The 71640-nt window shown below is 42.7% G+C and overlaps 4 protein-coding genes across 4 annotated transcripts; 1 reads left to right on the top strand and 3 right to left on the bottom strand.

The window, feature by feature from the left end:
* Positions 1 to 13606: 13606 nt before the first annotated feature.
* WFDC9 (WAP four-disulfide core domain 9) lies at positions 13607 to 16450 on the bottom strand. Its single transcript, XM_087853939.1, has 4 exons — positions 16406 to 16450; positions 15498 to 15705; positions 14165 to 14312; positions 13607 to 13637 (listed from the first exon to the last, which is right to left on the bottom strand). Exons 1-4 carry the CDS (start codon positions 16448 to 16450, stop codon positions 13607 to 13609), a joined length of 432 nt encoding a protein of 143 aa, XP_087710065.1.
* A 2994-nt stretch (positions 16451 to 19444) lies between these two features.
* WFDC11 (WAP four-disulfide core domain 11) lies at positions 19445 to 37028 on the bottom strand. Its single transcript, XM_087853938.1, has 4 exons — positions 36926 to 37028; positions 35360 to 35502; positions 20970 to 21064; positions 19445 to 19538 (listed from the first exon to the last, which is right to left on the bottom strand). The coding sequence occupies exons 1-4, from the start codon at positions 37008 to 37010 to the stop codon at positions 19445 to 19447; spliced, it is 417 nt and encodes a 138-aa protein (XP_087710064.1). The 5' UTR covers positions 37011 to 37028.
* A 12326-nt stretch (positions 37029 to 49354) lies between these two features.
* On the bottom strand, positions 49355 to 50699 carry WFDC10B (WAP four-disulfide core domain 10B). Its single transcript, XM_045804728.2, has 2 exons — positions 50596 to 50699; positions 49355 to 49663 (listed from the first exon to the last, which is right to left on the bottom strand). The coding sequence occupies exons 1-2, from the start codon at positions 50684 to 50686 to the stop codon at positions 49530 to 49532; spliced, it is 225 nt and encodes a 74-aa protein (XP_045660684.2). The 5' UTR covers positions 50687 to 50699; the 3' UTR covers positions 49355 to 49529.
* A 5980-nt stretch (positions 50700 to 56679) lies between these two features.
* Positions 56680 to 59366, top strand: WFDC13 (WAP four-disulfide core domain 13). Its single transcript, XM_045804803.1, has 2 exons — positions 56680 to 56767; positions 59212 to 59366. The coding sequence occupies exons 1-2, from the start codon at positions 56680 to 56682 to the stop codon at positions 59364 to 59366; spliced, it is 243 nt and encodes an 80-aa protein (XP_045660759.1).
* The last annotated feature ends 12274 nt before the right edge of the window (positions 59367 to 71640 follow it).

Genomic DNA, 71640 nt, shown 5'->3' with positions numbered 1-71640 from the left:
GACACATGAAAAAATGTTCAACATCACTAGTCATCAGGGAAATAAAATCAAAACTACAATGAGATGCCACCTTACACCAGCTAGAATGGCAAAATGAACAAGAGAGGAAACAACAATTTTTGGCAAGGATATGGAGAAAGGGGAACCGTCTTACACTGTTGGTGGGAATGCAAGCTAGTACAGCCCCTCTGGAAAATAATGTGGAGGTTCCTCCAGATGTTAAAAATAGACCTACCCTACAACCCAGCAATTGCACTACTGAGTATTTACCCCAAAGATACAGATATAGTGAAAGAAGGGGCACATGTACCCCAGTGTTCACAACAGCAATGTCCACAATAACCAAACTGTGGAAGGAGACGAGAGGCCCTTCAACACATGAATGGATAAAGAAGATGTGATTCATATATACAATGGAATCTTACTCAGTCATCAGAAAAGATGAATACCTACCGTTTGCATCAACATGGAGGGTATTATGCCAAGTGAAATAAGTCAAAAAGAGAAAGACAATTATCATATAGTTTCAGTCATATGTGGAACATAAGGAATAGTGCAGAGGATCACAGGGGAAGGAAGGGAAAACTGAATGGGCAGAAATCAGAGAGGAAAACAAACCATGAAAGACTCTGGACTCCAGGAAACAGAGATACAGAGGGGAAGGGGGTATGTTCCCTCTATCCCTACATTGTGGAGGGTTTTTACCAATAAAGGATGTTGCATTTTGTCAAATGCCTTTTTTTTTTTTGCATCTATTGAGAGGATCATACGATTCTTGTCCTTTCTTTTACTAATGTGGCATATCACATTGATTGATTTGTGGGTGTTTGAACCACCTCTGCAGTCCAGGAATAAATCCCACGTGGTTATGGTGAATAATCCTTTTAATGTACTATTGGATCCTATTAACTAGTATCTTGGTGAGAATTTTTGCATCCATGTTCATCAGGGATATTGGCCTGCAATTCTCCTTTTTTGTGGGGTGTTTGTCTGGTTTTGGAATCAAGGTAATGCTGGCCTCGTAGAATTAATTTGGAAGTTTTTCTTCCATTTCTATTTTTGGGAACAGTTTGACAAGAATAGGTATTAACTTGGGGCACCTGGATGGCTCAGTCGTTAAGAGTCTGCCTTCAGCCCAGGGCGTGATCCCAGGCTCCTGGGTTCGAGCCCCGCATTGGGCTCCCTGCTCCGGTGGTAGCCTGCTTCTTCCTCTCCCACTCCCCCTGCTTGTGTTGCCTCTCTCGCTGGCTGTCTCTCTCTCTGTCAAAATAAATAAATAAAATCTTAAAAAAAAAAAAAAGAAAGAATAGGTATTAACTCTTCTTTAAATGTCTGGTAGAATTCCCCTGGGAAACTATCCAGTTCTGGACTTTGTTTTTTGGGAGATTTTTGATTACTGATTCAATTTCCTTGCTTGTTACAGATCTGTTCAAATTTTCTATTTCTTCCTGTTTCAGCTTTGGTAGTTCATACATTTCTAGGAATTTGTCCATTTCTTCTACATCGCCCAGTTTGTTGGCATATAATTTTTCATAATATTCATTTGTAATTATTCATATTTCTTTGGTGTTGGTTATGATCTTTCCTCTTTAATTTGTGGTTTTATTTATTTGGGTCCTTTCTCTTTTCTTTTTGATAAGTCTGGCTAGCGATTTATCAATTTTATTAATTTTTTCAAAGAACCAGCTCTTCACATGAAAAAATGTTCAACATCATTAGCCATCAGGGAAATTCAAATCAAAACCACATTGAGATACCACCTTATGCCAGTTAGAATGGCAAAAATTGACAAGGCAGGAAACAACAAATGTTGGAGAGGATGTGGAGAAAGGGGATCCCTCTTACATTGTTGTTGGGAATGCAAGTTAGTACAGCCACTTTGGAAAACAGTGTGGAGGTCCCTTAAAAAGTTAAAAATTGAGCTACCCTATGATCCATCAATTGCACTACTGGGTATTTAACCCAAGGATACAGACGTAGTGAAGAGAAGGGCCATATGCACCCCAATGCTCATAGCAGCATTGTCCACAATAGTTAAATTGTGGAAGTAGCTGAGATACCCTTCAACAGATAAATTACTCAGCCATCAAAAAGAACGATTTCACAACATTTGCCACAACATGGATGGGACTGGAGGAGATAGTCCACCTTTCTTTTGACATCCATTAACATGATAGATGGTTTTCCATACCCTCACTTTCAGTCTGGAGGTATCTTTAGGTCTGGAATGAGTCTCTTGTAAGCCGCATATACAACGGTCTTGCTTTGTTTTTTAAAATTTATTCTGATACAGTATGTCTTTTAATTGGAGAATTTAGTCCATTTACGTTCAGAATAATTATTGATAGATAAGAGTTTAGTGTCAATGTATTGCCTGAAAAGTTGCTGTTTTTGAAGATTTTTCTCTGTTCCTTTCTAGTCTGTTGCTTTTGGTCTTTCTTCCCACTTAAGGGATCCCCTTTAATATTTCTTGCAGGGCTGGTTTAGTGGTCATGAGCTCCTTTAGTTTTTGTTTGTCTGGGAAGCTGTTTATCTATCCTTCTATTCTGAATGACAGCCTTGCTGGATAAGGTATTCTTGGCTGCATATTTTTCCCCTTCAGCACATTGAATATATCATGCCACTCTCTTCTGGCCTGTCACATTTCTGTGGACTTATCTGCTGTGAACCTGTCTCTCTCTTTCCTTGTAGGTTAGGGATTTCTTTTCCCTTCCTGTCTTCAGGATTCTTTCCTTATCCCTATATTTTGCAAATTTTACTACAATATTGGTATTGGTCCACTTGTTGAATTTGACAGGAGTCTGTGTTTCCTGGATTTGGATGACTGCTTCATTCCCCTGATTAGGGAAGTTTTCAGCTATAATTTGCTCAAAAAAAACTTCTGCTCCTTTTTCCCTCTCTTCTTCTGGGACTCCTATGACAGGAATATTATTATGCTTTATGGAGTCACTGAGTTCCTAAGTCTACATTTGTGATCCAATACTTTTCATTCCGACTTCTCTTCAGCTTCATTATTTGCCATAATTTTAACTTCTGTATCACTTATTTGTTCCTCTGCTTTGTCCATCCTTGTTGTCATTGCATCCAGTTTTTCATCTCAGCATTTTTTATTTTGACTTGACTAGTTTTTAGTTCTTTTATCTCTGCAGAAAGGAATTCTCTAGCGTACTCTATGCTTTTCTCAAGCCCAGCTAGCATCCTTATGATTGTTGTTTTAAATTCTGGTTCAGGCATATTGTTTACATCTCTTTTATTAGAACCCTGGCCATGACCTCTTTCTGTTCTTTCTTTTGAGGTGAATTCCTCCATCTTGTCATTTTGTCTAGGTCACTGTGTTTTGCATGTTAGGAGAGCTTGTTTTATTTCCTGCTCCTGAGAGTGATGGCTGTATTAAGAAGAGGTCTTGAGGAGCCTGGGTGGCTCAACAGTTAGGCATCTGTCTTTGGCTCAGGTCATGATCCCAAGGTCCTGGGATTGAGCCCCACATTAGGCTCCCTGCTCAGCAGGGAGCTTGTTTCTCCCCCTGCCACTCCCCCTGCTTGTGCTTTCTTTCTCTCTCTCTCTCGAATAAATAAATAAAATCTTTGAAGTAGAAGGAGGAGGAGGAGGACGATGATGACGATGACGACGACGACGGTTCCTATACTGTCCAGGGCCTGGCACTTCAGAAAGTGTTTCAGAGTGTGCACTCTGCTGTTATGTTTTGGCTGCTCTTTCCCTCAGGTTAGTCCTCTGCAGAGTTTCTCCTTGCCTGCAGTGGGGTGTTTGGGTCTTGTCCATGCAGTGGCAACTTTTAACTAAGTGTGCTTTGGTCTGCTTGTTAAGAGGTTAGATCTTATTTTCCCTAGAGCTGAAGCTTTGCAGCACTCTATGATCAATACAGTTGGTGCATGTGAGTGGTTTGTGCTGGTCTTCTGGGGAGGGGCCAGCTTTGCTTGTTCTCAAGCTAACTAGCCCTAGTAAAAATGCACCTGCTGGGTGCAGGGTGGCGGGGCTTGGCATAAGTGGCTTGAGCCTCCACCGGGGGTGCTGTGCTGCTCACTGAAGTCTGTCAGTGTTGATGGGCAGGGGAAATGGCATCCCCCACCTCACTCATCCCCAGAGTGGGGAGTTACATCCTCCACTGTTCAAGCAGTACTCAGAGTGGCAGATAGCCACTCTGGGTATGAAGCTTACTTAAGACTCTCTCTCTCTTTCTCTGCCCCTCTCCCCAAGCAATCAATCTCTCTTTCTCTCTCCCTCTCTCTCTCTCTCTTTCTCGGGAAAAAAAATAAACTTGGAAAAGGCACATATCAGGTAAAGCTAGGGAAATAATTTGAGGGCAGTAGGTGAGGAAAGGATTTGAAGGGTCCAGAATGGATAAACAGCACTAGTTTTCTAAAGCTACAGAGAAAGTGGCCTCATCCAATAGGACTTCTTGCCTCCTGTCTGACCCTCCGTCCCATGAAGGCCTCCTAAGGAGGGGTGGCTGAAGCTTCTCTGAACCCACATTTGACTCTTTGATTGGTGATGAAGTGTTCTCCTCCAAAGAGAGAAAGAGAAGCAACAGGAGTGCTACATTCCTCCAGGAAAAGGTGGAACTGTGGAGACAAAAGTGCTTGTGTGGGATGAGAAGAGGCATCAGGATTAGGCTCAAGCCTGACAGAGACACAGAACATGTGCTGAGAACTGTGAAGATGGCCCACTACTTCTCCCAGTTCATAGATGAGGAAACTGAGATGTACAGTGGGGAAGGAGTTTGTGTGAGGTCATGTGGAGAGTAGGGCAGGACTTTCAGGCTCTGGACCCTCCCAGTGGCCCCACACTCTGCTATGATACTGAATGGTGTCCCACCAGGACATTCTCCCAGTGTCTTGTTCCTTCATGAGAGGTCACATATGAATGATCACAGGGATTTATCTGGAACAGTTGTAGGGCTAGCTTGCCCCCTGTCATTCCCAGAGCAACCCCAGACACCAGGGAACACCTTTTCCTTGCTCTACTGATGACAAGAAACCAATGGTATAAGATTTTCAGGAGGGCCTGGGCATGTTCCACACGGTCTTGGAGCCCCAGGAGCAAAAAGGTCCAAGATGAACTTGGATTAACAAAGGGATTCCTTGTATTCCTTCTGGTGTTATCCAAGCCTAGCTTCTGATACTCCCAGAGCACCCCATAAACAGATGACCCTCCCCTACTCATTCAACCCCCATTTCCACATGTCTCTTCCTGGTCCTTTTGTACTTTTTAGTTTTGTGATGTGAAGAACTTATGATGCCTTGCCATGTTACCTCTCTCAGACTACACACATTTTGAAAACAGCGAGAGAGGGATGGAGGCAGAAAGGAGGGGAGACGGAAAGAGAGAGAACATCGTTATGGCCAGGAATGCATCTATCTTATTGGTGGAACTTCAGACGCTGGGAAAGGGGTAGAGACTTTCCCAGGTCTCCTGAAACCATACTAGGTGACTGCCTCCGAGGAAAGACTTGTGGCAATTTATCCATTTTTGTCTCCAGAATTCTAATCCTGTATGCTCCCCATATTTTACAATAGTCCTGGACTCTTCAGTTATGGTAATTATGGCCCCAAACCCAGTGACACTGAGTTTTGGTACTGGCTTGGTAACTTATCACTGTAGCTGTATCTTACAGCCTCAGTTTCCTCATCTGGAAAATGGAAACCATAAAACCTACCTGGCTGCTTTGCTGTCACTGTGAGGATCAGATGAGATGAGGTGAACAGTATTCATGAAGTGGCATGGAATGATCAAAACAGTGCTTGGAGTTGGACCTGAGTTCACATTGTGGATCCCCCACTTACCAGCTATGTGGTCTTGGCTCAGCCACTGAAACTGACTGAGCCTCAGTCTTTTTTTTTCTTCCTTCCTTCCTTTCTTTCTTTCCTTCTTTCTACCATTCTTTCTTTCATTCTTTCTTTTGTTCTTTCTTTCATTCCTTCATTCCTTCTGCTAAGATTTTAGTTTTAAGTATCTCTACACCAAATGTGGGGCTTATACTCACAAGGCAGAGACTGAGCCAGACAGGTGTGCTATGCCTCAGTTTTGTGGTTTTCTTTTTTTAATTTTCCATTTGCTCTTGTAAAGACTATATATTCCCCAGTAATTCTGAATTCATTTTGATACAAGTTAGTCACCTCTAATTTGTGTTGTTCAAACCTTCTAGATCCTTACTGGGTTTTTTGTACTTTGTTTTGTTTTGTCTTCCTAGTCTATCAGTTACTGAGAAGTATGTTAAAAGTGTCTGCTTGTCAATTATGGTTCTGGCAATGGCAGGCCAGTTTACTTCGGACCAATCCTTCCAAGAAAGCAAAATGAGATCACTTGGGGATCTCCCAGCCCCACATTTAGATACTGGTCACCTTCCAACTCTGTTTCCAGAGTGGATTAACTCTGGGCTTTGAAGTGAGACACCCAAGTGCAAAGGCGTACTGTGTTCCTAATTCACCGACTGATTAAGAGTGTCCTATCTGCCTGGTGGCTCCAGAGTTCTTCTCAATTGCTTCTTTTTCCTAATTGCTTATCAGGAAACAGTTCATTGGTTTTGTCCTAAGGCAATCACCCCCTGCTAGTCCAGGAGAACACTATGGACCTGTCTTCCTTCGCCCATCTCAGTTATCACTCTTTCTGCACAGCGTCCCTCCCCAACCCTAATCCCCCCTAGACTCCCTATTTTACGCACACCTCTGGCCCCTGACATATATGTAGCTCAGGAAACATATGTATATGTATTTTGAGTACAAGAGCATTTAGAGAATGAGGTCTACATACCTATTTGTCATCAACCTGCTGAGTGGACTTGAGTAGGATCAGCCACCTGTCTGTGCCTGTTTGTTTTCCTTTGATAATTTTAGCAAATAATACTTCTGCTCTACAGTTTTTATGGGCATAACAACAGAGACCAAAAGGAAAATTTGATAATTTACAATATGGTAGTCATATAGCTTAATACCAAATTCATAATTCAACCTTGTCCACAACTTCATCTGCTGGTGTTGGGGGCAGGAGGAGGATAGGGTAACAACATTTTCTTTCCTCCAAGTTCCCTTTCTTCTCCCCCAGTCTATATTTAATCCTGTTATGGAGGAAAACTAGCTTTCATTCCAAGTTACCCTAATTCTTCCCTATCCCTTAAGGTGGGACCAAGCAACTCTTCTCCCAGGACACCTAACACCACAATGCGCATAATGACACCTCTGTATTTATACCTTAAGGTACTGACTGTATATTCCATTCATCCCTTCTTGCCATGCCCCATCCTGGTTTCTGCTTTTTTGAATCATAAGACTTAACCCTTCCTTGGGCTATATGCCAACAGATAGTCACACCTCCAGTCATAAGGAGTGGTCCTTGCCACAAGTCTGAGCACAATGTAGGCTCTCTATAACCTTCCAAGGGTTGCTTATTCTTCCCAGGATTATTTACATTTGAAAATATTCCTTTTTTTATTTTTTTTATTTTTTAATGCTAAGTGAAATAAGTCAAGCAGAGAAAGACAATTATCATATGGTATCACTCATCTATGGAACATAAGAAGTAGGAAGATCGGTAGGAGAAGAAAGGGATAAAGAAAGGGGGGGTAATCAGAAGGGGGAATGAAGCATAAGAGACTATGGACTCTGAGAAACAAACTGAGGGCTTTAGAGGGGAGGGAGGTGGGGGAATGGGATAGGCTGGTGATGGGTAGTAAGGAGCGCACGTATTGCATGGTGCACTGGGTGTTATACGCAGCTAATGAATCATGGAACTTTACATAAAAAACCAGGGATGTACTGTATGGTGACTAACATAATATAATAAAAAAATATTATTTAAAAAAATGAAAGTATTCCTATAGATTCCAAGTGGTTTAGTAAATGATGCTAACAAATAAGGCATTGTCTGAGCATTGGGTGTTAAATGCAATTGATGAATCACTAAACTGTACCTCTCAAACTAATAATACACTGTATGTCAATTAATTGATTTTAAATAAAAGAAAAGAAAGAAACAGCTTACTCAAGGCCTCATTGCAATTTCATGGTAATAGGAAACTTCTTCCTTGAAAAACAAAACCAAAACAAAACAAAAAAGGCATTGTTTGAGAGGAGAGCTTGGAGAGACAATGCATTTCCTTTCAGTTCTAGACCATGGATGCTGTCACCTGTAAGGAAGATTGTACTTCCTGGATTAGTTAAAAGGGTAGCTGCTTGTGGGAACCTACTAGAATCACAGGCCTCAAATAAGGAAAGAAAGGCTGCACTGAGAAGATCAGGGAACCCAGAGGGACAGTGTTTTCTTTAGCCATAAGATCATCCCACACATAAACAGTTTCCCCAGGGATGGTAGTCAATGAACAAAGAGAGTCCAGGAGTCATGACTAAGGAGTTCAGTCTTCTGAATGGTAAAAAGGCAGGGAAATCCACTGGGAGCCAGGGGTTTGGGGCTTAGGGAAAAAGTGGAGGGAGTGATTCGTACTGGGACTATAGAAGAAGAAACAGAGGTTCTGGGTTACTGCCATAGTTTATTTGTCAAGGAATTGAGGCTGATAATATAATGGTTCAGAGAAGAGGATTGGCAAGGAGGAGGGACATTGCCCTGGGACCCCACTTTCTCCCTCCCTTTGCCTCCCAGCTGGAACAAGACGATGGTCCCCCTGGACATCAGGTAGAATTAGTCTGTTGCCCTCCAGGTGTCCTCGACATCTCACCAGTGATTAAGGGAACAACAGTAGACACCACCGTGCTGCTATGTTTATTATTCTTGGTGATGGTCTCTGGAAGAGAGAATGGGTAGGTATTCAGTGGCTGCACAGTCTGCTGAAACACATCTCTTTAGGGGTAACAGATCCACCCAAACCCTGGGGGCAGGGATATTTCTGTGGTTTAGGAGATGCCTATACAAGGCTTCTCTCAGGATGTTTTAAGTCCAGTGATCAAAGAGACATAAATGTCAGATGTCCTGAGGTTTGGATAAATCAGGAAGGCCCACAAGTGGACAATGGGGGTTTGGGCTGGGAGGAAGAGGTTGGGGTTCCAGGTTGGAATGGGTACCAGGACTGCGGAGGCATAGTATTCTTCTGTCTGTTCCCTCACAGTTAGGGGTTCCATAGTCTTTTGGAACCCAATGGCAAGAGAGGGGTGATTCTTAGATCCTACCAGGTTCTGGGATTTTCATGCAGATTTTTCCACAGACGGACAGGCAGCATTCATAGCCATTACTACAATCCGAGTAAAACTCGCACTTTTTCTGGCAATCGTAGTAGTTGGGCATATTCACACAGTGTAGCAGATCTGGTTTTGGTACAACTGAGAAGGAACACATGAGCAGTGACTCCAAGAAGAAGAGTTTTTCTCGCTATTATCAGCCCCTCTAAGGCCCCAGCACCCACTCCATTCATTTCTCTTCTTCTGCCTACCTAGGGATCTAGTGGCTTTTTCCATTCCTACAGTCAAAAAACAGCTCCCACTCCCTAACAAACCCAGAAACCATGAGGTCACCTCCATGGAATTAAACATCACAGGACCTGAGTCCTGAAACTCAGTTCTCAGAACAAAGAGGCCCAAGAGATCCTCTGGTCTCCTGCTCTCATTTTACAGGGTGAGAAGAACAGAGTCCCAGAGAAGAAGAGGAAGTGTCTTGTACTTTTCCCTGTCTGGCTGAGACAGCCCTCCAAACCTAGCTGTTCCCCAGAAACCTTTGCCACCTGTATGGACCCACTACTCTCCCCTCAATTCTGCTGATTTCAATTCTTTTACCCTAGTGATTCCAAACTTCTCTTGGTCAAGCATCCATTTTATTTCTCCTCCCCATGCCCAATATTCTAAAAAACTCAATTCCCTAAACAAAGGGCACATTTCAAGAAATAACGAGTACCCCTTTCCCAATTTGGTGCTCTTCCTTGGAGCCCCTAACTGGAGGACAGGAGCTCCTGGTGGCTCAAGCTAGGCACGGTCCACGTGGGCTTTGAACCCTGTGGAGCTTTCTGCTTCTTCGAGTCCTCCTCAACAAAAACACCATGTAGCCACCACAGTCCCCATGACACACATAAAAACATCCTTTTTCATAACATCAGGAGACCATCAAACTTGCGAACTGCACATTCAGCTTTCCTCAGGTATCCTGGCTTAAAGAAGGAACCAATGCTTTCATATATGCCAGTCCCTCATTCCTTGTTTTCTACCCCCTCTTCAGTTTGAAGCTAAATCAGAATACCTACTGTAAACTGGAGGCTGTGTTACAATCTTAACTCTTTCATTCATCTTTCCTGTCACTGGCATAATCACCAGGCAGTAGAGTGTCAGGAGCTGGAGAACCAACAGCTTCATGATGTTAACTCTGGATGTCTGAGTGTGAGCCTGGCAGGAGACCCAGGATTTTACTAGGTCCTGCAGGGGGTAGAGAAGGGCTTTGGGGTGTGGAGCTGGGAGAGCACGTGACTGGTCTCTCACCACCCATCTGGTTCTACCTCATCTCCTCCACGCACCACTCTTTGGCTGAGCACTGGCATCTCCCGAGGTACTTTCTTTCTCTTATGCTTTCTACTCCCCTCGTTGCAGAAATGAATTCTTCATCATTTATCATTTCTTATTTTAGAAATTTGAAAAACACAGGATTACAAAGAAAACTAGTAAGATATGATCAGTTATCCCTTACCTAGATAATGATGTCATTCTTCTTTCATGAAATATAGCTTTAGAGTTGACCTCCCCCCAAAAATCATACATTATTTATTATATAAGTGTTTTAGTATATTTTATTTTATATTTTTAAGATTTTATTTATTTATTTGACAGAGACAGCCAGCGAGAGAAGGAACACAAGCAGGGGGAGAAGGAGAGGAAGAAGCACGCTCCCAGCGGAGGAGCCTGATGTGGGGCTCAATCCCAGAACGCTGGGATCACGCCCTGAGCCAAAGAAAGACGGTTAACGACTGCGCCACCCAGGTGCCCCTAGTATATTTTAAAAGCCATTTAAGAATATCAGAAAATGGGGGAGCCTGGGTGGCTAAGTCTGTTAAGCATCTGTCTTTGGCTCTGGTCCTGATCTCAGGGTCCTAATCTCAGGGTCCTGTTATCAAGCCCCTCATCCAGCTCCCTGTCCAGCAGGGAGTTTGCTTCTCCCTCTCACTCTGCCCTCCCCCCTGCTCTCTCTCTCTCTCTCTCTCAAATAAATAAAATCTTTAAAAAAAAAGAATATCAGAAAGTGTAAGTAATTTAAAATATAAAAATCACCAAGACATTTAAAACTTGATTACAGAATTTGAAGTGGAACAACTTTTTCTAAGCGTGAATTTCCCCAACATTTTCTGTTTCATAAGAAATACCGGCACATTTCATTTTTAAAACACACTTAATTTACAATTTTTGTAACCCCACTATTGTATAACATTCCATTCCATTAACGTACTTTCCAAGAGCAACATCAATAAACTAGGTGATTAAGACTCCCCTGCTTGAAACCCCCCATCCCCCATAACACAATAATTTGGCATCCACCCACAGAACAAAGTACCTTGGTGGAAGCTGCAGATCCATCACCATATTCCAAGGGACCCAGAAGGACTCTCACCCATGGATTGAGTCATAGGCGTAGAGACCCCAGCATTGGTATGGGAACCTGAAGCAACCTGAGAACTAGCTCTACCCCCCTCAGCCACAGTCCAAGAGCCATTGGAGAACAGTCATTTAGACAATCACCCACAGATGACAGAGCTTTGTCACGTAACAGAGAAGTTCCATCACACTGTTGGAGAAAAAAAATTCAAGCGTGGATGCATTGAAGAGGTCAAATGTAACAGTTTGACTTTACCTGCATCACACCTATCCAGATTTTTAAAAAATATTCTCTAAGGAGTTGTGCATGCAAAAATGTTTAAGCTGTCTGCGAGCCTAAAGGCAAGAGGATGTATATTCCCTGCCTCACACATCAGTTTGTTCCATCCTTACATTGTTTACACATATTATACATTATCCAGATCATCTTCTGCATATTACTAAGTGAAAATATTTTCTATAGACATAAAACCTTATGAAGGAGGTTGGCATGAGTCAACAACCCCTCTGTCTTCCTGGTGACAACCCATAACTGGCCTTTCCCTTCCTTTCCACATCTTTTGTCTTTAGCTGAAGATGGTATTTAAGGAGATGGCTAGGACCATTTCAGGGACTTACTCTGTTTTCTTGGGCTGTCCCACGTATACCAGAGGTATACATTTAGTAAACTTCTGTTTCTTTAACTTCTCCCAATCTGTCTTTTATTGCAGGGGGTCTCAGCCAAGAACCCAGAAGGATAGAGGGAAATTGCTTTTCTTTTGTCATAATATCCAGGATCCTTAAGTGGACAATGCTTTCCTTCCCTGGTCATTCCACTGGGGGTCCCTAACCTCTTGTTCTTCTCTACTTCTTTGGTCAGGAAGGAATACCACTTTCACTCAATTGACTCCAAGAGCTCCTTATCCCTGAGGGAGATAAGTGCTCCTTATCCCTGACTCATCCCATCTAAATGAAAATACCTAATTCTCAGGAAGAGGCACAGATACGAATACATCGTAGGGACTTTATAATCTCCTCATCCAAAGGAAGTTATACTTTTTAAATGATCTTCAAGATACTGATGGTAGAAATGCAGATATAATCTAGGGGAACAGGATGGGCTGGAAAGCCTGCCTGGCAGGAGTAGACATCTCAGGGTATGAATAATATTACCCAGGTAACACTACCAGGCAGACAAAACAGGTGGGAGTGAGAGGATATGGAGACTGCAGAAGGAGGAATCGTTCTGGGGGCTCAGAGTGCCCACCCCGAGGGCAGGAATGCCTTCTCTAATGACAGGGAGGTGCTTGTTCCATTGGAGAGTGAGGCGGAGGCCAGGGTCTTGGGTCTTGCTGAGGAGTTTGGCTTTGCAGAAGTATACGGTTCAGAGACTGCCATGAGTTCACCAAATCCTGCTTTCTGTTGACCTTGGGCATACAGCTAGACTGTATTTCCCTGTTTCCTTTGCAAAGAAGGGGACCCTATGGCTACATTATGGCAAATAGAATGTGGATGGAAACAGAGCTCCACTTCTAGGCCTGGCTATTAAAACCCTTCTGTAGGAGCCTCCATGCTGCCCTTCGTCTCCCATCTGCTGGCTGGATGCAGTGGAGGCCCTGGGAGATGATGGAGTTATAGACAGAAGGATGCAGGGTCCTTGAACCACGCATGGCATGGGGGTTGTTCACCAACCATCAGCATTGAAATGTATTGTGAATGAGAATAAACTTTTACTCTGTTTACTGAGATTTTTATAAAGCTCTGCATTTTTGCTACAGATGTGAATCTACTGACTATTATATAGGTCTAACAGGGAAGGCAGTGTTGGGTGCCTATACCCATGGTGGGATGGAAAGGAACAACTGTTGATAAAGACAGAAAGGAAACACAGGAATAGGGTATAAAACAATGCAGAGCGCTCAGGTTGGTTATCAGTTTATTTGGCAGAGATGAGCCTTCTCAGGATAGGGAGATCAAGGAGAGAATGGAAGGGTCTTCAGCCAGGCAAGTGGATAACCCAACATGGAGCCGGGTAGAACTCTTCTTAGACTACATAGTCATCCTCTAGCCCGTACTAGTGGTGAGCCAGCTAGAACTTAGTGGTTTAGCATGGATTTAAAGGGTTCTCTGGAAAAGACAAGTCAAGTGGTTAAAATCAGGGAACCCTGGAGACCTCCATTCCCAACCTTAGTAGCACCTTGGTCCTTGTCAATGGGAACAGAAATTCTTCCTATAAGATCACTAGTTACCCATTTTAAGCAATTTCTCCCAAGAGATTTGGCAATTGGGCAGATAGGTGGAGACCGGGTCTCTTTGGGTCTGCCTGAGACAAGGGGCCAATGGAGATGCCAGACCAAGGAGGCAATAGTCAGGGCCTTGGACAAAAGAGGGATGAACAAACTGACGGGTGACTCTTTGGGGAAACGAATGAAAGCAAAGGAAGGAAAGTGGAGCTTCCCCACCCCAACATTGGTGTTTTGGGGTTTTTGCCCTGAATGGCAGCTAGGTATCAAGATAGGAGAACATTGCCTTATGCTGCCTGTTTCTTTGACCAGAATTTGGGTGAATCTGTCCCATGTCACAGCTTCTGAATGAGGGTGACCAGTAGTGAGGAAGTATGGCCAAGTACGACCTTCCCACTCCAGCCAACTCACCTGTTGTCCAAGCAGATGTTTCCACAGAAGGTCCAACAGCATGTATGATTGAGAGATAAACACTCTTGTAATTTAGTGCACCTCTTCTCACAATACTTTAATGGCGGCTGTACCCAGCACTGGTCAGTGGCTGTTCTTCCAAATGGAACTGAGATGGTAGATGGTATATGATGGCAGATGCTAGCTCCATCCACCCACAACTTGGAGAAAAAACCTTTCTCGAGCTTAACAATCCCCTGACTGAAACTTAAGCTCAAGGTCACAAACAACATAGTTCTCTGCATTTTAAGAAAATTCGCTCCTTGAGGGGCGCCTGGGTGGCATAGTGGTTAAGCGTCTGCCTTCGGCTCAGGGCGTGGTCCCGGCGTTATGGGATCGAGCCCCACATCAGGCTCCTCTGCTGGGAGCCTGCTTCTTCCTCTCCCACTCCCCCTGCTTGTGTTCCCTGTCTCGCTGGCTGTCTCTATCTCTGTCAAATAAATAAATAAAATCTTTAAAAAAAAAAAAAAAAGAAAATTCTCTCCTTGAATTCAAGTTGTGTCTTTTCACAGGAGACCCTTCTTGCATCACATGCCTTCCCTCTTTCCACATGTCCCCATAGCACTGCAGGCCTTTGGGCCCTCTCCAAGCTCCCTAAAGATAGGACCCAGGACAACCTCACCATCTATGGCACCTCCTCACCAAGTCTATTCTCACTGGACTTGGGATTTCAGGGATGGCAATATTGCCTAGCTCTACTTTCCATACCCAATTTACAGAATGGAAAACTGAGCTGGGGGAGAATGGGTACCTGTTTTTCCCCTTATCTATTTGCTTCCATGCCCATACATAACCACAGCCTGAGCACTAAGCCTCTCTCCAAATTCCATCTCTTTCACTGGCCCACAACCCTCTCTTCACTATCCCCATTTTATCATCTGACCCCAAACTTGAACTCCTAAGGATCCCTTTTTTGTCTTTTCCATTTTTTCACATTCTAAAGGATTCTACCCTTCCAAGTGAACAATATTGCCCTTTTGGTATTCATTGAAGGCACAGAGATCTGAAAATATGGGCTCAGAGGAAAGCTCTGTGTTGGTGTTTCCCCTGCCTAAGGTAGTCTAATATTGGGAAATACCATTTCGACTAAGCTATGTTCCATTTCCATATACCCATTATCACTTTCACCTCAGAGGGGAAGCTGAAAGGGCACCAAATTGGGAACATCCAACCTAAATTTTTCTTGGTTGTCTCTGCTTTAAGGAAGGTTGTGATCGAGGAAAGGTGGTCCCAGAATCACTTATACCAGACATCCCAGGACTGGGCAGACCCCCTTCCTCCCGTGTCATACCACCCACAAAATTCTTGTTCTTGAAGCCTCCCAGCACAGGCAGAAGCATCACAACCCCATAGATGAGCATGATGAGTAGGAGAACCCAGGGCTTCATGGTCGTCTCTCTGTGTATTTGGGTTAAGCTTTGGCAGAAGATAGGTCTTCTCCCAATGCCACTAGAGGTAGAACAGAAATTAAGGAGACAAGGGTCAGAAAGAGAGTTGAAGTGCTTGTGAATATTGGGTTATTCTTTCTCCTACTTCTCCTTTTCCCCCTCTGGCACCTAACTGCATATGAAGCTAGCCATTGCCTCCCAGGCTACTTCCCCATCTCACACTACATGCCACTTCCTTTGCAAAATTATTTCCTTTAAAAATGCATTGCTTTTTTTTAATGTTATGTTAGTCACCATACAGTACTTCATCAGTTTTTGATGTAGTAAATCTTCAGTTTGTATAATTTGTCAAAAACAAACAAAAAAACTATGTAAAAGAAATGGATGAGCATTAGGAATTCCATCCCCCCATAGATAACCAGTGTATATATGTCCTTTTTTGTTGTATTCATTATATTTATGAACTTGGAATAATAGAACACATCAAGTGTCCTGATTTATTTACTTAAGAGCATATGTAATAGGATTATATAATGTAATTGTTAGTCCAGACCCCAAGACAAAGTACCAGAATGATTCCAGACTGAGTTATGTGAGATGGGTTACTATGTAGGACTTGAGAAAGTTGATGGTCAAGAACTGGTCAGGGAACTCTTAAACCTTTCATCTAAATAGATGATCCAAAGTTGAATGAGTTGTGGAGAGGGTTTCAAAGATTTTATTGGTAAAAAGCTCTGTTCAAGGAAGTGGGGAAGCTCTCTTCTAATTCCAAGTTGAGACAAAAGGCTTTGTGGATACTACTCATAGTGCTTACTGTGCATCTCCAGAAGCCTGTAAGGATCCTGTAGACCTGAGTCATGACTGAAGGCTCTCAAGGGACCTTTAACACCAAAGAAGAGAGCTGCAGTTGGGGCACATCTGAGTTGTAAATGGCCAGATGCCATTTTCTGTCTGCAGTGAACCTTTGAATTCTCCCATAAATGAGTGTCAGAAGCACCAAGTCAGCTTGTGATAGTATGTGCTGTGTGAGAACTGTCCTACTCCCACTTACTGGTTCTTCATGCCTCTACTACCTAGGAGACAGAAACTTTTTATAGCCAAAAGAGGGTGAAGACACAGAATCACAAGGAGCCCAAGACAGAGATATTGACCACATCCTTTTCCACAACTAGAGTTTCTGAGGGAGGGGAGAGTCCACAGTTCTCAACAATTTGTGGAGTTGTGGCTAATTACATGGGCCTGCACATTTAATTATTAAGTTGAGATGTTCTGTGATTGAAGGGTCACACAAAATTTGGGGACCTACCTAAGTTTTCCTGAAGAGGCAAGGAAACATCTAGCCTATCTGAATAAAATATACAGACAGGAGAGACAAAGTAGTATGATCACATCATACAAGTCATGCCAACAATTCAAGTATCAAAATCACAATCATTCCCCCTATATCATGAAGACTCAAATATTTCCACCTTCTTTTTGTTATAAAAATGTCCTGATGAACCTCCTTATAGCTACAGCTTTGGCACATGCATTATTATTTATATATATGAGTTAATAGAGAAAGATTGCTGAGCAAAAGATGTTGTCTATTTCAGGCTTTGGACAATGTCTGCCACATTTTCTCACTAAGGGTTGGGTTATAATTCCACCAGCAAGATATCAGATGTGTGTTACCACACTTCCTGTTCTACTCAAGGCAATACAAAGGAAATATCTGCCACCACACTGTTTGCTCTCCAGTATTATAGAGAGGAAGGAATATATGCATCAGGGTCAAATTGGCTTGAAATAGAATTCCAACACCTGTTGCCCCAACTTTTAGCTGTGGAAACTGGGCTGATCACATAATTCCTGGAGCCCCAGCTTCCTCATCTGTATTTCTGTAACACAGAAATAATACCCATATTCATCTCATTAGGTTACTAGGATCAAATAATCTAATGTATATGAAACACTCAGCATAGGACCCAAAACATACTATATACACTCAATAAATGTTAGCTTTTAGTATTAAGCTCAGAATTTCCTCTCGTCTAGATGTTTGAAAACTATTTTCATTTAATTTTTTGTTTTTTTCTTTTATACTTTATATTTTTTGTTTATTGAAATTTTTATTTAAATTCTAGTTAGTTAACATCTAGTGTAATATTGGTTTCAGGAGTATAATTTAGTGATTCTTCACTTACATATAACACCCACTGCTCATCATAACAAGTGCCTACCCATCACCCACTTAGACCATCCCTACCCAGCTCCCTCCATCAACCCTGTTTGTTCTCTTTTGTTGAGAGTCTCGTGGTTTTCTTCCCTCTCTCTTTTTTTCCTTCCCACATGTTCATCAGATTTGTTTCTTAAATTCCACACCTGGGTGAATCATATGTTATTTGTCTTTTCTAACTGACTTATTGCATTAGGATAACTCTCTAGCTCCATTCATGTCTTTGCAAATGGCAAGACTTCTTTTTTTAATTTTTTTAATTTTTCATTATGTTCAGTTAACCAACATATAGTACATCATAAGTTTTGTTGTAGTGTTCAATGATTCATTAGTTGCGTATACACTTTACATTTTAATTTGCCTAGAATTTAACCTGTGTGAGTAGAGGGGAAGTTAATTCATTTAATAAATATCTATTAAGGGGTGCCTGAGTGGTGCAGTCAGTTAAATGTCTGGCTCTTATTTTGCCTCAGGTCATGACCTCTGGGTCGTGAGATCCAGCCCCAGGTCAAGCTCTGTGCTGGACATGGAGCCTACTTGAGATTCTCTCTCTCCCGCTGCCCCTACTCCACCCTAGTGCTCTTGTATGTGTTCTATCATCTATCTATCTATCTATCTATCTATCTATCTATCTATCTATCTATCATCTATCTATCTATCATCTATATCTTTATCTCAAAATAAATAAATTAATATCTATTAAGTATCTAATTGCATTACAAGTTATAGGTACTAGAATAGAGTGGTGAACAAAACAAACAAAAATCCTTACATTCATAGAGGTGACATTCTAATTAAACAATATAATAAGGAAGGACAAAGATGGTAGTAATTGTTAAGGAGAAAACAATGAAGCAAAGAAGATATACCCTGCTGACAACTGGCAGCTGAGGGTGGGGAAAGATGGGGCAAGGAAGGAAGAGGCTTAATTACCACTCAAAAATCCCAGAGCTCTCCCATATGCACCCTTTAACATTCATCTGCTGCTTCACCATCCTGAAACCAAAGAGAAAGGAAAATAAAAGAGCCCAAGAAAAGAGTAAACTTCCAATGTTATGAATTACATGGTCACAAGGAAGTGATTGTCTTTCTTCCTGGAAGTCTTTATGATTCTTTGGAAGTTTTCCACCAAGCAGAAGTACTTCCCCTGCACTGTCCAATATGATAGCCACTACCCACATGTGACAATTTTAATTAAATTTAAAATTTGGCTTCCAGTCATTTCAAGCATTCGATAGCTACAAATCGCTAGTGCCTATTTTTTTATTAGGCTTATTTTTGTATTGACAGAGAGAAAGAACACATGCAGGCAGAGCGGCAGGCAGAGGGAGAGGGAGAAGCAGACTCCCCACTGAGCAGGGAGACTGATGCAGAGCTCAATCCCAAGGCCCTGAGATCATGAACTGAGCCAAAGCCAGACGTTTCACCAACCAAGCCACCCAGTCACCCCACTAGTGGCTATTATATTGGACAGCTCAGACATACAACATTTCCATCATCCCTGAAAGTTCTAGTGAACAACACTTCTCTAGAAGAATCAACCAAAATTCCTCTGCTCAAAAGCACGTGTCCTGCTAGAGATCATTTAAAAGGGGCAAAATTCTTCAAAGGGGGCTTTGAAACCTTATTCTCCTTTCAGAAAAGGTAAAATTTAGAAGCTGGAAAAATGTAAGTTTTAGGCATGTGACTCTTTGACACATCGACTTTGAGCAGGTTGGATTTAGGAGACCTGAGGAGAAGAACAAGAGAAGGAGATTGTGGAGAGAAAGCAAAGGAGGAGAGAAGCCTTTAAAAGATGTTGGGGGGCTTCCATCTTAGATGCTTACATCTGTTCTCCAACTTTCTCCATTCAGAACCGTGTCCCTGGCAGCCTGGCTTGGTGAAGGAAAACTGCCAAGTGAAGGTATTGAGACTTCATTTACTATTGGGCGATATTTACCAAAGGATACAACCTAATTGGTGAAGCTCCAGGCCTAGGGTGAACTATCTCTGAGGAGCATGGTAGGGTGCCAGAAATCCTATAAATCACTCACATAGTTTGCCCCAGAAAGCCAGGTTGAGGTGGCAGGATACCCAGTTCTTGAGCCTGGCTCAGAGTGCTCTTGTGATCCTCTGAAGGCAGCCGTGCATAACAAGGCTGATGAACAAAGCAGATGCTCTGTCATCCAATTACAGGTGGGATACGACATAGAAGATAGCTGGGTGATGGTGAGCATGCACTGGGGTGGGCTGGATTCCTGTGGCACTTACACTGCCTTTGCACAAAGAAGGAGGAAGACTGGTGCACACTGACAGAAACACAGTAAATCCAGGGGCGCCTGGGTGGCACAGCGGTTAAGCATCTGCCTTCGGCTCAGGGTGTGATCCTGGCGTTATGGGATCGAGCCCCACATCAGGCTCCTCCACTAGGAGCCTGCTTCTTCCTCTCCCACTCCCCCTGCTTGTATTCCCTCTCTCGCTGGCTGTCTCTATATCTGTCGAATAAAATAAAATAAAAATCTTTAAAAAAAAAAAAAGAAACACAGTAAATCCAAAGCCATGGATTCCATGAAGCTATTCATTTATACGTAAAAATATCATTCTAGATCTAAGTTTTCCAGAACTTTGAGATCTGTTCGATTAAAAAAGAAAAAAAGGCCTCTCAGTCCAGTTTTCCAAGCAAGTTCCTTATTTGCCCTTAAAGAGTTTTGGATCCTGGGGATGCCCAATCTCCTTCTTTGCACACCTCGGGTGCACTAACTGAGCCAGAGGAGAGAAATAAAATCATGCCCAGGCTGCGTACTACTCACATACAGAATTCAGGGTGAATTCTTTGGTCATCTTGACGTACGGTGTAGGACAAGGACAAGGTCCCTAGGCATCACAAAGACACAGAAGGACTGCTGCCCTCAGAATTCAGGATCCTGGGCTTTCCAGATAATGTTAAAGAGGAGAAAGTATTGGATTTAGAGTCAGGAATACTGGTATCTTGTTTCATGTCTGCCCCTTTTACCTGTGGAACCTCAGACAGCTATGTCCCTCTGTCTCAGTTTTCTTATTGGAACACCAGAGACAATCATCTCCATCTCACAGGAATAGTGTTGACACCACCTGGGCAGGGAACTCATCCAAGTAAGCCACAAATTAAAACTCGTACCTCCAGACCCTTACCCACACTCACCTCTCAAGGTGTTGAGTTGAGTGTGTGCTATAACTGGCTGACAGCTCTTTTATGTGGCCTCTTCTTACTTGGGGAGGGGGAGAAGAGGTCGTGGTCTGGAACCAGGGGCAGAGGAGCAGAAAAACAAAGTTCAAAGGCCTAAAAATTAATGGTGTTTTGGGTTGTGGCAGATCTGTAAGTTCTGCCCAGGAACTACATGTTGACCATGTCACAGACTCTTTCCTTTGATACTCTCCCATTCCAAAGTATTGGGTTTTCTTTGATCTGAGCAGTATGTCCTCCTAACTAGGAGGAACACTTTGTACCTTATCACAGTCCTGGCCACCCAAACAGACCCAAGTCTAGAGTCTTTATCTGATGCATCTGAGTCTACCCACAGGTGGGCAGTGAAGGGCAGTCTGTCTATTTGCCTTGGACTTGTTCTGTGCTAATAAGGTCCCACCCAATACTTTCTCTGTATTGGTTCTCTTTTGCTAATTAAAGCATAACACCATCTCCCACCAAATGCCCTGGGGGTTTTATGTGGATAAAAAGAGACTGAATAGGAAGGACTTTAGGAAAGACACATGACCACCCAGTAAATGAGGGAAGTGAAGTGATGGAATCTAGCACCCACATCTTGGCACAAATTTGTGAGTTGAGGGCTGGGGGGATTTTCCCACCAAATATCAGAGAGAAGCTACCATACCCATGATTTGGAGCTTATCAGAAAAAAAGAAGAGTCAAATGGGCAAGGGCCAAGGCTGCCAAGGAGCAGACCTCCTTCTTCCAAACTCTATGTCCAGGAAGATTTCATACACTGACTGGAGACGTCCATGTACAAGTGACTTTTCCCCAGGATACGCCGGATGCTTTGAACAGTGGGAAATGTACGTCAGGATTCTAGGGGCTTGGCTGAGGAGAGTGGACTGTATAGAGACAAAGGCAGAATTCAGGGACCTGGGTACAAAGGTGTGGGAGCAAATGGAAAGGAACTTTGCAAGTGGTGCCACACCTAAAATGATTGACTTGTGGATTCCCAAGTCCTCGCTTTCTATGGCTGGAAAATGATGTTCCGTGCAGGGCAATCACAGCCCTGCCCTGCATCTGGCCCAGGTGTTGGGGTTCCTTAGTGCTCTGTTTGAGGACCAAGGAGGTTCCTCCCAGGATTCCTGCCACACTTGGCTCTGGATCATTCAGACTGGTCTGCAATAAGGCTGTGAAGAATTTGGGAAAACAGCAGGCTCCAGCTCTCACTCACACTATGTGTATATTTTATACATACACGCACATATACTTACAAATATTACACATGTATATACATATATACACTCATAATATATATACACATGTAACACATACGTAACACATATATACACATATATGTATAAACAGACATGCATATATATACATATGCATATGTATATATACATGTACATGTGTGCATATGGTTTTATGTATACATACATACACATTAGTATGTATATATACATCATATTATACATATTATTATATATGATTATATATACACATACATATTACACTTATATATAATACCTGCTCATGTATTTTTGATTTGTAATGAGCCTATGCATTCTTCCAAAACTGTAAGGTTGTGTGGTTGGTGTCTGCTTTCATAGTCGCCATTCCTGAGCTCTTCATAAATCCTAGTGATTGCTTATTCCACAGGTATTTGCATATTTTAATTGAGACATAATTGACATATAACATTACATTAGTTTCAGCTATACAGCCTAATGATTCATGTGAAATCATCATCACAATAAATTTAGCTAACATTCATCACCACATGATTATACTTTTTTTTTATTGTGATGAGAGGGGTTTTTTTTAAAGATCTTATTTTTTTATTTGAGAGAGACAGCATCAGTAGGGGGAGTGGGGAGTGGCAAGCAGACCCTCTGATCAACAGGGAGCCTCACCTGGGGATTGATCCCAGGACCTGAGATCATGACTTGAGCTGAAGTCACATGCTTAACCAACTGAGCCACCCAGGCACCCTAGTGATGGGAGCTTTAAGATCTATTCTCTTAGCAACTCTTCAATATAGAACACAGTCTTGTTCACTATAGTCACCAAGCAATACAGTACATCCCCAGGACTTATTTATTTTATAACTGGAAGTTTGTACCTTTTGACCCTCCTCACCCATTTTCCTCACACCCTACCTGCCACCTCTGGCAACCCCCAAACTATTCTTTGTATGTACGAGCTTGGGCTGTCTTTGTTTTCTGGCCACAAATACATGAGATCATACAGTATTTGCATTTGTAAAGGGATCCAATTTCCAAAGGAAAAATGGCTGATGATGAAAATTTAAGCATCCCTTAGGAATCCTTTTTCGATAGGGAGGTCTGTACAGTTGACCACAGGTTAAAGGGTGAGGATCGTATGTCTCTGGGTAAAACTATCCCACCCCAAAAACACTGAAAGAGGAGACAGTTTGTGGAGATCTGTCCACAGCCACAAGGGTAAACAAGGAGGCAGGGGAGAAGGAAAGGCTGAGGGGTGCCCCCCAAGGGAGTAGGTGGTAAAGCCTGTCAACAGGAAGAAATAACTTAAGTTGAAGGACAAGGTAGAGTAATTGACTCTGACCTCACACAACAGGAAAAGGTCCCTGACTCGGGATTCACCTCCTCACTCGATAAAACCAGAACAAACTCCCCACATGTTCTGATCTTTCAGAGAGTAGAGGTAGTTCACTTGAAATGGCTGTTTTGAGTCCCTATGTCTACGCCTGGCTCTGCCACCAATCCACGTGGAGTTGGCGGATCTGCTTGGGTAAGTATGCAAATCCCCCCAACTTCTGGACCAAAAGTTTTTTCTTCTAAGAGTCCAATTCCAAGGCCAGGTCTTAATACCCAGCATAAAATAAGAGGTGAGAGAGTTCTTCTGGTCTCTGGGGCTTGCTTTGTGATGTTGGGAAGCAAGATTGGAGAGAAGACAAATGTGCTGCATTGAGCACATACTGTGTGCCAGGTACTATGAAGGTGTTTATAGATATCATCTTATTTCATCTTCATCATGGAGGTGCCAAGATTTAATGAGTGAACTAAATCTATAGAGGTCATAAGACTGTCCCGGTGTTATGACACTGGTGAATATTGGGGTCAAGATTCAACTCCCCATCTGCCTTACAAAAAAACCTATGAACTTTCCTCTGCTACTCAAACGTTTATAGACAATAAAGGATTCATTCCTGCCCATTATCTCCTGACTTACACTGTGGTGCCTTACAAGGTTTGGGGAAATTGACACTCATCCTCTGTTGAGTTAAACATGATTTAAGCATGTTTAATTATAAAACCAGTTCTCCGCCCCCCTCCATATATATGTGTGTGTATATATAGGTATACATGCATACATGTGTGTATTTATTTACTTATACTTAAAATACCTACTTAACTCTTACACCCATAAATTCCAACTTTCTTATATTGGTCTAAAAAATAAAACATTATGGTTGTGGGGCGTCTGGGTGGCTCAGTCAGTTAAGTGTCTGACTCTTGGTTTCTGCTCAGGTCATGATTTCAGGGCTGTGAGATTAAGCCCTGGGTCAGGCTCCCTATTCAGCTTGAGGTCTGCCTGAGATTCTCTCTCTCCCTTTCCCTCTGCCCCTCCCCCTGCTCCCTCTCTTTCTCTCTTTATAAAACAAATAAATAAGCCTTTAACAAAAGATTTATGGGGGTGCCTGGATGGCTCAGTTGGTTTAACATCTGCCTTTGGTTCAGGTCACGATCCCACAGTCCTGGGATTGACTCCCACATGGGGCTCCTTGCTTAGCGGGAAAACTGCTTCTCCCTCTGCCTGCTGCTCCCCCTGCTTATGCTCTCTCTCTCTCTCTCTCTGACAAATAAATCAATAAAATATTTTTTTAAATACTTTTAAAAAGTTAAAAAAAAGTTTTATGGTTGAGAATTCTCAACATATGTCTTCTTTGGAGAAGTGTCTGTTCATGTTTTCTGCCCATTTTTTGACTTGATTATTTATTTTTTGGATGTTGAGTTTGAGAAGTTCTTTATAGATCTTGGATACCAGCCCTTTATTTGTAATGTCATTTGCAAGTATCTTCTCCCATTCTGTAGGTTGCCTTTTAGTTTTGTTGACTGTTTCTTTTGCTGTGCAGAAGCTTTTTATCTTGATGAAGTCCCAAAAGTTCATTTTCACTTTTGTTTCCTTTGCCTTTGGAGATGTATCTTGAAAGAAGTTGCTGTGGCCCATGTCAAAGAGGTTACTGCCTATTTTCCTCTAGGATTTTAATGGATTTCTGTCTCACATCGAAGTCTTTCATCCATTTTGAGTTTATCTTTGTGTTTGGTGTAAGAGAATGGTCCAGTTTTATTCTTCTGCATGTGGCTGTACAATTTTCCCAGCACCATTTATTTAATAATAATTTTTTATTATGTTATGTTAGTCACCATACAGTACATCCCAAGTTTTTGATGTAAAGTTCCATAATTCATTACTTGCGTATAACACCCAGTGCTCCATGCAATATGTGCCCTCCTTAATACCCATCACCAGCCTATCCCGATTGCCCACCCCTCTCCCCTCTAAAGCCCTCAGTTTGTTTCCCAGAGTCCATAGTCTCTCATGGTTCATTCCCCCTTCTTTTTACCCCCCCTTCCTTCTTCCCTTTCTTCTACCGATCTTCCTACTTCTTATGTTCCATAAATGAGTGAAATCATATGATAATTATCTTTCTCTGCTTGACTTATTTCGCTTAGCATTATCTCCTCCAGTCCCGTCCATGTTGCTGCAAATGTTGTGAAATCATTCTTTTTGATGGCTGAGTAATATTCCATTGTATACATGGACCATATCTTCTTAATCCAGTCATCTGTTGAAGGGCATCTCGGCTCCTTCCACAATTTGGCTGTTGTGGACAATGCTGCTATGAACATTGGGGTGCATATGCCCTTCTCTGCACTACATCTGTATCTTTGAGGTAAATACCCAGTAGCCAGTAGCATTTATTGAAGATACTGTCTTTTTTCCTTTGGATATTCTTTCCTGCTCTGTTGAAGATTAGTTGACCATAGAGTTGAGGGGCCAAATCTTGGCTTTCTGTTCTGTTCCATTGATCTATGTGTCTGTTTTTGTGCCAGTACCATGCTGTCTTGATGATCACAGTTTTGCATTATAGCTTGAAGTCAGGCAACATGATGCCCCCAGCTTTGGCTTTCTTTTTCAACATTCCCTTGGAGATTAAGGGTCTTTTCTGGTTCCATACAAATTTTAGGATTGTTTGCTTCAGCTCTTTGAAAAATCCCAATGATATTTTAATGGCACTGAAAGTGTAGCTTGCTCTGGGCAGCACAGACAATGTTTTGTCCTCCAATCCATGAGCATGGAATGTTTTTCCATATTTTTGTGTCTTCTTTCAATTTCTTTCATAAGTGTTCTGTAGTTTCTGGAGTATAGATCCTTTGTCTCCTTAATTAGGTTTATTCCTAGGTATTTTATGGTTTTTGGTTCTATTGTAAATGGAATTGATTCCTTAATTTCTCTTTCTTCTATACACTCTTGTTAGTGTATAGAAATGCAACAGAAGGGGAAATGAACCATGAGAGACTATGGACTCTGGGAAACAAACTGAGGGCGTCAGAGGGGAGGGTGGGGGAATGGGACAGGCTGGTGATGGGTATTAAGGAGGGCACGTATTGCATGGTGCACTGGGTGTTATACGCAAGTAATGAATCATGGAACTTTACATCAAAAACTAGGGGTGTACTGTATGGTGACTAACATAATATAATAAAAAATATTATTAAAAATAAAATTTAAAAAATGCAACTGATTTATGTGCATTGATTTTGTATCCTGCCACATTGCTGAATTGCTGTATGAGTTCTAGTAATTTGAGGGTGGAGTCTTTTGGGTTTTCCACATAAAGTATCATGTCATCTGCGAAGAGAGAGAGTTTGACTTCTTCTTTGCCCATTTGAATGCCTTTATCTTTATTGTTGTTGTTGTCTGATTGTTGATGCTAGGACTTCTAGTACTATATTGAACAATAGTGGTGAGAGTGGGCATCGCTGTCATGTTGCTGACCTTAAGAGAAAAGCTCACAGCTTTTCCCCATTGAGAATGATATTTGCTGTGGGCTTTTCATAGATGGCTTTTATGATATTGAGGAATGTACCCTCTATCCCTACACTCTGAAGAGTTTTAATCAGGAAAGGATGCTGTATTTTGTCAAATGCTTTTTCTGCACCAGTTGAGAGGATCATATGGTTCTTTCTTTTCTTTTATTAATGTGCTCTATCACATTGATTTTTTTTGCGAATGTTGAACCACCCTTGCATCACAGGAATAAATCCCACCTGGTCGTGTTGGATAATCCTTTTAATATAATGTTGGATCCTATTGCCTAGGATCTTGGTGAGTATTTTAGCATCCATGTTCATCAGGGATATTAGTCTGTAACTCTCCTTTTGGGTGGGGTCTTTGCCTGGTTTTGGTATCAGGGTAATGCTGGCTTCATAGAATGAGTTTGGAAGTTTTCCTTCTGTTTCTATTTTTTGAAACAGCTTTAGGAGAACAGGTATTATTTTTTCTTTAAAAGTTTTGTAGAATTCCCCTGGAAAGCCATCTGGCCCTAGACTCTTTTTTGGGGGAGGTTTTTTGTTTGTTTGTTTGTTTGTTTGTTTGTTTTAAAGATTTTATTTATTTATTCGACAGAGAGAGAGACAGCCAGCGAGAGAGGGAACACAAGCAGGGGGAGTGGGAGAGGAAGAAGCAGGCTCATAGCAGAAGAGCCTGATGTGGGACTCGATCCCATAACGCCGGGATCACGCCCTGAGCTGAAGGCAGACGCTTAACCACTGTGCCACCCAGGCGCCCGGGGGAGGTTTTTGATAATTGAAACATTTGAGTGATAAATTTCATATGCCAGTCTAAGAAGAATATTAAGATCAAAACAATACTGAATAATATATCTAAATAACTAAAAAATAATTAGTAGTAATTAAATAATTATTAATCAAATAAATCAAATAATCAAAATTTGTCTTCTCTTCTCCACTGGCACATGAAGAACTGGAACTAAAGCATACTTTTATACTTATCTTAAAAATTTATGAGAAAACAGATAATAATGCCATAAAAAATTCTCAAATTATAATAAAGGAACTATATCATATGTCCATTGACAGATAAATGGATAAAGAAGATGTGGTATATATACAAGGGAATACTACTCAACCATCAAATAAAATGTAATCTTGCCATTTGAAATGACGTCAATGGAACTAGAGGATATTCTGCTAAGCGAAATAAGTCTACCAGAGAAAGACAATTCTCATATGATCTCACTCATATGTGGAATTTAAGAAACAAAACAGACGATCATAGGCAAAGGGAGGGAAAAATAAAACAAGACGAAATTAAAGAGGGAGACAATCCATAAGAGACTCTTAATCATAGGAAACAGACTGAGGGTTGCCGGAGGGGAGGGTGGCAGAGAAATGAGGTAACTGGATGATGAACATTAAGGAGGGCATGTGATGTAATGAGCACTGTGTATTATACAAGACTGTTGAATTACTGAACTATGCCTCTGAAACTAATAATACACTATGTGTTAATTGAATTTAAATTAAAAATAAATAAATAAATAAACTATCAAAAAAAAGAAAATGCTCAACATAATATATTGTCTAGATAATCAGTAATTAGTACAATGTAAATGCTTAACAATAGGCATTTATTTTAAGTGAGACATGTGTGATTATGGAAAACCATATTGTGAAAAATTTACCTAATTAATTGGGAGTGGGACAAGATGGGTAACAAAGGTGGTGATTCCAAATATGAGAAAGCATTAGATTGTTTGCATTAAATATGCAAACAAAGGAATGGTAATACAAAGAGGCACACATTAATTCTCCGCAGTTAGATTATCATAATTTTTTTAAATTATACTCTTCTCTTTTTTCCTGTAAATTATCTTATAATTAAAAATGTAGGAAAAATTGTTTACAAAGGTGAAGGTTAGTCCTGTGAGAGCAGGAATCCTCTGCAGAAGGCCCAGTCCCACAGAGAACAGGCTGTGGTAAGGGCAGGCTAAGGGGAGGAAACAGGGCTCCTTGTCTGGTCAGTGGAAGCAGGGAGGAGCCCAGGATAACCACCCAGCTCTCCAGGAGAGTCTGTGCCAGACTGAGCGCTCTCCACTCTGCTCAGAGTCATGTCAGCCCAGGCTCTGCTACTCGTCCTGTTCCTCTGTGTGCTGCTGCCGCAGGCCCAGGGAGGGCACTGTAACCTGAAGATGATGCAGAGTAGGTGATGGACTAGGGCACAGGGAGGGGGAGGGGGCCAGGAGGGGCTGTGTGCCTTCTGAGGAGGACCTGGGAATTGAAACTTTCAGCACATCCTGCTCAGACCACAGCACTATGAAGACTCTGGGTCCTCCCAAACCGTGGCCCTCTGGCCCTTTTACTCAGTCCTGGGAACAGTGATGGGGGTGGAGGGAGAGCCTACATCTTTTGATTCTCCATTCCAAATACCCAGACACAAACGGTACATACAGTAGTGAAAGGTACATATTGGGCTGAGAATCACATGGGGAAACCAAACAACTGTTCTTAGATTTCTGCACGCATGTGACACGTCACATCCAGAAATGTTGGTGGGAATAGGTGTAGAATGAAAGGACCTTGGGAAAGCAGATTTTGGGGTGCACAGCGTCAAGTCAAAGTTATCATCGGAGGAAGCAGGATGGTGGCAGTGGAAGGGAAATAGTGCAAGTGGTATTTTCTGGGAAGAGGCAAGGGCCCTGGAGAAAGTGACAGGGACAGGAGAGAGGGGGCAGAGTGGGAAGTCCTCTTCCTCTCTGGACCCTGCAAGTTCTGGAGAGTGGGGAGGGTCTGCAGGGTGTCTCAGTCTCTGCTGAGTTCTCAGAGTGTAGATTCCACGGGGGGCATCACCAAGGCCATGATTAACATGGGGGACACAGTCCTGGTTGCAGAGTATACAGAGGGCCCAGGAAGGCCAGATATTGAGATCTGTTGGGGGGAAATGGTGAATATAGGATTTAAGATACTACCAATCACCAGGATTGTGTAAAGGGCAGAACGTAAGTTCCCTGAAAAGTCCAAGAGCGTCATTTGTCGATCTAGGTTCTGTGGTCTTCGGGAGAGGCTTTAAGCAGGAGAGGAATACTCTCAAGGGATCTGGTTGCACTGACCCTGTTCCTGCTCTGCTTCAGAAACAGAGCTGTTCAAAGAAATCAAAGTCTGTGGAAAGCACACCAGCATATAAATGTGCAGATGTCCATGTGAATATAATCAAGGCTGTCAAACAAATAACACATGTTGTTCAACCTTCTGCAGCAACATTCGCATGAGCCTCCAGGTGAGTGCATGAGGGGGCTGGGCTGTGCCTCCTGCTCCCCCAAACCTCTATTCATACAAAGGCACGAGGACCTCAGATCCTGGGCACCAGGATGTCAACAGGAAAGCACCCTCCCCGCTGTCTGTTCTGCTTGTTCCTGTCAAATAAACCAGAACAAATGTCCACAGACTTGCCTGTTTTACTCCCAGTGCTTGTGATCATTGAGGACCCAGTGCAGACCCCAGAGTGGCCCCCTCACGGGGTCCAGGCCTCTGATCTCTCTCCCCTTGTCACTCCTCTCTATTCTCTCTCCCATTGGCCCCCGCACCCCTGCCAGGTCCCCGAGGACCAGGCTCATTGTTGATTTGCTCACTGAACCAGTGCTCCCAGGGCAGAAACTGTCCATGTGTGGTATCTCCCAGTGCTAACCAGAACATTCCTCAGCCTGGGGTCAGATGGGCCAAGTTAAACATGAGGTAGGTGGAGGCTAGACCCTGGTCACAGAGTAGGAGGCCCCCAGGGAGGCCTCTTCTTAAATTTAATCCACCCCCATCCCGGTCTCCCCATTCTCCTTGTGAGGTTCCGGTTACTGTCCCTTTACGATGAAGAAAACCAATCCAAGGGAAGTTAAGTGACACGCTCAAGGCAAAAGAGAGTGAGAGGTCATGATGTGGCTGGAGGAGGATGTTTGTGTGGACCTCCTGTTTGCTCACAGCTCCTCCACTATGGGGAGACCATGTGCAGGGAAGTGAGTGTCTACACTAGCATCTCCCACCCCGTCCTCCACCACTATGGCCACTCTTGGGATGGGGCCTGGAACAAGGTGCCAGGACCTGAGACTCCAGGGCCTTCCATCAGCTGAATAGTCCCCACCTTTCCCCAAACCCCCTCCATTCTCTCTCTTTTCTAATCCAGGGAGAAACCATGTGGTGGGGAACAGGTGGTTCACAGTGATGTTACTAAAGATTAATTGGCTACTAATGCTCTCAGGTGAATCATTGGACTTTAATCATTGGGGGACAGGCTCCTGACCACTCTGCGCAAGCACAGCTGCTCTGAGGTGGTCCTGGGCTAAATCCAGGGACGAGGTCACATGTGCCCAGTGGAGTGATATGGAGTCAAGTCGGAAGAGTTCAAGGCAGGCAGGTGGGCCTTGCTGGAGGCAGGTGTGCAGTGTTACACTCCAGTCCAGTGCTTCCTGCTGGGCCTCAGTGAAGGATTGCCCAGAGGAGGAAACGTGCCTCTCTCAGGCCAGAGCGTCTGGCCCACCTCAGAAGCATCCCAGGGCTCCTGGTACCAGAGGAGCTTCTCCACCTCTCCTGGGACCTGCCCTTGGACCAGGAGACCTTAGGAAAGACACCACGATCAACCAGCCCTTGGACAAGGAGATCTTAGGAAAGAGATTATGATCAACCAGCAGCACAGCCATCATCAGACACAGGTGGGTGGTAAGGGCATGCTCTGCAGGAGTGCTTCCTCACATAGCCTGACTCTGCAAGCATCTTCCCAGTGCTTGGCCATGCCCCAAACACCCTGGGAGAGACTATTAAGAGAGGCAAGGTTACCTGCCAGAGCCCACATAGGGAGTGACCTCCCATGTCTACGATCAGTGCTCCTTACCATGTGGGTACACCATGCTGCCAGCTGACCTAGTCCTTGCCCCTGGCATGAGCCCCTCGACCATGAATTCTATTGGAAGCAGCTGGTCTTCTCCATCGTGATAACTGGTGGCCTGGCCTGTGTTCCACAGGGCTCTCTGGACACTCCACCCTGCCCCAGTGGACTCAGAGGCTACACCTAGAATGCTTTGACTGGAAGGAGTGCTTGCCTGGCCAGCACTCCATGTTCTGTCCTATGGAACAGTTGTGTGCCCCTGTGGTAGGTCGAGTGGAGGAGTGGGGACCCCTGCAAGGCCTTGACTCTCATGGAGGCAGAGGAGGGAGTAAACATGAATTCTGCCATGACCTGGGTGTCCAAAAAGCCAAGTTCCAACATGCAGAGAATTGTTGATCAGGCTGGTCTGTCTGACAAACACATGACCTCACAGTTGTCATGGCTTCTGCAGTGATTGTTCTCTCTTCATGCTCCAGCCATGCTCCTTCTCTATGTCAGTGCAGATGGCAGGACTCTAGAAGTAATTTGCACATCTCATACACCATGATGATGGTCAACTCCTGCTTCATTTCCATCCTTTGGGTGCCCCTCATGCTCACAAGTGGGTCCATACTGATGCCTTCACCCACGAAGTGTGTCCCACCACCATCTCCGGTAGTAGTCTGTGTCATAACAAACCTAGGGTGCCTAGTTAAGGAGCTATAGGAAGTTCTGGAATGCAAGATTTGCGTTTAGGTGCCAAGTGCAAGACCTACCACCAAGAAATGCCTATTGGCCCAAATATAATTAGAATAGGCATAACATGCAGGATTCGAGGAAAGCTCTATCCCGAGGCAGTTGTTTCTAAGCCTAAAATCTACCATTAAAATTACATTCTCTGGGAGTGCATACCCAACAGTGAGTGCAGTGTCTGTGCAGTGTCTTAACTTGGGAAGTGTTCACTCCTCCCTGGAAAGCATTAGTGAGTGGGTGTGAGAAGGTAGAAGAATCTATATGAGAGGAAACCATGCATCTGAATTCTAAGGATATTCTGGGTCACTGTTGCTGGGCATATGGTGGTCCCTTTTTGTGGGAATTCAGATTTCTTTTATTGGTGGAATGCTTTCTAGTTTTTAATATTGGTAACTTTGGGGTTTTTTTGAAAACTCCAATTATGTTTATTTATTTAGATTTTCTTTGTCTATCTTCTTTACTAAACTTTCTCTCTCTGTTTTTACTTTTTGCATTTTATTTGTGATCTCTTGTCTTCTTTTTTTTTTTAAGTCCAATTAGCCAAGGTATAGTACAGCATTCATTTTTGATATAATGTTCAAAGATTCAGGTTGAATATTGTCTTCTTTCATTCTTTTTCAATGTCTCTTATAGTTCAGTTGAATTTATTCTGTCTCGAAATCTTGTAACAATCTTTATTTCTGAGATGACCTTTAACTTTTTCTTTGATTTTTTTTTTTTGTTCTGTCCACCTCTTACTTCGTGTCTTCCTGGATTTTTGCTACTTATGTGCTGAGTTTTTAAACTTCTGATTCAAGGTATTTTTTCATCTATTAAAATCTTTGTTCACAGATATTTATTTCATTAAAGTTGCAGGTGTTGTATTACCCTTCTCCCTGACAAGGTATTTCTGGTGGGAGAATTTTTTTTTCTGCAGAAATATTTCAGTTTTCATTCGTTCTATTTTCTTTAATAGTAGTTTTACATTGAAGTTGTCTAATAAAACCCCATTAACTTTGTAACATCTTGTTTTAATAGACCAGCAGTGACAGTTTTATGCTCAAATTGTTCTAGGCTTTGGCCACTGGAAACTCTTTAAGGTTGGTTCCTGTTTCCCATTCTTTGACTTTATAGCATTTCCTTACTTTCTGACCCTAAAAGATACTCCACTCTCATCTTGTATTTTCTAAGCCTAGTTCTAGAATTAGCCATTTCTCCAAGAAGACTTGGCCATTTATTGGAGAATGGTTTTAAAAACCAAGATCTGGGCTCCTGGTGTGCTTATTGCTACTGTGGTATCACTGCTTCCAGGCATAGCCAGGAAATATACACATATGTAACTAATCCATGTATATACACATATCTATTTTACTTCTGTATCTGTCTCTCTGTATATATATTGAGCTGAATGTGGGCTCATATTGATGTCTCTGACTCAAATCCAGTACCGTGAGGGCTCATTCTAGCCTTCCATTTTGCTTATTTGTAACTTCTTTTCTCTTACAGTTAGAAACATGGCTCCTATCATCCCCACTTATTTACTTATTTGCCCAATCTTATATACATCTTGTATGCATTTAAGTCATTTTCGAATTTTTACCGAGGGGTGCCTGGGTGGCTCAGTCGGTTAAGTGTCCAACGCTTGATTTTGGCTCAGATCATGATCTCAGGATCATGAGATCAAGCCCCGTGTCCAGCTCCAAGCTGGGCATGAGGACTGCTTAGGATTCTCTCTCTCCCTCTCCCTCTTCCCCTCCCCCCTGTTCACGCACACTTTCTCTCTCTTTCTCTCTCTCTCTCTCTCAAAAAAATAAAATAATAAAATAAAATAAAAAGAATTATTTACCCACACCTTGTGAGAAACAAATTTACCAGAGACCTGCTTTCTGAAAAACCAAATGAAAGAGCTACTTGCCAGTTACCCACATCAAAATGACATACTAGAAATATACTTCTATATTGTGAAACCCATGAGATTAGCCTGTCAGTTCTAAGGTAACCAGATGAGGAAGCAAGAGTTAGAGGCTATGCAGCCTGTAGGATGGGAACAATTTGGGGGGTATAATAGGGCAGTCAAAGATAGTGGAAGGGAGTTGAAAAAGCCAAAAACCACTGGTGATAAATGAGTTTATTTGTCAAGGATTTGCTCTTGCCCAGCCCTCAGTGTGAACAGACTGGTGTCCTGCTGGGAGATTAGAGTTTAGACCTCATGCAAAGATTTCCTGCAAGACAGAAAGGTTATATACTCTGAGGCTAAGGGAACTCTGAGGAACAAGCATTCATTCCCAAGCTTAATTTATCCATTCCCGCCAGACTCTGGGACACAAGTACTCTATGTAGTGCTAAAAATTGTACACTTCTGGGGTGGGGAGGTGGGTTTGGTTCATTGAACAGAGAAATGTAGAAATTTGGGGACTGGCTGGGCCAAAAGCGTTCATTGAAAGGTCTGACGATGGAGGCAATGGTTAGAAATTTGGACAAAAACTGGGAAAAGAACAAATGATTGAGTAATATAATGAGGACAACATAGGCATTAATTATATAATAAAAGAAACAATGTGCCCCAAGCTGGTGTCTTGGTTTATTTGCCAGTGAACTGCTGTCCAGGTTTAGGGGACATTTTCTTCCACTATTTTTGTGCCTAGGATTTGGAGTGTCTCAGTCTTCTGTTTATGAATAATAGCATCTGAGAATCAGTGAAGACCTATGCCCAAGTACGCCTCCCAACTCACTTTATTTTTCCAACAGATGTTTCCACAATAGGTCCAGCAGCATGTATAATTTTTGTTTGTACATTTAAGGGCCCTAGAACACTTCTTGGTACATTCAATGACAGTTGGCTCTCCCCAGCACTCCTCGATGAACATTTCATCCCCTGTAATTGACATAAGATGGAAAGATGCTGACAGGGGCCACATAGCCAAGGTGGGAAGAAAAGTCCTTCATAAGCTTAACAGCCCCTCCTAGAATCCAAACCCCACCAAGCCCCACCCAGGTATCCATCTGCCCTATGAGAAAATCTCTGTACTGAGCCTCCTCGTTACATCTTCACAGATCTCTGCCTTCTCTGCTCCCACAGGCCTCTCGGGCCTCATCAAGCCTCCTGGAGATGGGATTCAGCATACCCCCCACACACTCGTGAGTCCTCCTATAAAATCTACATTTCAGTAACAGGAGACCTCAGGGCCCAAGGCAGCCTCTAGCCTCATTACCATACCTACTTCCTAATGTGGGAAGCCAGACCAGGGAGAATAAGGAACAGATTCTCTCCCTTTTTCTTCTCTTTCTTGTTGACCCTGCCTTTAAGAGCAGCTTCTCACCAAATTCTTCTCTCTCTCACCCATTCTTTTGGCACCTTCCACTGATTCCATTTTCTCATCATACGTCCCTCAGCTTTGCCCCACTAGGGACACATCTCATGTCTCTTTTCTATCTTTTCACATTCTGAAAGATCCTGCCACTGAAACTAAAGGTATATATTAAGAAATCAGAGGAGGGGGGAATGGGATAGGCTGGTGATGGGTAGTAAGGAGGCCACGTATTGCATGGTGCACTGGGTGTTATACGCAACTAATGAATCATGGAACTTTACATCAATATAAATGTATGTACTGTATGGTGACTAACATAATATAATATAATATAACATAATATAATAAATAAATAAAATAACATAACATAATAAAAAATATTATTATAATTTTAAAAAAGAAAGAAAAAGAAATCCCCCTATAGGGGTGCCAGGGTCCTCAGTTGTTGAGCGTCTGCCTTTGGCTCAGGGCGTGATCCTGGCATTCTGGGATAGAGCCCCACATCAGGCTCCTCTGCTGGGAGCCTGCTTCTTCCTCTCCCACTCCCCCTGCCTGTGTTCCCTCTCTCTCTGGCTGTCTCTCTCTCTCTGTCAAATAAATAAATAAAATCTTTTTTTAAAAAAATCCCCCTATAGTAGTCATCAAAGTACACAGCTAAGGCACAGAGCTTCTGGAAGTACAGAAAAATATGGTAGCCTGACATGGAAAACTAACATATCTTTATAACTTATGGAATGTATATAAAAGGTGACAGGTACCCATTGCCACTTTCCAGGTTGGAAGAGGAGACATCGAAGGACCTCAACTTAGACATTTCTTAGATCTCTGTGCATAAAAAAAAGTCTCCGAATCTCCAACAGGTGACCCAGGGAAGGTGGGTCCTAAACCCTGAGTCAGATGTGCCAGACACAATACCCCTTCACTTATCCAGGAACAAGCACAGTACCCCCATCGCACAGTACCCCTGCCTCCAGGCTAATCACCTACAGCTGTGTTTTTCCTTCATCACTCCCAGCACAGACAGTAGCACCATACAGAGGAAGGTCATGAGTTGAGGTGTCCAGAGCTTCATGATGCTGACCGTATATGTCTGAATATATATTGTCAGGATGTGTTTTCCCTCTCCAGTTGCTGCTGGAAATTGAGAGATATAAACAGAGTTGTGAAGCAAATATAAGTGCTTATAGAATTTCTTTCCTTATTCCTCCTTGACCCCACCCACCCAACAACAGGCACACACCTAAGCTGAACGCTGGCTTTGGGAAAAGGTTTCTCCCCATCTCACACTTCATGCCTTTTATAGAAAAAAAAAATTTTTTAATGTGTTGCCTTCCCTGGATTAAAAGAGAATTCAAATCCAACTGACAAAATTCTTAAAACATAAAAAAGTACAAAGAAGACAATGAAATATTTCTAGGAACTCCACTATGTTGGTGTACGTTATTCTGTCTTCTGTACGCGTCCATAAAACTGAAATCGTATCAGACTTGCTGTCTTTATCTTGACTTTTTATTTAAAAATGTGCAACATGATATTTGGGGCACCTGAGTGGCTCAGTCAGTTAAGCGCCCAACTCTTGATTCCTGCTCAGGTCATGATCTCAGGGTCGTGAGATTGAGCCCTGTGTTGGGCTCTGTGCTGAGCGTGGAGCCTGCTTAAGATTCTCTCTCTCCCTCTCCCTCTGCTGCTCCCCCACCCACTGGCTTGCATGCTCTCACTCTCTCTAAAAAAAATTAAAAATTTTAAAATTAAAAAAAAATTGTAACATGATATTAAAATTAAAGTTTTGGCCAAGACCTTTGGATAGCCCCTAAAATGAGCTTGTGAGACAGATCAACCTGGAGTTTAAAGGAAATCTACTCAAAAACTTATGTTAAATTTTTGCGAAAAGTAAGTCAAGTACCTGGCCATTTTCCACATTTAAAATAAGTCAGGATTTTAAGAGTCACCAACCGCTTTTTGGTCATCTTTCTCTCTTGTTTTTAAAGAATGCTGTGCTCTTTCTGGTTTCTCTCATCTATGGAATGGTTTCTCTCATCTATGGAACATAAGAACTAGGAAGATCGGTAGGAGAAGAAAGGGATAAAGAAAGGGGGTGTAATCAGAAGGGGGAATGAAGCATGAGAGACTATGGACTCTGAGAAACAAACTGAGGGCTTCAGAGGGGCGGGGGGTGGGGGAATGGGATAGGCTGGTGATGGGTAGTAAGGAGGGCACGTATTGCATGGTGCACTGGGTGTTATATGCAACTAATGAATCATCGAACTTTACATCAAAAACCAGGGATGTACTGTATGGTGACTAACATAATATAATGAAAAAATATTATTATAAAAAAAAAGAATGCTGTGCTCTTTTAATTCCAACTCACTAGAAAGGCTTTAAGAATACCTTGCACAGGGGTGCCTGGGTGGCTCAGTCGTTAAGTGTCTGCCTTCGGCTCAGGGCGTGATCCTGGCATTATGGGATCGAGCCCCACATCAGGCTCCTCCGCTATGAGCCTGCTTCTTCCTCTCCCACTCCCCCTGTTTGTGTTCCCTCTCTCGCTGGCTGTCTCTATCTCTGTCAAATAAATAAATAAAATCTTTAAAAAAAAAAAAAAAAGAATACCTTCCATAGAGCTTTATATTTGCCCCCAAGGTTTTGTGGAGACATAGGCAGATGTCTGAGTCACACCAGAGAAACAAAGGATAAGAAGCGACCTATGGCCACAGCAAGAGGCTATAGCATCCGCTATGGCATTTGATAAGGCAAGGTATGCAAGAAAGCCAGTGTGGATTTGCACTAGATTCATGTCAGGCAGGCTGCCTGGGACAGCCATGGGACCTCAGCAGAAGGAAGTCGAAAGCAAGTGGCCAGATGCCTAGGGTCTTGGAAAGGTGTCAGAAAGGAGGTGGGTTCAGCCATATCAAGACAACCACGGGTAAGAAACGTCCATCAGTTGGGGCTGGGGGAAGACTCGAAGAACCCGTGAAACCACCCACAACAGAGTCAACTTTAATCAATACTAAGCCCCCAAAGCACAAAGCACAAAGGTACAATAATCTTTGCCAAAAAGAGCTATCCTGACTTCCTCATCTCTTCTCCCTCCTCCACTTCCCAACATGGCGCTTAGCCGGCCACAGGAGAAAAGGAAACTGGCCACTCTCTTCCCAGTTGCAGGTTAATAGGTGTGGGGGAAACCACAATATTAATTCAATTTTAGTATTTTGACTGTTGGATGGACTTAGACTTTTTTTAATATTTCTAAATTTAGGCAGTGTCTAGAAAAGTCAAGTTCTATACCCAAGCTCTAAAACAGAGGCAGGAAAAGAAGTCACTTTAAATGAGTAAATTTAAATGAGACAAAGGACAAGATTTTCAACAGATTATCAATAACACTCCCTGTGAATATTTTCCCAATATACTAGTTACACATATCATTCATATTTCCCATTGATCATAAGACATCTGAAAATTTAGAATTTCTCTTCATTAGAAAAAAATCAACAGGAAATATCTTGCAACTAAAATTCAGTTAAATCTGGTATTAGCTTCAGAGCACAAATGTATAGATCTGGAAGTCCTGAGTAAAGAGTACTGCCTATTTCAAACCCTACATAGTTGTTGCCACTTTTCTTCTCCATTAAGATTGGTTTATTCTGCCAATAGGATGCACATCTTGTTTCATCATAAAAAGGAAATTCTTTCCCAATTGTTACCACACTGAAGACTGTCAATATCGTATAGGACAGAGAACAAAACATGGGCTTTGGAGTCAGAGACCTGGCTTGAAGCCCAGCCCCAATGCATTGAGCTTAATTTAAATTTTGGGATTGGTCTACCACCTAACTTCTCAGAGCCTCAGTTTCCCCACCTGTAACATGGGAGTGAAGTTAGACTCCACATTGCAAATGTTGAGTCTATGAAGCAGAGAGCATAGGGTCTGGCACACAGAATGTGCAAAATAAATGGTCATTATTGTTGTTATTATTAGGCTCAGACTCTTTTCTTCACTAGAGGAGTGAATGTTAATCTCATTAACTTTATTGTGGTCTTTTAAAAAAAACTATTTAACCTATTTGAAATTAATTCTGGTGAATGAGTGGGCGCCCATATTTCATTCATCTGTCCTAAATGTATTCATCCTACAAATACTTACTTTTGGTGACTACTATAAGTCACTCTTCCAACCACTGGGGATACAGTAATGAACAAAATTACAAAAAGAATCCCTGCCCTTGTAAAGCTTACATTCTAGTACAGGGGACGGAAAATAAACAAGATATATAAAAGAAATACATCATAATAGATGGGCATCAATGTGAAGGAGGAAAGATAAGAGACAGTCTAGGATCTGGAACACAGTATATGCAAAGTAAGTGCTAGATGTTATTTTAGGCAGCTCACCCGTGATGAGATTCAAGGTTCTGAAGGAAGAGATTTCCTACTGTTCCCCCAAATTCTCAGTCCTCTCCCCACTTATCTCTCACCCCCAGCCTGGAGCTTCACATTCCTGAGGCCGAACAGACAGAAGGACAGATAAAAGAAGCAAAGACAAAAGAGAAGTCTAGATACTATGAATTATACAGTCACAGGAGAGTAATTGTCTCTTTCCCACCAAGAGACCCATTTTCCCTCAAAAATCTTTATCTTTGCTTCCACGTTTTCAACAAAGCAGAAGATAACCTACATACATTGGTTGAAATCTCTTCAAATGCTCAAAAATAGACACAATATGTAGAGACGTATCCAAAGGTGCAAAGCTCTTTAGAAGGGCTGACTTATTCTCGTCCTCGGCATGTGTGAAAAATTATAAAATAGGAAAATAAAATTTGAGGCATGTGGACCATTAGATGAGTTGCCTTTAACTTTTCAGGAACTGTTCTTTGGAAATAGTTTCAAAGTTACAAGAGTAAGAATAGTACAAAGCTTCTGTATACCATTTGCTCAGAATCACTGATTTTAAGAATTTTTCCATAATTATCTCCTCTTTCTCTCCCCTCCTCCCTTTTATATACATATATATATGTATATATATATATATTGCAAGTATATAAAATACATATTATATGTTATGTTTTTTCTGAACAACTCGAGAGTAAATATCATACATCATGGCCCTTATTTAGGAATAATATTTCAGTGAGTAATATAATAGGGACATTCTCCTACATGACCATGTACAAATAATCAACTTCATCAAATTTAATATTGATAAAATATACTTTTATACACTTATCTAAGCTACCCTCAATATTCCATTTTATAAACTCAACCAGTAACATCCTTTGTCTCTTAGGACACTGAAATTTTTGAAGAATACAGCCAGACTTTTCTTGTAGTTGAACATTCCTCATTTTGGGGTTTGTCTGAAATTTCTTCATGATTAGACTCACATTATACATTCTCAGTGGGAATACTACGTAGGCAATACACAGTGTCCTTCTCAGATATCACACATGAAGGAGTACAGTGTTTATCTATGTCAGCTTTCTCTCTCGGTTTCTCCATTTTTTAAAGATTGTATTTATTTATTTGAGAGAGAGAGAGCATGACTGGGGGAGAGGGGCAGAGGGAGACAGAGAAGGAGAAGCAGTCTCCCTGCTCAGCAGGGGAGTCTGTCACAAGGCTCCATGCCAGGACCCTGAGATCATGACCTGAGCCAAAGGCAGGTGCTTAACCGACTGAGCCACCCAAGTGCCTCTTGATTTCTCCATTTGAACAACAAAGACAAGAATCTCTGCCATACAGGGGTAGTGTTGGCATGATCTGGAGGCATGATTTGGATGGGGAACTCGTCCAACCAAGCACAAACAAGTGTTTTCAGGTTCCCACTTCTAGCCTCAGGACTCTGACCTCTACCTACCTCTGGAGACGCTCAAGTTGGAGATGCCGGTAATTACGTGGCTGGTGGATCTTCTTCCTGGCTTCTGGGAACCACAGAGCCCCTGCACAGGGCAGACGGTGAGCAGAACAGCTTTCAAAGACTCAGAATGTAATCATGGCTCTGGCTGTGGCAGATCTGTGAGTTCTGCCCCAAGCCATAAGCTGGGTACATTGAGAACATTATCACTGAATTTCTATTCAAAGAGTACTTCCTTTTTTCTTTTTGCAGCAGGTAATATAGACAGAAACAGAACACTGTGGAATTGCAGGAGACTCCCATCCACCAGCACATACACTTCTGGAAGTCTGGGTGCTTACGGAGGTGGAGAGGATTTCTGTAACTATTTTTCTCCAGCATCTGTGTGAAGACTTTTGTAAAGCCCCATCCATCTTTGATACTAATTTCTCCATTGCTAGCATCAGCCTACATTACCTTATCACCATTGTCTTGTGGCCTTTGTGCTGATAAGAAGAGAGAAGTCTACCAAGAGAGCTTGCAAAAGGCCACATAACATAGAGATTTAAAACACAGACTTAACCTGGATCCAAATCCTAGCTCCCACTTACTTTGGGCAAGTCACTAACCTTCTCTGTGCCTCAATTTCCTCATATGCTAAATGGGGATAAGGTCGTGGTGAGGGTTCCATGAGTGATTATCTGTTAAGCACTTAGAGCCAATGTCTGGCATAGAAGTCATGCTTTGTTTGTTAAACAAAAAAAAAAAAAGAAAAAAGAAATACTTACCCAATGAAGTGTCAAGAATCATTCAGTTTAAAACCAAATTCACTATGTTTCAGATATTTAACATGTATTAACTAATACATACCTCAATGACACTATGAGTTTAGTACTACTATTATTCCTATTTTACAGATGCAGAAACTGAGGCATAGAAGATTAAAGCAACTTGCCCAAGGCCACACAGCTAGTAAGTGCCAGGTACAGGATTTAAAAGGAAGTGAGTCTAGAACCATGTATGCCAGATAGTGAACCCCCCAGATTCTCTTGGGACTGCAAGCCATGCTATTCCTTGGACCCGTTTCCCGTCACCAAGATTACTCTCTCCAGGTGCATTTATAATGCTAGCAGAGGAGCAGAGGGGGGAGGGGGACTCCAGGGGCCAAGCTGACTATGGATAGCACTGGGTAAGTCCTGGCTTAGAGTATCCCAAGAGCGGCTTAGCTAGAATGGAGAGAATGGAGAGCAAGAAAAAAGCAACGCCTTATGGATTGTCCAAATTTCTTTTTTTCCTCTAGGTCTGTTTCCTTGTCTCTCCCCACTTTACAACATATCCTTGGCCTTCACCTCTTCATAAGAGCTCTCATCACTTCATCCCATTTACTTCTTTCTGTAGAAAAACATGGTTTCTTTCCAGAATACCATTTGTTGTTTATGTACTCCGAAAAGAGGAACTCATGCTTAATGCGTCTATCATGAAAAATTTTTTAAATGACAGAGAAATTTCTTGACTTGTTATTTGTTTTTTGGGTGTTGAGTTCGAGAAGTTCTTTACAGGTCTTGGATACCAGACCTTTATCTATAATGTCATTTGCAAATATCTTCTTCCATTCTGTGGGTTGCCTCTTTGTTTTGTTGACCATTTCCTTTGCTGTGCAGAAGTTTTTATCTTGATGAAGTCCCAAAAGTTCATTTCCATTTTTGTTTCCCTTGCCTTTGGAAATGTGTCTTGAAAGAAGTTTTCTGTGGTTGATGTCAAAGAGGTTACTGCCTATGTTCTCCTCTAGGATTTTGATGGATTCCTGTCTCACATTGAGGTCTTTCATCCATTTTGAGTTTATCTTTGTGTTTGGTGTAAGAGAATGGTCCAGTTTCATTCTTCTGTATATAGCTGTCCAATTTTCCCAGCACCATTTACTGAAGAGACTTTCTTCCTTTGGATATTCTTTCCTGCTTTGTCAAAGATTAGTTGACCATTAAGTTGAGGGTCCATTTCTGGATTCTCTATTCTGTTCCATTGATTTATGTGTCTGTTTTTGTGCCAGTACCATACTGTCTTGATGATCACAGCTTTGTAATATAGCTTAAAGTCAGGCAACATCATGCCCCCAGCTTTGACTTTCTTTTTCAACATTCCCCTGGAGATTTAGGGTCTTTTCTATCTCCATACAAATTTTAGGATTTGTTCCAGCTCTTTGAAAAATCCTATGGTATTTTAATAGGGATGGCCCTGAAAGTGTAGCTTGCTCTGGGCAGCATAGACATTTTCACAATGTTTTGTCTTCCAATCCATGAGCATGGAATGTTTTTCCATCTCTTTCTGTCTTCCTCAATTTCTTTCATAAGTGTTCTGTAGTTTCTAGAGTATAGACCATTTTCCCTTTTGGTTAGATTTATTCCAACGTATCTTATGGTTTTGGTGCTATTGTAAATGGAATCAATTCCCTAATTTCTTTTTCTACAGTTACATTGTTAGTGAATGGGCAGAAGACATGAACAGACACTTCTCCAAAGAAGACATACGAATGGGTAACAGACACATGAAAAAAATGTTCAACATCATTAGCCATCAGGGAAATTCAAATCAAAACCATATTGAGATACCACCTTATACTAGTTAGAAAGGCAAAAATTAACATGGCAGGAAACAACAAACGTTGGCGAGAATGTGGAGAAAGGGGATCCCTCTTACACTGCTGGCGGGAATGCAAGTTGGTACAGCCACTTTGGAAAACAGTATGGAGGGTCCTCAAAAAGTTAAAAATAGAGCTACCGTACGACCCAGCAACTGCACTACTGGGCATTCACCCCAAAGATACAGACATAGTGAAAAGAAGAGGCATATGCACCCCAATGTTCATAGCAGCAATGTCCACAATAGCCAAACTATGGAAAGAGCCCAGATGTCCATCAACAGATGAATGGATAAAGAAGATGTAGCATATATAATGTGAATATATATATAAAGTGAATACATATATATAAAGTGAATATATATATAAAGTGAATATATATATAAAGTGAATATATATATAAAGTGAATATATATATAAAGTGAATATATATATATATATATATATATATATATATATATATATATATATATAATGAATATTATTCAGCCACCAAGAAGAATGTAATCTTGCCATTTGCGATGACCTGGCTAGAACTAGTCTGTATTATGCTAAGCAAAATAAGTCAGCCAGAGAAAGACAATTTTCATATGATTTCACTTATATGTGGAATTTAAGAAACAAAACAGATGAACAGAGAGGAAGAGAAGGAAAACTAAAATAAGATGAAAATTGAGGGTGCCTGGGTGGTTCAGCTGGTTAAGCATCTGCCTCCAGCTCAGGTCATGAGCCCAGGGTCCTAGAATCGAATCCTGCATTGGTCTCCCTGCTCAGTACAGAGCCTGCTTCTCCCTCTCCCTCAGCCCCTCCCCCCACTTGTTCTCTCTCTCTCTCTCTTTCTCACTCTCTCTCTCTCTCAAATAAAAAAATCTTTAAAAAGAAAAGAAAATTGAGAAGGAGGCAAACCATAAGACGTTGAACTCTAGGAAACAAACTGAGGGTTGCTGGAGGGGAGGTGGGTGGGCGGATGGGATAACTGGGTGATGGGCCTTAAGGAGGGCGCCTGATGGAATGAGACTGGGTGTTATGTGCAACTGATGAATCACTAGATTCTACCTCTGAAACTAATAACAAACAAAAAACCCATCAGATCAACAAGGAAAGCAAATAAATCAATCCATAACCCCTAGCCTCAGTCTAATGAGGAAATAGAGAATGCTACAAATTTCAAGCAATCTGTGAGCAAAGAAATAAAACACTGAGATCCAGCAGATTTGGATTAGTATTGTTGGAGTCCACAGACATGCAGCGTGAAAACGCATAAAGGAAAACCTCACTGATATGGAGTCGGGAGGCCACCAGGGGGAGCTCTCACACCACACTACTCCTCAATTGTAGTCCCAACAGGAAATGTTCCTGGCAAGTGGATCATACCTTAGCCACTTAGTACTTGCGGTCACAGCAAGAGAAAGAAAGGTCTTCCTCCTCCCTGGCAATAGCCCAGCCAATGAGAGACTATCACAACCCAGCCAATGAAAAGCCATTCTACTTGGAACTCCCAGTTAATTCCCACTTTCCTCGAAGGAGCATTCCCTCCTTTGATCTCCGGACTTGCTGTGGTTCTGCCAAAGCTTGTTTGCCCTGAGCTGCAATTCTCTGCTATTCCCAAGTTAACCCATTTTTGCTGGCAAAATAGCTGACTTTTTATTTTTGAGGTTAACCGCAGAGACATACACACACAGGCTGCAGAGACTGCATGGCAGTGAGGAGATGGGAGCAGAGGGCTTAGCATAGAACACAGGTAAAATCACGCTTGCAAAAGTCTGCCAATGAATGGACGAACCCCGAGGGCAAGGCTGACACCTGGTAGATTAGATCTCTGGTTCCTGAGAAAACCAGGAAGGGATTGGAAAGTATGACGACCCAAATAGGCAGACATGGGAAGACACCACTTCTTAGGGAATGCGTGGTGATGTGGAAAGGGAAGCCCCTGTTGGAGACTTAGTGGCAACCGGCAAGAATGAAGCAAGAGGAGATATCAGTGGGTCCTTAGGGCCTAAACCCTTGATTACGTATTTCCAGAAGAAATGGTCTGATTGGGCCCATTCTCATTTATACCATTTCCATTTGGCAATGGGCTGACTCTATAACGCATCCCGTTTTAGGACTTCATAGGTCAAATCACTCCCGATTTCTGATGGAAAATTCCAGTTGTAGAGTGACGCGATGTCCCATGGTCAGGCATGCAATTTTTTACTAGTGTCCATGAGCAAGTAAAGAGCTGCTTCTCAAATGTCAACATAAGAGGACAAGGCCTGACCTGAATAAGCCAAGTGTGTGTTCTGTGATTCTCCTACTTGGACATGCAATGGTTCTATCCAGCACCCTGATCCGCCACCGACACATTGAGTAAAATGCATATGCTAGGTGCTAAGACCCAGCTGGCAGGCAACTTTCAACACATCCTGGGCTTACTGCAGAATCTTCTTGTAATCTGAGCCTCACTCAAAACTAGCAGCCTTACATTCCCCCAAGGAAATAGATGAAAGGAGAATGCCCCAAAGACGCCGTTGTTATCTCCAAAATCCAAAGAGGACCACCATGCATTGTGTCTTTTTTTTTTAATAATGATTTTTTATTATATTATGTTAGTCACCATACAGTACATGCATTGTGTCTTTCTTCATGGTAAGCAATACAAGGTGCAGAAACTTGACTCCTGTCTCAAAAGACTGTCCCCATGAGCCCCAGGCCACTGGATCTCTGGAAATTCACCAATATGGAAAGTCCTGGATAACATCAGGTGTATCTCCTACACTCTGGCATGCATATGGTAAAACACTTAGGATACCTACTATTTCCCCATGGCCAGTTAGCGCAACGTAAATGACCCGAAAGATCAGCATGATGTCCTCTGGGGTATCTAATTATCGAAGTCTCTTCAAACTCTATTACGTCACAGGTCCAAGGAGATGGCTTAGTCCTGAGTAAGAGACTGAAGCTATGTGCTGAGTCTCTACATGTGAGAAAGCTACTTCTGATGAACAAAATGAGGGGTTGGGAAGAGAGAATTTGCTAGGAGCGTGGCTGGAGCATGAGGAGAGAGAAGTCACTGCAGAAGCCATGACAACCGGGAGGCCGTGTGTCTGTCCGACAGACCAGCCTGATCAACAATTCTCCGCATGCTGGAACTTGGCTTTTTGGACACCCAGGTCATGGCAGAATTCACGTTTACTCCCTCCTCTGCCTCCATGAGAGTCAAGGCCTTGCAGGGGTCCCCACTCCTCCACTCGACCTACCATAGGGGCACACAACTGTTCCATAGGACAGAACATGGAGTGCTGGCCAGGCAAGCACTCCTCCCAGTCAAAGCATTCTAGGTGTAGCCTCTGAGCCCACTGGGGCAGGGTGGAGTGTCCAGAGAGCCCTGCGGAACACAGGCCAGGCCACCAGTTATCACGATGGAGAAGACCAGCTGCTTCCAATAGAATTCATGGTCAGGGGCTCATGCCAGGGGCAAGGACTAGGTCAGCTGGCAGCATGGTGTACCCACATGGTAGGGAGCACTGATCGTAGACATGGGAGGTCACTCCCTATGTGGGCTCTGGCAGGTAAACTTGCCTCTCTTAATAGTCTCTCCCAGGGTGTTTGGGGCATGGCCAAGCACTGGGAAGATGCTTGCAGAGTCAGGCTATGTGAGGAAGCACTCCTGCAGAGCATGCCCTTACCACCCACCTGTGTCTGATGATGGCTGTGCTGCTGGTTGATCATAATCTCTTTCCTAAGATCTCCTTGTCCAAGGGCTGGTTGATCGTGGTGTCTTTCCTAAGGTCTCCTGGCCCAAGGGCAGGTCCCAGGAGAGGTGGAGAAGCTCCTCTGGTACCAGGAGCCCTAGGATGCTTCTGAGGTGGGCCAGACGCCCTGGCCTGAGAGAGGCACGTTTCCTCCTCTGGGCAATCCTTCACTGAGGCCCAGCAGGAAGCACTGGACTGGAGTGTAACACTGCACACCTGCCTCCAGCAAGGCCCACCTGCCTGCCTTGAACTCTTCCCACTTGACTCCATATCACTCCACTGGGCACATGTGACCTCGTCCCTGGATTTAGCCCAGGACCACCTCAGAGCAGCTGTGCTTGCGCCGAGTGGTCAGGAGCCTGTCCCCCAATGATTAAGGTTCAATGATTCACCTGAGAGCATAGGCAACACCCATAATCACCCTTAGTGGCCAATTAATCCTTAGTAACATCACCTGTTCCCCACCATGTGGCTTCTCCCTGGATTAGAAAAGAGAGAGAATGAGACCATATGGAGGGGGTTTGGGGAAAGGTGGGGACTATTCAGCTGATGGAAGGCCCTGGAGTCTCAGGTCCTGGCACCTTGTTCCAGGCCCCATCCCAAGAGTGGCCATAGTGGTGGAGGACGGGGTGGGAGATGCTAGTGTAGACACTCACTTCCCTGCACATGGTCTCCCCATAGTGGAGGAGCTGTGAGCAAACAGGGGTCCACACAAACATCCTCCTCCAGCCACATCATGACCTCTCACTCTCTTTTGCCTTGAGCGTGTCACTTAACTTCCCTTGGATTGGTTTTCTTCATCATAAAGGGACAGTAACCGGAACCTCACAAGGAGAATGGGGAGACCGGGATGGGGGTGGATTAAATTTAAGAAGAGGCCTCCCTGGGGGCCTCCTACTCTGTGACCAGGGTCTAGCCTCCACCTACCTCATGTTTAACTTGGCCCTTCTGACCCCAGGCTGAGGAATGTTCTGGTTAGCACTGGGAGATACCACACATGGACAGTTTCTGCCCTGGGAGCACTGGTTCAGTGAGCAGATCAACAATGAGCCTGGGCCTCAGGGACCTGGCAGGGGTGCGGGGGCCAATGGGAGAGAGAATAGAGGGGAGTGACAAGGGGAGAGAGATCAGAGGCCTGGACCCCGAGAGGGGGCCACTCTGGGGTCTGCACTGGGTCCTTGGTGATCACAAGCACTGGGAGCAAAACAGGCAAGTCTGTGGACATCTGTTCTGGTTTATTTGGCAGGAGCAAGCAGTACAGACAGCGGGGAGGGTGCTTTCCTGTGGACGTCCTGGTGCCCGGGATCACATCCTGGTGCCCGGGATCTGAGGTCCTCCTGCTTTGGTCTAAAGAAAGGGTTGGGGGAGCAGGAGGCACAGCCCAGCCCCCTCGCCCACTCACTGCAGGCTCATGCAAACATTCCCACAGTAGGTTGAACAGCATACGGTATTTTCTTGTGGACACTTTAGAAAATATGAACAGTGATTGCTGCAAAGATCCACGCTGGGCTGCTTGTCACAGGCCTTTAAATCTAAAAGGAGCAGGAGCAAGATCAGTGAGAACTTGATCCCTTGAGAGTACTCCTCTCAAGCTTAAAGTCTCTCCCGAAGACCCCAGAACCCAGGTCCCACACATGATGCTCTTGGACTTTTCAGGGAACTCACTTTCTGTCCTTTACACAATCCTGGTGACGGGTAGTATCTTAAATCCTACATCCCCCAGTTTTCCCCCAACAAATCTCAATACCTGGCCTTCCAGGGCCCTCTGTATACTCTGCAACCAGGACCCTGTCTTCCACGTTGATCATGGCCTTGGTGATGCACCCCATAGAGTCTACACTCTGAGAACTCAGCAGAGACTGAGACACCCTGCAGACCCTCCCCACTCTCCAGAATTTGCAGGGTCCAGAGAGGAAGAGGACTTCCCGCTCTGCCCCCTCTCTCCTGTCCCTGTCACTTTCTCCAGGGCCCTTGCCTCTTCCCAGAAAATACCACTTGCACTATTTCCCTTCCACTGCCACCATCCTGGTTCTTCTGATGATAACTTTGACTTGAACCTGTACACCCCAAAATCTGCTTTCCCAAGGTCCTTTCATTCTACAGCTACTCCCACCAACATTTCTGGATGTGACATGTCACATGTGTGCAGAAATCTAAGAATAGTTGTTTGGTTTCCCCGTGTGATTCTCAGCCCAGTATGTACCTTTCACTACTGTATGTACCGTTTGTGTCTGGGTATTTGGAACAGAGAATCAAAAGATGTAGGCTTTCCCTCCACCCCCATCACTGTTCCCAGGACTGAGTAAAAGGGCCAGAGGGCCATGGTTTGGGAGGACCCAGAGTCTTCATAGTGCTGTGGTCTGAGCAGGATGTGCTGAAAGGTTCCAATTCCCAGGTCCTCCTCAGAAGGCACACAGCCGCTCCTGGCCCCCTCCCCCTCCCTGTCCCCTAGTCCATCACCTACTCTGCATCATCTTCAGGTTACGGTGCCCTCCCTGGGCCTGCGGCAGCAGCACACAGAGGAACAGGACGAGCAGCAGAGCCTGGGCTGACATGACTCTGAGCAGAGTGGAGAGCGCTCGGTCTGGCACAGACTTCCCTGGAGAGCTGGGTGGTTATCCTGGGCTCCTCCCTGCTTCCACTGGCCAAACAAGGAGCCCTGTTTCCTCCCCTTAGCCTGCCCTTATCACAGCCTGTTCTCTGTGGGACTGGGCCTTCTGTAGAGGATTCCTGCTCTCACAGGACTAACCCTCTCCTTTGTAAACAGAATTTTCCCTGAAAGATATAATATTTCTATATTCTAATTACAAAATAATTTACAGAAAAGAAGAAAACATTATTTTTGTAGGAAAATATAAAACAACCACAGTGGATGAATAGAAGAAGATACTGTGTGTGTGTGTGTGTGTGTGTGTGTGTGTGTGTGTGTGTGTGCGTGTGTGTGTGTGTGTAAAGGACAAATATTGTATGATTACACCTCCTTATGGAAACTAAAAATGCTGAACTGTTAGAAACAGGGAATAGAATAATGGTTACCATTGGCTGGAGATTGGGGGATGGGGAAATGTTGGCAAAAGGTATGAACTTCCAATTGTAAGATGAATAGATTCTGGCTATCTAACATACAGCACAGTACTTACAGGTGACAACACTGTACTACCTACTTGAAAGTTGCTAAGAGAGGGCGGCTGGGTGGCTCAGTTGGTTAAGCATTTGCCTTTGGCTCAGGTCATGATCCTGGAGTCCCGGGATTGAGCCCTGTGTTGGGCTCCCTTCTCACTGGGGAATCTGCTTCTCCCTCTTCCTCTGCCTCTCCCTCTGCTCCTTCTCTCTCTCACTGTCTTTCTCTCTCTCTTTCTCCCTCTCTCTCAAATAAATAAAATCTTTTTTAAAAAAAAAGAAAGAAATTGCCTAGAGAGTAAATCTTATGTGTTCTCACCACAAATAAGAAATGATAATTATTTGCCATGATGGAGGTGTTAGACCATTATACAACATGTAAGCATATCCAACCAACACACTGTACACCTTAAATTTATACAATGTTATGTCAGTTATATCTTAATAAGGCTAGAAAACAATATATTACATATTTTATATATAATTATATATATTACACACATGTGCTTTCCCAGCTTGAAAAAATTCTGAACTGTATCAAGTATATTGTAATATAGCTAGAAAACATATATTAACATATATTTTCCAGATTTATTAATATGTATTAATTATAATTAATTAATTAATACAAATGATATCTAGAGAAAGACTAGAGGAGGACATGGGAAGAATAGGGACACACTGTAAGTATCTTAGAGCTCAGACGAGAGAGGAGATCCATCAGCCAAGAGCTCAGGGCAGGTTCTCCAGGAAGAGGTGGTCCTTGACCATAAATATTGTGGAGAAACAGTGTAGGCTCTTAGAAGCAAAGTTGATTTTCCTCTAAGAGAAAAAGGGAAAACCTGGGGATGCTGAACTCCCAATAGGCACTGGATCTGGGAAGAAGATATCAGTGAAGAGTTGAACCCTAGTCTGATGTTCTAAACTCCTGAAACAATCTCCTTCAGTACACAGGTATAGTTTATTTTTAAAATCTGCAGTACCTGTACTTATAATTGCAGTGATATGTAATAAAACTCATTAATAGAATGAAGGGGGAAATCACATGATCATCTCAACTGAAAAAGAAAAAGCATTTTACAAAATGCACCACATTCACAAGACTAGGAATAGAAGGAACTTCCTCAACAAGATTAAAGGTATCTATGAAAAATACACAACTATCATCATATTCAATGGTGAAAGAGTGAAATCTTTCCTCCCCAGATCAGGAATAAGACAAAAAATGCATTACTGCTTGTCAATATTGTACTGGAAGTTTAAGCCAAAGCAATTAAGAAAGAAAGAAAGCCATCTAAATTGGAAACGAAGAAATAAAACTCTGTCTACTTGTAAATGACATGATCCCCCATAGAGAAATTCCAAAAGAATCCACACAAAAAGATTAGTAGAACTAATAAACAAATTCAGCTAAGTTACAAAGTACAAAAATAAATCAGAAGGGGGAATGAAGCATGAGAGACTATGGACTCTGGGAAACAAACTGAGGGCTTCAGGGGGGTGGGGGAATGGGATAGGCCGGTGATGGGTATTAAGGAGGGCACTTATTGCATGGAGCACTGGGTGTTAAACGCAACTCATGAATCATGGAACTTTACATCAAAAACTAGGGATGTACTGTATGGTGACTAACATAACATAATAAAAAATACTATTATTTAAAAATTTTTAAATTTTTTTTAAAAATTTTTAAAAATTAAAAAAAAAGTACAAAATAAGACACCAAAATCAATTGTGCTTCTATACACCAGCAATTAGCAATCCAAAAACAAAATTAAGAAAACAATTTGATTTCTAATAAGATATAAAAGGATAAAATACCTAGAAATAAGTTTAACCATGAAGGTGAAAAACCTGTGCACCAAAAAATAGAAAACATTGCTGAAAGACATTAAGGAAGACCTAAATAAATTAAAAGACATTCCATATTTGCGGATTGGAAGATCTAGGACATTAAAATAGCAATACAATGTAATCCCAAATAAAATTCTGATGGCTTCCTTTTTTTTTTCTTTTTTTTTCTTTTTTTTTTTTGCAGACATGAAGAAGCCAAGCCTCAAATTCATATGGAATTTCGAGGAGCATACCATATACACAAAACAATATTAATAAAGTACTACAGATTGGAGGGCTCACATTTCTCAAATTCAAAACTTACTACACAGCTACAGTAATCAAAAGAGTGTGGTACTGGCATAAGGGCAGACATATAGATTGATAGACAGAATTCAGAGTCCAGAAATAAACCCACACATCTACGGCCAATGATTTTTAACAGGGTATCAAAACTAAGAATAGTCACATCAGCAGATGGTACTGGGACCCTTGATATTCACAGGGAAAAGAATAAAATCAGATCCCTATCTCACATCATATACAAAAATTAATACAAGGTTGATCAATGATTTAAATATAAGAGCTATAAAATTCCAAGATGAAAGTGTAGAGATAAATTATCACAACCTTGGATCAGGCGACGGATCATTAGAAATGGCATCAAAAGCATAGAAATCACATCAACAAAATAGATAAGTTGGGCTTCATCAAAGTCAAGAACACCTGTGCATCAAAGACTCTATCAAAAAAGTGAAAAAACAACACATAAAGCAGGAGAAAATACTTGAAAATTATACGTTTGCTAAAGGTCTAATACCCAGAATATAAAAAGAACTCTTACAATTCACGAAAGAGAAACAGCCCAGTTATAAAATTGCAAAGGACTTGAATAGACATTTCTCCAATGAAGATACAGCAAGCACATGAAAAGATGCTCCACATCATTAGGGAAATGCAAATCAAAACCACAATTAGATACTACTTCACAATCACATGGAGGGCTGTAATCCGAAGAAGAAGAAGAAGAAGGAGAAGAAGAAGAAGGAGGAGGAGGAGGAGGAGGAGGAGGAGGAGGAGGAGGAGGAGAAGAAGGAGAAGAAGGAGAAGAAGAAGAAGAAGAAGAAGAAGAAGAAGGAGGAGGAGGAGGAGGAGGAGGAGGAGGAGGAGGAGGAGGAGGAGGAGGAGAAGAAGAAGAAGAAGAAGAAGAAGAAGAAGAAGAAGAAGAAGAAGAAGAAGAAGAAGAAGAAGAAGAAGAGGAAGAAGGAGAAGGAGAAGAAGGAGGAGAAGAAGAAGAAGGAGGAGGAGGAGGAGAAGAAGGAGGAGGAGGAGGAGGAGGAGGAGGAGAAGGAGAAGGAGAAGAAGAAGAAGAAGAAGAAGAAGAAGAAGAAGAAGAAGGAGAAGGAGAAGAAAATAGCAAGAGTTGGCAAGGAACTGGAGAAATTGAAACTCTCATGCATGAGTGATAAAAAATGTTAAATAATTCAACAATTATGGAAGCAGTCGAAATTTCCTCAAAAGCTAAACATATGACCCATCAGTTCCTCTGCTGGATATATACCCAAAAGGATTAAAAATAGGTACTAAAAAAAATACTCATACACAAACATTCACACTGCACTATTTGCAATCACCAAAGGGTGGAAACAACACAACTGTCCATCAACAGATGAACGCATAAGCCAATTGTGGTACATACATGCAATGGATTATTATTCAGATACAAAACTCAGTGAAGTACTGGAATATACTACAATGTAAACAAACATCAGCAACTGCAGAGATAACATTTCTCACTTAGTTTGGCAAAAATTGAAAAACACAACCATACATTCCGTTGTGGGAAACGCTCTTGGTGGCAAATACAAAAGACTATCGACTTTATGGAGTGATTTATTTAGTGATATCCAAGAAAACTATGTATCAACTTACCCTTTTAAGCAACAATTACACCTGTAGATATTTACGGGGATGTTATACCTCCAACAATACAGAAAATATGCACGTGGCTGTTGACTGAAGCATATTTGTAATAGCAACATCTTGGAAAACACATAAAGGCCCCTGTAAAGGAGATTGGCGGCACGACTAAGTTTGTGTGCACATCGTGGTATAGGATGCAGTTATAAAAAGGGAGGAAATTGCCATGAACTACCTTAGCGTAATTCTCAGGATATATTGTTAAGTGAAAACAACAAGGTACAAGTGAGTATATCTGTGCAAGAAGAAAAAAAAAAGGAAATTAAGTATTCAAGTAACTAGTTATCTTTACCTTACACAAAACTTTCCGCAGAATTGATTAATAGGGGCTGCTATTCAGCACTTTCTATGACATCAGTGCAAACTTACTACAAAACCAGGCAAGGACAGTGTGAGAATGGAAGGTTACAGGCTCAGCTTTCTTATGAACAGAGATGTAAAATTCCTTAAAAACAGCAAGCTGAACCAATGATGTGAAAATGATAATATCCAATAATCACATTAGATTATGGGAGAAATGCAAGAATGGTTTAATGTTAGAAAATCTGAAGTGGGAGTGTCTGGATGGTGCAGTCAGTTGAGCAAACAAGTCTTGGTTTTGGTTTGGGTGGTGATCTCACGGTCGTGGGATCAAGCCCCGCATTGGGCTCTGAGCTCAGCACAGAGTCTGCTTGGGATTCTCTTTCTCTCTCCCTCTGCCCCTCCCACTCATGCGTACTCTTTCTCTCGCTCACTCTCTCTCGCTCTCTCTGGCTCTCTCTCACAAATAAATAAAACCTTAAAAAAAAGAAAATCTGAAACATAATTCAACACACTAACAGAAAAAAGCAACAGATATAATTTCACATAAATCGAGGAAATCTTTCTTGTTGTCAGGAATGAAAGAGAATCTTCTAAACTTGATAAGAGGTGTTTATGAGAAACCTAAAACAGACACTATCCTAAAAGGGGACATTTAAGAAGCTTTCATTTTAAATCAGGTATCAGATTAAAATATGCACATCTTCCCTTCTATACAGTAATGTATGGCCTGGCCTGCACAAAGAGGCATTTAAAATGGCATAAATTTTAAAGAGAAAAAATAATATTGTCATAATTGGCAGACGGTGATTGACTACTTAGAACACTACAAGGAACACACGATGAAATTAAAATGAGTGGTGGGAGAATTTAGCAAGGTAGCTAGGAACAGATCAATACATCAAAGTCCTTTCTCTACATCAGCAACAAACAGAAAGAAATAACTAAAAAGTTACCCACTCCTTACAATTTTAAAAGTTCAAGCCTCTAGGAATAAATATAACAAGGACATGCCAGAAATCTACATGGGAAAAATTATTAAAATTTTGTGAAAGGACATTAACAAGACCTACACAGAGGAAAGACATAACAAGGACATTAGAGAGTGAAAGGGGTGCAGATTTGAAAACACTACCTAGTCCTGGGTGGGCGTGGCTGGGAGGTACTTGGACACCTGTTGTTGGAATACACGGTGCAAGGCTGGTCACAGCATATGCCTCAACTGGGCCCTCCTTCTCTTTCTCCTCCTCGGAGCTGTGCCTGGTCAGACCCAGCAGTCCTCAGCCAGGACTTACCCATCCATCCCACCAGCAGCATGAAGCCTGTGCTGCTTCTCCAGCTCCTTCTCTTGATTCACTTAACACCACAGCAGATGTCTGGGAGCCCCAAGGAACATTGGATGAGTAGGTGCTGGGTCGGGGCTCCGTGGGGGGAGGGGGGCTGAAGCAGCATCTGTAGAGATGAGAGGATCTGAGGGCTGAGGATAAACTTTGTGAAAAAAATACAGTAGCATGTGCAAGGGTCCAAGTTTTATTGCCAGTAAGATCCAGGTGTGAATCCTTGCTGTGTGCTTACTGAGTGGTCTTGGACAAAGTGTCTGGGCCTCAGATTTTATCTTTGCAATGGATATAATGACACTGGGATAGTTGGGAAGAGAAACTGAGATCATGCACGTACCCGCCGAACACCCTTAATGGACCGTGATAAACGCTCAGTAAGAATTAACTGCTGTAAACGTTATCAGCTTCATCATCCACTGTATTCTTGCTGTCCTTCACGGATGCTTGCGCCAGCTTTTCAAGCAATAACACAGAGAGGAGGGGCGCTTGGGTGGCTCAGTCGGTTAAGCATCTGACTCTTGGTTTTGGCTCAGGTCGTGATCTCCCCATGAGATGGAGCCCCGTGTCGGGCTCTGTGGTCAGCAGGGAGTTTGCTTGAGATTCTCTCTCCCTCTGCCCCTCCCCACTCTCTCTCTCTCTCTCTCCCTCTCTCTCTCAAATAAATAAATAAATTTTGTAAGAAAAAAAGAGAGAGGAAAATTAAGTTGGTAGAACTCAGGCTGGAACTTACATATTCTCTGCCTTGGAGAATGTTTGGGAGAGAAGGAAAGACAGTTTTACATTTTATTCCCCATTTTAAACACTCAGAAGCACCTGCACAATTACCGGGGACTAGCATCAGTGGCAAGGTGTAGAGTCCATCTCCTCAGCCACACGGTCAACCTAACAAGAGCGCTGACCACAGTTGTGTTGACCTTGACCAATACCAAATGGGAAATGGACTATTATCCATCACACCTGCATTCTTCTATGGGGAGAGCATCCTCAGAATACTGGGGGCTCAGAAGCGGGAAACGTGTACTATCTCAGGTGTCTAGGAAGGCAAGTTCCTGTTTTAGGGATCTCAGAGAAGGCACACAGATTTGTAAGACTGATGGGGGGGCAAGCTAAGTGCAAGGGAAGGGGGGCAGGATTAATTTGGAGAATCAAGGACTAAAATTTGAAGAGAAACACAGAAAGGGCTCCTGAAAGACTGGTAAGGCTTTGTGAGGGAGATTGGGATCACGTACCCAGAAGAGGAGGCAAAACTTGAGAAGGTCCACCTCTCTGAGATCCCTGGCTCCAGACTCCTTCCCCACACTGTCCCATGATCCCCAAGCTCCTCCCCAAAGTGGGGACCAGTTCCAATTTCTTGCACCGATCTAGTGACCCATGGGATGACTCAGAGATTCAGGGTGAGTGCTGCATACTGGTCTCTGCCAAATTGCCAAAAGCTTGGGCCTTGGCCTTTTCCTCTGGTGCTATTTGCTATTACAATTATTGCCCCAGATTCATTCATCATTTGTTCCCTCCAGGTATGTTATCCTATGGACCCCCTTCTAATTGCAAATAGTTTCAAAGCAATAAGTCAAGAAGGGCTTATAGAATGCTCCACCTATGGCATTTGTCCCAAAGAAAAGGCTAGTCACAAGGTACAAAAATTAGGGCCTGGCTGGGCTTCGATAAAGGGGCTAATTGTACTTATCCTTAATGCCTTAGAGTTCAGGAACAGAGAGAAGGTTGTGAGTTGGAGCCCTGCGGCAGGATCTCCTGGTGGAGGTGGTCTTGACTTGGACCCAAGTACTGAGGGCTGGGGGAAATGGGATGTGAGCGTGAAGATGCTTACTCTTCTCTAATAGTAAAAAGTGGGGGCATCCTCGTGCTCTGGCTTCCTTATCAAAAGAGACCTGGGAAGAAAGAGAAGCCAATCTTCGCTCCCCATTCCAAAATACCCACCCTCAACCCCATGGAATAAGTTACCCCCCGAACCCATTTGTGATTTGGGTTCTAACATTCTGATGCCAGAATCTTCGGTGTACTGTGTGCTCTTCATCCTTTCCCAAAAATCTTCCTTCCCCCTCATTCTCCTACACACAAATAGCACGTGTTAGGTCGACCCTAGGATAAACAATGTTGTTACTGAGAGGTTGTACAACTTGCTTGGGACTACACGATGAGTCAGCGCAAATGCACTTACATGCCCCTCTCTTGCTCACCCCACATGGTTCATTCCCTTGAACTGGACCCAACTACGGTCCGTGAGGTATCCAATCTGCAAGGATGGTGAATCACGAATGGGTGCAGGGTCCTGCTGACTTCTGTCTCCAATCAGATACCCAAGCCTCGGCTTTTCCTGCCAAGAACCCGGAGAAAAGCAGCAGCTAAGGACAACATCTGATTCCACCTCCCTATGACCATGGGAGGAAGGTCAGGGTGGCTGGTTTTCTAGCAGTTACCTGGGCTTTTGAGTTCTGGATGTTACTCCAGTCTGTTGTTTGGGCCCTTCTCTTTCCTGTTCTGTGTCCCAGGGAATATCTTGGAACCCCCACCCTGCAGATCGGATCCTGGAGACTGTACTCAATTCTGTACATTGCAGGAAGATTGCCAAAACGGACTTCAGTGCTGTTCTGCTTTCTGTGGGATAGTCTGTACATTAAACAACAATATAAATCACGACAGGTAAGGGGCTTCTCATGCCCAGTTCTGACCCAGCTGCCTTTGGGAGCTCAACAGAAGAGTCTCTCACCAGCCCCTACAGTGGATCTATTTTTCTAACATTCTCCTTCTCTTTGCCAAGAATAATTTTCTTAAATGCCCTGATTAAAACAGCTTTCCTCCATTCCCAAACCACGTAATCTTTCTCATCACCACATCTGTGAATCTCTAAATATGCCTCTCTGAACACACCCACAAACCCTCCATCCACAGACACTGCCCTGTCCCAGGGTCTGCCTCTATCCTGAAGCCTGGGACATTATATCTGGGACTGTAAGTCTCATCGAAATCCCTAAGCCAATCTGTTTTCTTTGTTTTTGCTTTTCCTCTTTCACCAACTACCATCCTTTGGTCCCCGGTGTTCCTGGGCTCTGGAGATTCCACAGCCTGAGCAAAGCCTTGGTTAACTGCCGAGGCATTAGCACTGGCCCCAAATCTGCTTCATGGAAGTGTTAGCAGAGCAGGGAAAGGGCATTAGAGAGCTATGAGACATCTGGTTTCTAATTCTATCTTTCAACTATGTCTTTCTACAACCTTGAGCAAGACAATTCCCCATGTTTCCCTTTCTTTCTCATGCATAAGATGAGGGCTCTTAATTCCAGCCTTGCAAGATTGGTACAAAGACCACAAGGCAAAGAGATTCAACCAGTGACCTTCTAAACTGTCTTGTTCTCTGCTGTATTCCCTGCCCTGAGCACAATACCCAGCATATGAGACGAGCATATGAGTGATGAACTAGGGGCCCAGAGCCACATACGTAGACCCAAATCCTGGCTCTACCACTTCTTAGCTGAGTGACCTCATACAACCTGAATCAACCTCTCTCTGAGCATCAGCTTCCTCGTCTTTAAGACAATGGTGACATGAAAATAGATAACCCATAAACTCTAAAGACATTACATGCCACATAGTAATTGCACAGTAAATTTTGCAGCTAGGCAAGCACTGCTCTCTTAAGAGGCTGGCTTTTACAATGAAACTTCACACCTTTCAAGGCTCTACAGCACAATGCAGAAGCATATTTATTTGGGTCCTTTCTCTTTTCTTTTTGATAGGTCTGGCTAGGGGTCACCTGGTTCTTTGAGGTTCTGCTTTCCCTATGGCAAGAAAACTTAGCTTCATGGTCTAGTTTTAATGATGGAGGTAATGGAAAATTAAATATTATATTTCTAAGAACAAAACTTCACTTGAGAATCTTTGAGAATATTTTTCTTCTACAGAACAAGACACAAGAACATAAGAACCACCATGGCACAACCTAACCGTGCACCTAAAGGAGCTGGAAAAAGAACAGCAAATAAAGCCTAAATCCAGCAGAAGAGAAATAATAAAGGGTAGAGCAGAAATCAATGATATAGGAATCAAAAAAACGGTAGAACAGATCAACAAAACTAGGAGCTGGTTCTTTGAAAGAATTAACAAGATTGATAAACTCCTAGCCAGACCTATCAAAAAGAAAAGAGAAAGGACCCAAATAATTAAAATCGTGAATGAAAGAGGAGAGATCAAGACCAACACCAAAGAAATACAAATAATTATAAGAGAGTATTATAAGCTATTATCTGCAAATAAGCAATCTGGAAGAAATGGATAAATTCCTAGAAACATACAAACTACCAAAACTGAAACAGGAAGAAATAGAAAACCTGAACAGACCCATAACCAGCTAAGAAATTGAACCAGTAATCAAAAATCTCCCAACAAACGAGAGTCCAGGGCCAGATGGCTTCCCAGGAAGAATTCTACCAAACATTTAAAGAGGAATTAATACCTTTTCTTCTGAAGCTGTTCCAAAAAACAGAAATGGAGGAAAACTTCCAAACTCATTCAGGCCAGCATTACCCTGATCCCACAAAACCAGATGAAGACCCCACCAGAAAGGAGAATTCCAGACCAATATCCCTGATGAACATGGATGCAAAAATTCTCACCAAGATACTAGCTAATAGGATTATTAAAAGGATTATTCACCAGTACCACGTGGGATTTATTCCTGGCATGCAGAGGTGGTTCAAACATCCACAAATCAAGCAATGCAATATGCCACATTAAGAAAAGAAAGGACAAGAACCATATGATCCTCTCAATAGATGCAGAAAAAGCATTTGACAAAATACAGCATGCTTTATTGATAAAAACCCTCCACAATGTAGGGATAGAGGGAACATACCTCAATATCATAAAAGCCATATACAAAACACCCACAGCGAATATCTTCCTTCACAGGGAAAAACTGAGAGCCTTTCCCCTAAGGTCAGGAACACAACAGGGATGTCCACTCTCCCCACTATTGTTCAACATAGTACTGGAAGCCTTAGCCTCAGAAATTGGACAACAAAAAGAAATAAAAGGCATCCAAATTGGATGAAGTCAAACTCTCACTCTTTGAAGATGACATGATACTCTATATAGAAAACCCAAAGACTCTACCAAAAAAATTGCTAGAACAGATATACGAATTCAGCAAAGTTGTGGATTACAGAATCAATGCACAGGGGCACCTGGGTGGCTCAGTCGTTAAGCGTCTGCCTTCGGCTCAGGGCGTGATCCCAGCGTTCTGGGATCGAGCCCCACATCGGGCTCCTCCGCTGGGAACCTGCTTCTTCCTCTCCCACTCCCCCTGCTTGTGTTCCCTCTCTCGCTGGCTGTCTCTATCTCTGTCAAATGAATAAATAAAATCTTTAAAAAAAATAAAAGAGAGAGAGAGACTCTTAACTCTAGAAAACAAGCTGAGGGTTGCTGGGGGAGGGGGTAACTGGATGATGGGCATTAAGGAAGGCACTTGATGGCATGAGCACAGGGTGTTATATGCAACTGATGAATCACTAAATTCTACCCCTGAAAGTAATAACCCAGTATATGCTAACTAAATTGAATTTAAATTAAAAATTTTAAAAACAAAGAAACATCATGGCTGGCAACTGAGGCATGTTTCTAAGAGCATTTTGTAAGTATTGGGGTTTGGCCTGGCATTCCCAGTGTGGGCTTTTCCAGTTTTCCTCCTCGAGCCTCTCCAATATCCTGGCAATGTCAGAATAGCCTTTCATCATCCCAGTTGCACCCTCCTCCATTTCCCCCCACCCAACACACACACACACACACACACACACACACACACACACACACACACACACACCAGGTTATGTTCTCATTCCCTGGAGCAAGATGTGGTTTAGGGAAGGTTCTGGGACACAGAGCAACATAGGGAGGCAGAGTTATGGCCCTGGGCGGGGGGGGGGGGGGTACACAGGGTGCTCACATCTGAGCCTTTGCCAGGGAACAGGCTCTGTCAGCCTTTGGGTTAATGAGGTCCCGGGCGGGAAGTCAAGTTGAACACTTCACGCTCCATGTGGTCTTGGTCAGCTCATTCCACAGCTCTGAGACCATCATGTGAGAGATACGTCAGGTTTTGTGAGGAGTACATGAGGCCATGTGGAACAGAAGAACTTGATCATTGCAAAGGCTCTGTAAAGGTTAGAAGCTGCCAGCAATTCACTCTTTCTGGGTTCCAGATTTTTCCCCTTTAAAAAAAAGGGATCATCTTTATTAATTGGCCAATGTTACAAGAAAGCAAGAGAGCAAAATAGAATCCTCTGTAACTCCACCACTGAATCACAGCTACAGTTCATAACTTGGTGGGTTTTGGTTCAGACTGTTTGGGGAAAAAGGAGGACCTTGGGGTCTTCTAACAGTCCTTCTGAAATCAGTTGCCAAGGGGTATTTCAGCTTGGACAGTCCTTTTATTAACCCTGTACAAAGGAGTTCGATAAACGGTGACAAGTGAAGGCCAGTGGAGTTTATGAGCATGAACACCCCATGTTCAGACCCTGGTGAGTCAGCCCTGCTAACTTCCTCTGCCCCTCGTACATGATTAACCGCTCAGGCCACAGCCTGGCCATCCATCCATGCATCAGCATTGTCACATAATCCATGGCCCACAAAGTGGGAAGATACTGAACTCATAGTAAGAGCCCAGATGTTCTATACAGGTGAAAGATAACAGAAGGTGGCTGGTGCAACAATATAGGGTATTTGTATTGTAGTTTCAGGGTTGCATGGCTATGGGTATATGAGCCTTAGCAAGCCTCATCCCAAAGCATTGCCCAGAGAGACAAGACTTCATCTTGGACAAGCAGAAAAACACTGCCATAGACCTGAGTGCATCTTCTATAGAAAAAGGCATCGCCATCCTGTCATCTTCTGGTAGGCTTGGCTAAGATCATGCCCTTGATGTTCATTAATTGTAATATCTGTTAGATCCACACATCAGAATGTTTGCTCTTCCCAATCCTGCATCCTGTCCTATGCAGAATGGTTCTTCTTGACTGACCATGACTGCTCTGGAGGTCCTGGTGTTGGCTGGGAAGCTCGGGTAAGGAAGGAGATGGCAGTGCCAATGAGGACCTGAGAAAAATGCTCATCTTATTCCCAGAAAGTGCAGTGTCAAGCTTCCTGTGGTGACAGAATGGAAAACAGAACAGCCCAGGCAGAACTTGCCAGCATCTTCCATAAAACCTAGGCTCTGGTGGGCATTGCCAAGGGCTTCCAACGTTTTAAGTGTGAGCAAACATTTTAGCCATGCCATGCTTCACCCCATTTGGTCCTCATAGCAACCATAATACCCAGTTTACAAACAAGGAAACTGAAGATCATAGAGTTAAAGTCATATGCATAGCATTAGCCAAGGGGCCAGTGGTGGAGCTGGAATCAAAACCCAAGGCTTGGGATGCCTTCTTCCCAAGGGATTGCCACCTTGGGCAGTCAATTTCACTGCTGCTGAATGGATCTTCACATTTTCCAGTTTCCACTGAATTTTCCCATTGACACTCTTCCCCTTGCTTCCAGCTCAGGCCTCGTAACTCCTCATTCCCCTTCACACTTACAAAGCTGCCTCATTCAGCTTGGTCTCCCTCCAAGGCCCCATGCCCTCTGTCCCTCTGTGCTCAAACTCTAGCTTTTCTCTCTGTCAGAATGTCTTTCTCCCACTCTCCTGATGAGCTCCCATTCATGCTTCAAGCCTCATATTAAATAAAAATCTCTGTGGAAACTTCACCAATTCAGCCCAGATGGAATGGGCCACTCTGTCCTTTCAAACTACTATATCTTGCCCTTATAGGAACTCTTATCACATTGTCCTATCATCATTTAACTTAGTATTTTCTCTATCTAGAGAATGAATCTCATAAAAGCATGAACTGTGTCAGACTTCTTTGCCACAGAATCCTAGAACCTAACATCATACCCTCCACATAGTGAGGATACAATTCTGACTTTTCAAATGGGATGGGAAAGAAGCTGGCAAGGAGTATATTAATCCTAACACTTGATGCCTTGTTCTCACAAAGAAAATCTTCACTGCATAGTCCAGAACCCCTAAGATACCAGCCAACTGTTTTGTGGGCTAGACTCAGCCTCCTTTTACAAATTATTTTTCTTAAAGACAAATTTATATTTGCTTTTGGAAACTTAAAACAGGCTGAAAAACAACTCCCCCAAAAAAACCTTGGAAATATCCATTTATAAAGATGGTAAGACAGAGTAAGGGCTAAAGGTCCTAGCTGCTCTGGGACTCAGTCTAGCTTTGTCCTTCTGGCCAGGGAAAGGTGGGCATCTCCAACTCCTTGGGGCCTCAGTCTCTTCATCTGTAAATGTCACTGAATAACACCTACCCTCAGGTGTGTCATGAGACCAAATGAGATGACGCAGGTAAAGCACGTACCACAGCGCTTGGTAGAGAGTCTAAGGAGAATGTTAGTATTATTGTTCATGTCTTCCCCGATCCTTCTTCTAACAAAAATTCTTGTTTTAGAAAAGAATCAAAGTGTACCTTCCACCTTAAACTGTATGTTTTAAAAAAAAAAGTTTCTCTAGGTTCCATATAAATTCGCTCCCAAAGAAGACAAGGGTCGTGTCTCTAACCTTTGAAACATCTTCTAAGATGACACAAAGCATAGCTATGGAAAGTACTCCATCCCTGAGAAATAATATGATTAAACCACTGAGGAAGGATCAGATAATTTAACAATGATCTCGATTCCTCTACTAAGTCTCCAGCAACTGCGGAAGATGTTGCTTCCAACCGCAAATCCCATATGACTATGCCAACTTGGAACTTTGTGGTCACCTAGTCCCACCATACCACTTCCCCAACCATATCCCATCCAAATGAACTTTTCCCAAGATAAATCTATCACAGTTCCATGTCCCATTCCACTCTTCTGTTTCCCCTTTCTAATCTGGCTGATCCCTGGTGACCCCTGGCCCAGAGCCAGAGACATTGTTCAGAAAACACTGCAGGCTCCTTACCACCATGAGCTGACCTGATGCGGCTCAGGGTGACCTAGTAGCCAGGCCTCTCACACTAACAGTGGCGCATTCGAGCTGCAGCTCTCGCTCTTTGAATCCCCTGAGTTTGGTCTATCTGTCCATTACAAGGACACTGATCACAGGAGGCTATTTCAATGTAAACTTATACTAATTACAACTCAGTGAAATAAAATATTCTGTCAGCTCCTCAGTCTCACTAATCACATTTCAAGTGATCAATAACCTCACGTGGCTTGTGGCTACTGTTGGTAAAAAATGCAAACATAGAACATTTCCACCATGGCAGAAAGTTCTATTGATAAGCATTGTTTTGAGCTATCTAGAGCCACTATCTAAATAAAAAATGGCAAAATAAAGATCATGGTGTCAAAGAATTTTATAAGGGTTTACTAATATAGGGGGTTTTTTTACATTTAAGGTATTAGCATTTAGTTCCAATTATCTGTGAAGAAATAAAATTCCAAGATACGTGCTAATTATTGAAGGATGTACTTGAACTTTTTACTCTGGGTATAATATATCAGTGTAATATGAAAAGAGTGAAATAAGTCAAGCAGAGAAAGACAATTATCATATGGTTTCTCTCATCTATGGAACATAAGAACTAGGAAGATCGGTAGGAGAAGAAAGGGATAAAGAAAGGGGGGTTATGGGGCGCCTGGGGGGCGCAGTCGTTAAGCATCTGTCTTCGGCTCAGGGCATGATCCCAGCATTATGGGATCGAGCCCCATATCGGGCTCCTCTGCTATGAGCCTGCCTCTTCCTCTCCCACTCCCCCTGCTTGTGTTCCCTCTCTCGCTGGCTGTCTCTCTGTCAAATAAATAAATAAAAATCTTAAAAAAAAAAAAAAAGAAAGGGGGTAATCAGAAGGGGGAATGAAGCATGAGAAACTATGGACTCTAAGAAACAAACTGAGGGCTTCAGAGGGGAGGGGCGGGAGGGAATGGGATAGGCCAGTGATGGGTAGTGAGGAGGGCACGTACTGCATGGTGCACTGGGTGTTATACGCAACTAATGAATCATCGAACTTTACATCAAAAACCAGGGATGTACTGTATGGTGACTAACATAATAAAAAAAAATTAAAATAAATAAATAGATAAATAAATAAAATCTTAAAAAAAAAAAAAAAGAACCTGAGGTAGGAACAGGCAGTGAAGGCACTGGGAAAATGGAGCTCTCCTATTTCATAGCTACCCACATGTGGATTTTCCAGCTGAAGGAGCTAGAGGTGATATAGGAATGGGCCCATTTTTTTGGAGAATTACATGAGTTGGACTGGAGGACCGACAGCTATCAAACCAAGTGACAATTGTTACTAAAAGACTGATAAAATAATGATATGGACAAAGATATTCATCAATATTACTTACAAATGTAAAATATTTGAATCAGCTTTAATATTCAACAATAGGAGACCAGTTACGTAAATTATAGTAGACCCATGGTGTGAAACAAATGTATTTGTGATAGGCTATGGAGTGGAACTTTGCCCCCGTCTCATAGACTTTAGCTGAGACGTCACAGCTAAAGACAATGATCGGTGTGTGCCCATTCGTTCTGAAGAGAAGAATGAAACACCTGAAGAAGAAAGCATTCCAAAGTGGCCAGAGTGGTCCAAGGCCATCACTCACCTCCATCCATCCAAGAGAAGGTTAGAGCTTAACTATAGAGAGGGTTCAAGAACATGTTTTTGGAAGGGGGTCATAGAACTAAGGAATGCTGTGCTCCCCTCCAGCCGGCCCAGTGAGGGGCTTTAGAACAACCAACCATTCACAGGTGAGTGACTCTTCTGCCAGAAGGGATGACTGACATGCCAGGCCCATGCTGAGTGCAGCTGAACGGCAGGAACAGGAGACCCTCGACCACGCTGCCGTCCGAGCAGGGCATGAAAGCGTGCTTAGAAGAGATTGAGGTGAGTCCTCTGAGGTTGAAAGACATAGAGACTTACCATATCTAGATGGTAAGAAGCGATGGGAGATGTCTTCCCATCCAGAGTCTGAAAAGGCTAGAAAGCCTGAGTCTTCTTGTGAGCCAAGGAAATAACAGAAGGCTGCCAGCTATAGACATCTTGAGTGTGTTGCCAGGGGCAGCTATAGAAGAAATTAGCACAGAGAGCTTCACCTCATCAGGGAATGCTACACTCTGGAAATGAAGACACCCCTTGGACTGAGGGGGAGGGGTATGGAAATGCCTTGAGGAAGGACAGACTAAAAGTTTTCCAAAGACTCATCAACCCAAGATTCCCAGTTCCCGTTCTGTCTTACCACAAATCTTTCTTCTAAGACTCCAACAGTATTCCCAACAGTGGTGACTGTGATCTGCCAGCTTGGTTTTGAGGGGTTTTGGGGGGTTTGGCGTTGTTGTTGTTGTTGTTGTTTTGTATCCCAGGGCAGAATTCCTCCATCAAATGTCACAAAACTCTACCTGGGTTATGGAGTGACTGCCAAGGGGCCACTTCATGCTCCTTATTTCACAGCAAATTGAGTGGTTTCCCTGTTGCCTATCACAATTAGTCACCATTACAAAGGAGAAATAGGACTACTACTCAACAATGAGGCAGGAATTAGAGCTAGAACACAGGAATTTTCTAGGTCTGGCATAGTAGAGGTTTACAGCAACCGATGCAAACAGAGCCACAAAGAACTCACATGCTTCAGAAATGAGGATTTGGAACATTCTACCAGGTTAAAACAACAACAACACTAACTAGCTGATGCATTGCTGGGTGAAAGCAAAGGGAATGTGGATGAATAGTGTGAGGAAGAAGTCATGAATATCAGCCACCGCTTTCTTTTTTTTTTTTTTTAATAATTTTTTATTATATTATGTTAGTCACCATACAGTACATCCCCAGTTTCCGATGTAAGGCTCGATGATTCATTAGTTGTGTATAACACCCAGTGCACCATGCAATACGTGCCCTCCTTACTACCCATCATCAGTCTATACCATTCCCCCACCCCGTCCCCTCTGAGGCCCTCAGTTTGTTTCTCATAGTCCATAGTCTCTCATGTTTCATTCCCCCCTCTGACTACCCCCCCATCCCTTTCTTCTCCTACTGATCTTCCTAGTTCTTATGTTCCATAGATGAGAGAAATCATATGATAATTGTTTTTCTCTGCTTGACTTATTTCACTTAGCATTATCTCCTCCAGTGCTGTCCATGTTGTAGCAAATGTTGAGAACTCGTTCTTTCTGATAGCTGAGTAATATTCCATTGTATATATGGACCACAACTTCTTAATCCAGTCATCTGTTGAAGGGCATCTCGGCTCCTTCCACGATTTAGCTATTGTGGCCAATGCTGCTATGAACATTGGGGTGCATATGGCCCTCCTCTTCACTACGTCTGTATCTTTGGGGTAAACACCAGCCACTGCTTTCTGATCAGAAAAGAGGACCACGATTTTCTCTTCTTTGCTGTATCACGGATGTTTATACATATAAATGTCATTAGTATTATATATGTGTGTATTTATTTTAGTTATTTCCCATCTCCCATGTCCTCCTATTATTTTATATCATGTGAACAGGTAATATTTACATGAGAATTTTTTGCATGGGTGTTTAAGTCAGCATTGTTCAGTAACTATCTCCCACCAGTAAATCTCAGGGGCAGCAACAATAAAAGTTTATTTCTCTCTCACACACATCAGCAGGAAATCAGATGTCTAACTAATCTAAACTGGATTTGGCTGAGCTTGGATCCAGGCCAAGAGGAAAGTCCACTTTTGATCCTTGTGTCTCTCCTTCTTTTTGGACCAAAAGGTTCTCAAGAAACACTCTTCTTGTGGTAAAATGCACAGCTCAAAGGAGGAAATCCAATCCTGCATGCACATTTCAAGCCTGGTATTATTCCTTGACCAAAGCAAGCAACAGGATCAAGTTAAAAGTCAAAGACTGGGGTGCCTGGGTGGCACAGCAGTTAAGCGTCTGCCTTCGGCTCAGGGCGTGATCCCGGCATTCTGGGATCGAGCCCCACATCAGGCTCCTCCGCTATGAGCCTGCTTCTTCCTCTCCCACTCACCCTGCTTGTGTTCCCTCTCTCGCTGGCTGTCTCTATCTCTGTCAAATAAATAAATAAAATCTTTTTTAAAAATTAAATAAATAAATAAATAAATAATAAAAGTCAAAGACCCAGGAAATACAGAAGTACAGTCTGTCCACCTAGAGGCCATTGGATGAAAGAAGCTATATGATAATAATGGATTTGATAAGGCTTACAAGAAAGAGATTAACTTAATTACTATAAATGCGTAATGCATCCAATGTTCTCATACTTTGCATTTCAAAAAAAAAAAAAGAAATGTCCCTTCTGAATGAGTCTGAAATTTTTAGAAAACTATGATAGTATAGTGTGAACATTACACTGAAGCAATGGGCAGGATGAAGGGGAGCTAGAAAGATGGAAGCAGGAGGATAAGGAATAAGGCTGTACTTCTTATTTAAGCAAGTAGTATTAAGCTAATAAATAAAATATCTTGCAACTGCATTGACCAAGGGAGCAGAAAGAAGACACAGTGACATTGGGACAAAATTATCTGTGTGGATCTATGAATTTAAATCCTTTCTCAGTAGACTTGTGTGCTCTGGTCCTAGTGACTTGGCATGGCAGTTTCCACACAAATATGACAGAAAAAAGCCAGAAGCACAGTCCTAAGGGAGAAATATACAGGCTGTGTACAATACAGGGACAGTGACAAGATACAGTGAGGTCCGTGGAGCATATCTAAGAATGCTCCTGAGAACTACATTTGTTCACTCTAGATCAAGTTTTTTTCTGGAGCTCAAATGCTAAAAGCTCCCTGGGTCCAGGGGTATCTGCTTGGAATTCCCTCATTTACCACAGGCATGTAACATGTGGTGGGCACAAGGGGTGAGTTGCTGGGGTAAACAGTAAATGGAAGATAGGAGGATGAGCTCCTACGTTCAGAAGTCCCAAGAGTTACAAGGACAGCAATGCAACAACTCAAGCAGCCTTAATAGGAAGAGCTATAAGAGAGACTTAGAATTTCAGTCGTGATTCTTCCCAAATTTTGCAAACAATTGGCGCTAGATGCCCCCGTTCATTTGGAAATCAAAGAAAATCCTTATTTCTAGGCCATCACTCATGTGAACTCCCCACCAAGTTCTTACCCTTTGGCTTCTTCATCTATGGCTCTGATAACCTAACAGCAGAACCTCTGAACTCCTGCACCTTGTGCGATTTCTACTTTGAGAACACACGGATGCTCTCACATGCCTCTCTGATCAGAAAGCTATTGGTAAAACAACTGCATTCTCCCTGTGAGCTTCTGGCAACTTGGGTGTCAAGCTCAAAGGACAATCTGAATAGTTAGGGAAAATGGTCAATTTCCTTGAGTTCAGCACACTGGAAGGAAAGAGTAAGGGTGTTATTTTGATGGGGGAGAAATTGGAACCCAAAAGGTCCCTCCTCAAAAAGACTCAAGAAGAAAAATATACAACAAAACAAATAAGATCCCAGCAACAGAGACTTATTAAATGCTAACTTTGAGGCAGACACTGTGCGCATACTATCAGCCAACTCCAAGACTCCTGGGCTCTGGGATTTGTCAAAGAAGAGGACATATGTGTACCAGGGCCTGGGAAGGAAATCAGGTCCACAATAATCCAAACCCCAGAGGCAGCCCCAGACTCCTTGATGGCAAGGAATTTCATGGTTCCACCCGATACCCAATTTGTATTTCCATTTCCGTCCACAGAACCAACAAACAGGCATCAAGATTTTCATGACCAGGTTCAACCATGTCTGGGCCTACATCTCCAGCATGGCAGTGCCAAGTAGATGAAATACTTCTCTCTACCCAGTCGCCCATTGCCTTTTAATTCTATATTTTTATTACCCACCACCCCAGATTTATTTCCTTTTTTACCTTCAAACTCATGGTTGG

This window comes from Ursus americanus, chromosome 22 (assembly GCF_024610735.1).
Source record: "Ursus americanus isolate L20-20 chromosome 22, mUrsAme1.1.p, whole genome shotgun sequence".
Taxonomy (NCBI): domain Eukaryota; kingdom Metazoa; phylum Chordata; class Mammalia; order Carnivora; family Ursidae; genus Ursus; species Ursus americanus.
Note: the sequence above shows the minus strand (reverse complement) of the source record. Positions and strands in the feature narration are given on the sequence as shown.

Coding starts and splice junctions, on each gene's coding strand:
- WFDC9 (XM_087853939.1), bottom strand. CDS start 16,450: ATGACTCAGGTCTACAGGATCCTTACAGGCTTCTGGAGATGCACA. Junction 15,706..16,405: donor CAGGCTTCTGGAGATGCACA/GTAAGCACTATG, acceptor AATATTCACAAG/CACTTCAACTCTCTTTCTGA. Junction 13,638..14,164: donor AACATCTGCTTGGACAACAG/GTGAGTTGGCTG, acceptor TGTCTTTTCCAG/AGAACCCTTTAAATCCATGC.
- WFDC13 (XM_045804803.1), top strand. CDS start 56,680: ATGAAGCCTGTGCTGCTTCTCCAGCTCCTTCTCTTGATTCACTTAACA. Junction 56,768..59,211: donor CCCCAAGGAACATTGGATGA/GTAGGTGCTGGG, acceptor TCTGTGTCCCAG/GGAATATCTTGGAACCCCCA.
- WFDC10B (XM_045804728.2), bottom strand. CDS start 50,686: ATGTCAGCCCAGGCTCTGCTGCTCGTCCTGTTCCTCTGTGTGCTGCTG. Junction 49,664..50,595: donor TAACCTGAAGATGATGCAGA/GTAGGTGATGGA, acceptor TGCTCCTTTTAG/ATTTAAAGGCCTGTGACAAG.
- WFDC11 (XM_087853938.1), bottom strand. CDS start 37,010: ATGAAGCTCTGGACACCTCAACTCATGACCTTCCTCTGTATGGTGCTA. Junction 35,503..36,925: donor GATGAAGGAAAAACACAGCT/GTAGGTGATTAG, acceptor TGTCAATTACAG/GGGATGAAATGTTCATCGAG. Junction 19,539..20,969: donor TCAACTCAACACCTTGAGAG/GTGAGTGTGGGT, acceptor TCTTCTCCTCAG/GTCTCCTAAATCCAACCTGC.